At 39.4% G+C, this 72,089-nt stretch overlaps 2 protein-coding genes, 2 non-coding genes and 2 pseudogenes across 4 annotated transcripts; 4 read left to right on the forward strand and 2 right to left on the reverse strand.

Annotated features, from left to right (window-relative positions):
* Nucleotides 1-5,474: 5,474 nt before the first annotated feature.
* On the reverse strand, nt 5,475-5,578 carry LOC122427928. Its single transcript, XR_006265618.1, has one exon. It is a non-coding gene; the product is annotated as a U6 spliceosomal RNA (small nuclear RNA).
* An 889-nt stretch (nt 5,579-6,467) lies between these two features.
* LOC122427371 lies at nt 6,468-7,364 on the forward strand (annotated as a pseudogene).
* Nucleotides 7,365-18,547: 11,183 nt separating this feature from the next.
* Nucleotides 18,548-18,653, reverse strand: LOC122427893 (annotated as a pseudogene).
* A 3,262-nt stretch (nt 18,654-21,915) lies between these two features.
* Nucleotides 21,916-28,185, forward strand: LOC122427373 (lysozyme C, milk isozyme). The gene is made up of 4 exons (XM_043446797.1): nt 21,916-22,124; nt 23,580-23,744; nt 25,769-25,847; nt 27,319-28,185. The coding sequence occupies exons 1-4, from the start codon at nt 21,929-21,931 to the stop codon at nt 27,383-27,385; spliced, it is 507 nt and encodes a 168-aa protein (XP_043302732.1). The 5' UTR covers nt 21,916-21,928; the 3' UTR covers nt 27,386-28,185.
* On the forward strand, nt 26,058-26,247 carry LOC122427883. The gene has a single exon (XR_006265581.1). It is a non-coding gene; the product is annotated as a U2 spliceosomal RNA (small nuclear RNA).
* Nucleotides 28,186-37,268: 9,083 nt separating the features above from the next.
* On the forward strand, nt 37,269-57,521 carry YEATS4 (YEATS domain containing 4). The gene is made up of 7 exons (XM_043446796.1): nt 37,269-37,587; nt 40,445-40,564; nt 42,918-42,984; nt 43,087-43,181; nt 47,327-47,419; nt 47,511-47,598; nt 56,868-57,521. Exons 1-7 carry the CDS (start codon nt 37,537-37,539, stop codon nt 57,035-57,037), a joined length of 684 nt encoding a protein of 227 aa, XP_043302731.1. The 5' UTR covers nt 37,269-37,536; the 3' UTR covers nt 57,038-57,521.
* The last annotated feature ends 14,568 nt before the right edge of the window (nt 57,522-72,089 follow it).

The raw sequence follows: 72,089 nt of genomic DNA on the forward strand, positions 1-72,089 counted from the left end.
CCAGTCTATGTCTTTGGTTGGAGCATTTAATCCAGTTACATTTAAGGTAATTATTAATATGTATGTGCTTACTGCCATTTTGTTAACTGTTTTGGACTTATTTTTGTAGGTCTTTGTTTCTCCCCTTCCTCTTTTTTTCTCTCCTCTCGCGATTTGATGACTAACTTTTTAGTGTTCTGTTTGGATTCCTTTGTGTGTGTGTGTTGTAGATTTTTGGTTTGCATTTACCATGAGGTTTGAGACAGTAGTCTGTATATAAACAAGATGGTTTTAAGTTGCTAGTCTTTTAATTTCTAATGTTTTTCCAATTTCTGCTTATAGTCTCCTCACTGCCTCTGGTTTTGATATTATATTTGTATATGGATGATTTCCTACCTTTACTCTATGTTTGCTGTCATCAGTGAGCTGTCTCATTTGTAATTTTCTTGTTTCTAGTTGGGGCTCTTTTTCCCACCTAGAGAAATTCCTGTAGCATTTATCGCAAGATAGTCTGGTGGTACTAAATTCTCTTAGCTTTTGCTTATGTGTAAAGCTTTTGATTTCTCTGTCAAATCTGAATAAGATCTTTGCTGGGTAGAGTATTCTTGATTATAGGTCTTCCCTTCCATCACTTTAATATATTGTGCCACTTCCTTCTGGTCTGAAGAGTTTCTGCTGAAAAATCAGCTGATAACCTTATGGGAATTCCACTGTATGTTATTTGTTGCTTTTCCTTTGCTGCTCTTAGTATTTTCTCTTTGTCTTTAATTTTTATCAGTTTGATTAATATGCGTCTCAGTGTATTCCTCCCTGGGTTTGTCCTGTGTGGGACTCCCTATGCTTCCTGGATATGGGTGACTTTTCTTTCCTATGTTAGGGAAATTTTCAGCTATCTCGTCAAATATTTTCTCCGCCTCTTTCTCTCTCACTTCTGTTCCACAGGCTTCAGGGTTGCAGTTTTTCTTGCTTCTGCTGTCTGCCCTCTGGTGGATGAGGTCTAAGAGGCTTGTGCAAGCTTCCTGGTCAGGGAGGCTGGTGCCTGCCCACTGGTGGTGGAGCTGGGTCTTGTCCCTCTGGTGGGGGTGCTGTGTGCTTAGCGGGCAGCTATAGGCTCAGGAAGACTTGAGGCAGTCTGTATACTGATGGGAGGGGCTGTGTTCCTGCCACGTTGGTTGTCTGGTCTGAAGAGTCCCAGCACTGGAGCCTATAGGCTGTTGGGTGGGGCCAGGCCTTGGTGAAAAAATGGCGGCCTCTGAGAGGGCTCATGCCCATGAATACTCCCCAGAACGACTGTCACCAGTGTCTTCATGCCTGCAGTGAGCCGAAGCTGCCCCCGCCTCTGCCAGTACCAGCAGGAGACCCTCCAATACCACCCGGTAGGTCTTGCCCAGACTCCTATGAGGTCACTGCTTCTTCCCCTGGGTCCTCAGATTGACCTTCAGCCAGTCTGTGTTCCTTATGTCTGCCATGTCTCAATTCAAGTTACTTGAGACCTTGTGTGCACCCTCCAAAAGTGGAGTTTCTGTTTCCCCAGTGCTTTGGAATTCCTGTGATCAAACCCTGGCCTTGAAAGACAAATGCTCTGGTGGCCCCTCCTCCTGATGCCAGAACCTCAGGCTGGAGAGTCTGACACAAAGTTCAGAATTTTCACTTCTGTGGGAGAACCCCTGTGATACAATTATCTTCCAGTTTGTAGATCACCCACATGGTAAGTGTGCAATTTAGTTTTATCACAGTTGCACCCCTCCTACTGTCTTGCTATGGTTTCTTCATTGTCTTTGGGTGTATAGGATATCTTTTTAGTAGGTTCCAGTGTTTTCTGGTTGTTTAGCAATTAGTTGTGATTTGGGTGTTTTCATGAGAAAGGATGAGCTCACATCCTTCTATTCTGCCATCTTGTCTCCATTCTCAAAACAACTGTTGATCTTCAGCACATTATCTTACCTCAACAAGCCTCAGCTTCCTTCTTTGAGAGGCTTGTCTTAGGCGGCCCCAAGATCAGTAGATCTCTGCACCCACTCAATAGGATCCTAAGGCCTATATAGAGGCTTTAATGGAGCTCCATCCCATACATAGTCCCGGTGGTCTCAACAACACCTTATCTCTCAAGCCCTTTTCCATGAATCTTGTTTGTTTGATTTTTAGTGTCTATTTATTTATTTGGCTGCATCGGATCTTGGTTGTCGCCTGGGTGCTCAGTAGAAGGGGCATGCTGGCTTAGTTTCCTCGTGATTGATGTCCCAACCGGGCATCAAACCTGCTACCCCTGAATTTAAGACTGATTCTTTAACTACAACCACTGGACCACCAGAGAAATCACTGTTTTTTTAAATCATAACTAACTGTCTTGCTCACATTCTGGCAGCTTATAGCTAAGATTCTAGATTCTGGCCTTGCTGATGTTAGCCTGAGTTATTTAAACTCCACCTGGTTTTCTTTTAAACTCCTTAACTGTAGCTTATTCTTACCTACCAAGCATTTAGGCTTATAGAAAGTTCTAGAGTTGGAGTCGGCAGACTAGATATCACAGGCCCGCTGCAGCCACTACCTGTTGGAACACAACGCACACATTCATTTATATATTGCCTGAAACTGCTTTTACACTTCAGCAACAAAGTTGATTAGTTGGAACAGAGTCTGTGTGACCCACAAACCCTAAAATACTTATTATCTGGTCCTTTTCGAACAAAGTTGGCCAACCACTGCCCTAAAATAATGCTAAGAGAGTTAGTTTGTCCCACAAGGTAGCAGATAAAAATAAAATACATGTTATTTCCAGACCACACAACCTCCAGCTAGTCTGTGTTCTATATGTCCACCAGGTCTCTACTCAGGTTACCATCAGCGTTGACTCTGATATCCCCTCAGGTGAGAAATAAGTGCTTTTATATGCCAGACATTTTACATGAATTGCCTTCCTGCTTTATCGATGGCCAGGAGAGGTCAATGACTTACCTAAGTTCATAACGAGCCAGATTCAACCTCCTGTCTGAGGTTCACGCCTGTACTCATACCTACCACAGTCTGCGTGTCTAAACTATAAAAGATGACAGGGCTTTGAAAATACCAGAAGGGCTTTAAGCAAGGACTAGACTCTTCCACCAGGCTGTTTTATACTTTAGGGATTGCCTCCCCCCACACACATACACACAAAAACTCAGACCTTTCCTCCTAATACTTTTCAAGATTAGCTTTCTGCTTTTCCACTCCTCTTGACTTTCATTATATTTGCTGACTTATGATGGAATCGCTCTTAATTACTAACTCCTGCTTTTACTAGACTTCCCCACTAGATCCTCTTCGGGTAATTTAGTTGCTCCTTTTGTATCCCTTCCTGCCAGTCTTTCCAGTTAATATTCTGAATGAAGTACTCAGTGGCTCATGACAATTAATGTCACATTGTTTTTTTCTTTTTCTGTCCCCAGGTATAGGTTTGACCCTTGTTTCATGTACAGCGATCATGGCAGTGTCAGGACTCGAAGGTTTTCAAAACACCTTCTGCGGTTGGATCCCTGCTCACCTCTTTCTGATGAAGTGATTGGAGTAGCTGTCTGTAGCTAGTCCTTAAGACCACGCCTGGAAGGGGTTTCTTAACTGGCTTTAAGTCCTGTTTGAAAAAGCAACCCAATCAGCTGACTTTCTTGTGCAATGTGTTAAACCATGAACTTTGCTTGAGTGTCAGGAGCGGCTGTCCCTGGTCCTTTTATTCAGCTGATGACAATACTCCTGAGTATCGTCATACTCCTGAGGTCTTTGATCTCACCAAACCCTTTTTGTCCTGGGGCCAGTTTTTGGTTATTCCCCATGTGGTCAAAGTCTGGACTTGTAAATCCATTCAGATAAATGACAGTGCTTTTGGGGGAGCGGGGAATGTTTTTGGTCTCTAGCTTGACTTAAAATCAAGAGGACCTGCATAGCATTCCAGATTGAGCACTTCACTATCAAAAATACTAATATCACATGGCTTGAAGAACTATCAGAGCTGAACCATCTGATTAAGAACAAAGACCATTTTTTTTAGATTAATGGAAATACACTGTTTATAATATCCATAAAATGTGGTAAGGTCACAAATTCAAACTTTGTTCATTTGGGGGGAATTCTGTACTGGTGCTCTGTTAAAATAGAACAGTAGCAATCTCTTGGTACAGGCTAATTCCAGGTAGTTACTGAAGGTAATGGACATCTACTTGCCAGTGACTGCTAACCACATGGAGTGCAGTTAACACCAGGGGTATCAAAGGAATGTTGTCTTCTGACATCTGAAAAATAAAGTGGGTTAAGTATTTCAGCAGAGAAGAACTGCCAAAGGTTGGTGAAAGCTGTGTTTTAGGGCTTTTAACAGGTTGATGAAGGGCTGTAAATTAGGTGTAGCAAGTGCCTGCCCAGCAGGGAGCCATGTGTGAAGTTGTGACACTCCCTCTGCATTTTGCTGACATTCAGTTCATTTGTTAAAAGATATAAGAATTTCTTAGGGCTGATGTAAAGTACCAACTGGTCTTCCCTGGTGGTTCAGTGGTAAAGAATCCACTTGCCAATGCAGGAGACCCAGGTTCGATCCCTAGGTCGGGAAGATCCCTTGGAAAAGGAAATGGCAACCCACTCCGGTATTGGTGCCTGGGAAATCCCATAGATGGAGGAACCTGGTGGGCTCTAGTCTGTGGGTCACAAAGTCGGACACAACTTAGCGACCAAACAACAACAAAATACCAGCCGTGTAGCTTCTTCCCTTTCAGATAACTTCTTTCTGAGTTTTTGGAACCTTGTGTAATTTGGGCCTCATTCACTATTCCTCTGTCAAAACTAGATCTTGACATTTTCTCACTGTTTAGAATGCCTACATTTCTGTCTCTTGGCTTGAAGACCATTTCTTATATTGTCTTTACAAGAAGGCTAATCGGTGGTGGGGCAGCAGGGGAGAGGAGGAACTGTGGTTTATAACCTGACAAACACAAACACAGTCATTGATTTTAGCTTTATGTAAGGTCCTAGGTTGAGCATTTAGCACTTTGTAAGACATGGCCATAAGTAACTTTCTATCACAATTTCAGATCACCATGTTGGGTTAATACCCATTGGGTTTATTCCTTTACCTCACATAATCCCAGTAACCCTGGTAGTATTTAGAAGTGAAATGAATACCTCTGCCACGAACATTTTAGGAAGAGAAATTCTAACAGTTTTGTAACTAAAAGCATACTACAGTGTTGAGTATGGGTATTGGCTTTATTCTATCCTTTGATTCTTAACATTAATCAGTCAGCTTCCACATTAATGAAAGTTGGCCTAGTTATTCCAGAATAAAAAGAAACCAGCTCTTACCAGGTCTTGTACTGTGATGTCATATTATTCAATTTTATGATGCTGGTTCCTGAAAGCAGATGAAGTCATAAGAGTGACACAGATCGGCTGCTCTTGCATTCAGCAGACTTCTGTTTTTGTTGAGGGGGTGGGGCGAGGCACTGAAGCCATTTTTTTTGTATCTCTAATTTTAAAAAAGTATGGAACGTTTCACTAATTTGTATGTCATCCTTGTGCGGGGGCCATGCTAATGTCTGTATCATTCCAATTTTAGTATATGTGCTACCAAAGCAAGCACTGTACCTCTCATTTTTGAATGGCCTCTAATGTGACTTTCTTTTGGACTGGTTTCATTCTGGATCTATGCTAAAATCATCTTTCATAAAGAGGCCTCAGTTTATAGTTAAAAATTTATTTAAGAGTCTAGCAGACCACACAATGTACCGAAAATTTTCAAAATGGTATGTTCAAGGGCCCCACTGCAAGAGGCTTGCTTTATTTCTCTCTTAATTGTACTGATTTGAATTTTGGTTATTTTTCCTTTTAGGAAGACCAGGTCCATATGTATTGGTGATAGGAAACTGTGACCATTAGGAATAAACAGAGGTCCTGGGAATGAATAGAGATTTTGCCTTATAAGATTTCCTACTACAAAGCTCTTCCTCCCTCAGATACAATAACATTCCCTACAATTGAAAAGTAGAAAATGCCTTTTGAGCATCTTTGAATTTGACCAACAAATATATATTGCAAAATATATTTTAATTGACAGCATTAGGGATTTTGTAGAAAGCAGTAATGGTATTCATGGAAAGTTATTCCTTAATCTGTGAGAAATGTTCTTAAATATGTTTTTAAGTGTCTAAGGACTAGTGTTGTTAACATAAGAAGATATACTGTCCAGGATCCTTATTAAGAGAAAGCAAAGAGTATTTAAACTGATCCACCAGTGGAACTTGGTGGGAATATTGGCTCTTTCGTTTTACCCCCACTTAAGTCCCACTGACTTTGCGGAATTCCTGTGTTTGCATCATCTGTTCCTGGAAGTTCTTCTGCCCTGGCTCTGTATCATCTCAGTCATTTGACTTAGAAAGTGCTTTTCATAGGACCCTGTTCACTGCTGCACTTTTCAATGAATTAAAGTTTATTTCTGACTCCTTTCCCGGCCGTGAACCCTCGGAGGAGGCCTTTCGGCCGCAGCCATGGTGCCCAGCCGGAATGGCATGATCCTGAAGCCCCACTTCCACAAGGGCTGGCAGCGGCGCGTGGCCAAGTAGTTCAACCAGCCGGCTCGCAAGATCCGTAGCCGCAAGGCCCGGCAGGCCAAGGCGTGCTGCATCGCCCCGCGCCCCGCGTCCGGTCCTCTCCGGCCGGTGGTGAGATGCCCGACGGTCAGGTACCACACGAAGGTTCGCGCCGGCAGGGGCTTCAGCCTGGAGGAGCTTAGGGTGGCCGGCATCCACAAGAAGGTGGCCCGGACCACTGGGATCTCGGTGGACCCGAGGCGGCGGAACAAGTGCACAGAGTCCCTGCAGGCCAACGTGCAGCGGCTCAAGGAGTACCGCTCCAAGCTTATCCTGCTCCCCAGGAAGCCCTCGGTCCCCAAGAAGGGAGACAGCTCTGCTGAAAAGCTCAAACTGGTCACTCAGCTGACTGGACCTGTTATGCCCGTACGGAACGTCTGTAAGAAGGAGAAAGCCAGAGTCATCACAGAGGGGGGAGAAGAACTTTAAGGCATTTGCTGGTCTCCACATGGCTCGCGCCAACGCCCGGCTCTTTGGCATCCAGGCAAAAAGGGCCAAGGAAGCCGCAGAATAGGATGTTGAAAAGAAAAAATAAAGTGCTGTTGGCAACGTATGATAAACCTGCAGTGTCCATGTGACCTTCGTTGTGTAAGGAGCCAGGGCCTGGGGGGACCTCCTCGAGGGGGACCTGAGGTGTGTCTGACCTTTGTCACAACAGAGCTGTGAGGAAAGTGCTTTGGTACCTGGGAAGCTTGTCCTTAGTGAGTGTTCTTGTCTGGACCCTCCAGCCCAGGAGGTGCTGTGTATTCCCATTACTATTAAAATACTATTTTCACATCTTAAAAAAAAAAAGTTTATTTCTGTTCTAGAGGGAATGTGTCCTTTGTTTGAGTCCACAAGTAGTAACTTTGACAAGATGTGGGGTTTTTTTCTGCTGTAAACTGTTTAATGCTTAAATCACTCACCTAGTACTGGAGACAGGCTGTTTCCATGGGGTACTATAGTCCCTACCTGGAAAGTTCACGTATGTGTCCCTGCTGACGAGTCTCCTTGATGAGTATCATGCAGAAAATCCTTCCTGATAAATCTTATTCATTTACAGTTTGCAGGAAAAAAAAAAAGAAAAAACTTACCTTCAGTTCAGTTCAGTCGCTCAGTTGTATCCGACTCTTTGCGACCCCATGAGGCCTCCCTGGCCTCCCTGTCCATCACTAAGTCCCGGAGCCCACTCAAACCCATGTCCATTGAGTCGGTGATGCCATCCAACCATCTCATCCTCTGCCGTCCCCTTCTCCTGCCCTCAATCCTTCCCACCATCAGGGTCTTTTCAAATGAGTCAGCTCTTCACATCAGGTGGCCAAAGTATTAGAGTTTCAGCTTCAACATCAGTCCTTACCTTGACCAGCTTTAATTAAACTAAGTTCACCTTCATATAATATCAAAGATGGTGGAGTAGAAGGAGTTGCACTCATCTCCTGCGAGAACTCCAGAATTACAATATGCTGCTTAACAACTGTCAACAGGAAAATGTTGGATCCCACCAGAAAAAAGATACCCCACATGCAAGGGCAGAGGAGAAGCTCCAACAAGACGGCAGGAGGGGCGAAATCGTGTTTAGAATCAAACCCCATACTGCCAGAGATGCTCGGAGGGCTCAAACAAAACCTTGTGCACACCAGGGGAACCCACAGAGACTGAGCCAGACCTGCCTTTGAGAGTCTGAGTGTCTCCTGTGGAGGTCTGGGTCAACAGTGGCCTTACATGGGCAAGGACTCTGGGTGCAGCAGACCTGGGTATGGCACAAGCGCTCTTGGAGGAGGTCACCATTAACCCCACCATAGAGCTGCCAGAACTTACACAGGACTAGGGAAACAGACTCTTGGGCACAAACGAAACCTTGTGTGCACCAGGACCCAGGAGAATAGAGCAGTGACCCTGCAAGAGACTGACCCAGACTTGCCCATGAGTGTCCAGGAGTCTCTGGCAGAGGCACAGGTCCGAGGTGGCCTGCTGCAGAGTTGGGGGCACCGAGTGTAGCAGTGTGTGCATGGGCCCTCTTGAAGGAGGTTGTCATGATCTTCATTACCTCCACCATAGTTTAACCTCAAGTCAAACAACAGGGAGGGAACACAGTGTCCCACCTCCATCAACAGAAAATTGGATTAAAGATTTACTGAGCAAGGCCCTGCCCATGAGAAAAAGACCCAGTTTCCCCCTCCATGAGTCTCTCCCATCAGGAAGCTTCCATAAATCTCTTATCCTTATCCATCAGAGGCAGACAGAATGAAAACCACAATCACAGAAAACTAATCAAACTGATCACATGGACCACAGCCTTGTTTAGATTAGATCTGATAGAGTACCTGAAGAACTACGGACAGAAGTTTGTGACATTGTACAGGAGGCAATGACCATCCCAAAGAAAAAGAAATGCAAAAAGGCAAAATGGTTGTCTGAGGAGGCCTTACAAATAGCTGAATAAAGAAGAGAAGCGAAAGGCAAGGGAGAAAAGGAAAGATCTACCCATTTGAACGCAGAGTTCCAAAGAACAGCAAGGAGAGATAAGAAAGCCTTCCTCAGGGATCAATGCAAAGAAATAGAGGAAAACAAGAGAATGGAGATGACTAGAGATCTTTTCAAGAAAATTAAAGATACCAAGGGAATATTTCATGCAAAGATGGGCACAAAAGAGGACATAAATGGTATGGACCTAACAGAAGCAAAAGATATTAAGAAGAGGTGGTAACAACACAGAAGACCTATACAAAAAAGATCTTCATGACCCAGATAACCACAATGGTGTGATCACCCACCTAGAGCCAGACATCCTGGAATGTGAAGTCAAGAAGGCCTTAGGAAGCATCACTACGAGCAAAGCTAGTGGAGGCGATGGATTCCAGTTGAACTATTTCAAATCCTGAAAGATGATGCTATGAAAGTGCTTCACTCAATATGCCAGCACATTTGGAAAACTCAACAGTGGCCACAGGACTAGAAATGGTCAGTTTTCATTCCAATCCCAAAGAAAGGCAATGCCAAAGAATGCTCAAGCTACTGCACAATTGCACTCATCTCACATGCTAGCAAAGTAATGCTCAAAATTCTCCAAGCCCCAGGCTTCAGCAGTATGTGAACCGTGAATTTCTAGATGTTCAAGCTAGTTTTAATAAAGGCAGAGGAACCAGAGATCAAATTGACAACATCCATTGGATCATGGAGACTTCCAGAAAAATATCTACTTTTGCTTTATTGACTATGCCAAAGCCTTTGTGTGGATCACAACAAACTATGGAAAATTCTTGAAAAGACAGGAATACCAGACAACCTGACCTGCCTCCTGAGAAATCTGTATGCATGTCAAGAAGCAACAGTTAGAACTGGACATGGAACAACAGACTGGTACGAAATCTGGAAAGGAGTATGCCAAGGCTGTATATTGTCACCCTGCTTCTTTAACTTATATGCAGAGTACATCATGAGAAACGATGGGCTGGAAGAAGTACAAGCTGGAATCAAGATTGCCGGAAGAAATATCAATAACCTCACACATGCAGATGACACCACTCTTATGGCAGAAAGTGAAGAAGAACTAAAGAGCCTCTTGATGAAAGTGAAAGTGAAAAAGTTGGCGTAAAACTCAGCATTCAGAAAACTAAGATCATGGCATCCAGTCCCATCACTTCATGGATGTGAGAGTTGGACTATATATATATATATATATATATATATATAAAGAAAGCTGAGTGCTGAAGAATTGATGCTTTTGAACTGTGGTGCTGGAGAAGACTGTTGAGAGTCCCTTGGACTGCAAGGGGATCCAACCAGTCAATCCTAAAGGAAATGAGTCCTGAATATTCATTGGAAGAATGATGCTGAAGTTGAAACTCCAATATTTTGACCACCTGATGTGAAGAACTGACTCCTTGGAAAAGACCCTGATGCTGAGAAAGATTGAAGGTGGGAGGAGAAGGGGACAACAGAGGATGAGATGGTTGGATGGCATCCCCGACTCAATGGACATGAGTTTGAGTAAGCTCTGGGAGTTGTTGGTAGACAGGGAGCCTGGCGTATTGCAGTCCATGGGGTCGCAAAGAGTCAGACACGACTGAGCAACTGAACTGAACTGAAGCTCACCTTCAGAGGTGCCTTGCCTTTATGTCCAGTCACATAATCCATTGCCCTACATGAGAAGTGAAGTCCTACTGGGGTTGACACACTTTTTCTTAAAAGAACAATTAGTATTTTTGGTTTGCAGGTCATGTCTCTATCGCAGATACTTAATTCGGCTCTTTCAGTACAAAAGTAGCCACAGAAAACACACAAATGAATATGCACGACTACGGGCCAACAAAACTTCACCAAAAAAGAGAAAAAAGCCATAACTTGCCAACCCCAGACCTAGTAGGTTGGCTCTTAGAAATTCTGAACATCAAGCAGAAAAACAGGAGGTAAAAAGACACCCATTAAGTTTCCAGACTACCATCAGAAAATCAAGTACTTGGGTTCATCACAATATCAAGTCACCAAGGGAGAGGAGAATGTTTATTTGCATAGACTCAAAGTGAGAATAAGTACAGACTATTCCATCCATTTTTTCTAACTTGCACCCTCTCTGTTCCCACAGAGACTGTACCCTACCCTGTGGAACCAAACACCATACAGATTTAGTATTTGTTTCATCTTTCTCTACCCACCATGGGTTTAATGGGATAATCATATGTATACCTTGAAGTCTGTTGTGGCACGGGCAACCTAAGGCCCCAAGCTGAAAGCTTGATGCAGAGACCTTTATTGATGGCCTAGGGATTCCTACCTAAGACAAGATTTACATCTGGAACATAGGAGCTGGCTTCAGGAGGACCACAGAGCAGATGACAGTTTTAAGTCTCAGTCTTTGAGAGGAAGCTTTCATGATACCTTCAGGTGGTGAGACCTGAGATCTAGATCTTCATGACATGCTGACAGGTCTTCAACGGGCAATGAAATACAAAGAATGGTTGTGATTAGCATTTATTGTGATAAAAAGGGCCCTGTAGACTAGGTTTTTTCCTCAGCTTCCTTTATTCAAGCTCACAAACCTAATTAGTCAAAAAACCAAGATTTCAAAGATCTGGTTTTGAAGACATCTTTCTACTAAACTGCTGTCTTTGTGATCTAAGGACTTTACCCTCCCTCATATATCTGAGTGCCTACTTTACCTGGAAGTGAGCTGGGTTATGAAGGAATTATTTTCTTTCTCACCTCCAGAACATTATCATGTAGACTGAAAAGAAAACTTGTCCCTGATATCTATATTTACAGGGAAAACACAGTTTCAGACTAAGAAGGGAAGTTGACACTACCATTCAAATGATTTCTTGTCCTGCTCCACAGTCTGACTTTTGAAAACAAAGTGAAATAAGATCTCTGACAAACCTTTAACTAGACTCACCAAGAATAAAAGGGGCTCAAATAAAATCAGAGATGAATGGGGTGACATTACAACTAATACCACAGATGTGCAATGGATCATGAGAGTACCACAAACCATTAGACGTCAACAAATTGGATAACTAAGAAAAAAATGGATAAATTCTTAGAAACATACAACTTCCCAGGACTGAATCATGAACAAATAGAAAATATGAACAGTCTGATCACTAATAAGGAGATTGCATTCATGCTAATTTGCTTCAGTCGTGCCCAGTTCTTTGCGACCCTATGAACCATAGCCTGCCAGGCTCCTCTGTCCATGGGATTCTCCAGACAAGAATACAGGAGTGGGTTGCCACGCCCTCCTCCAGGGGATCTTTCCAACCCAGGGATTGAACCTACATCTCTTAAGTCTCCTACATTGGCAGGCGGGTTCTTAACCATTAGCAGTACCTGGGAAGTAAGGAGATTGAAATCAAAAAGCTTCCCAATGAACAAAAGCCTAAACAGGAAGCCTCACTGGTGAATTCTACCAAGCATTCAAAGTGGAACTAATACCAGTCTTTCTCAAACTCTTCCAAATGTAGAAGAGGAAGAAACACTTCCAAACTCATTTTATGAGGCCAGCATTACCCTCATACCAAAACCAAACAAGTATACCACAAGAAAAGGAAATTACAGGCCAAAATCCCTGATAAATATAGAGCAAAAGTCCTCAACAAAATATTAGCAAACTGAATTCAGCAACACATTAAAAGGTACATAATCCATGATTCTTAGTATAAGGATGTAAGAATGGTTCAATATACACAAATCAATTGTGATATACCACATTAACAAAATGAAGGGTAAAAAACATGATCATTTCAATTGATGCATAAAAAGAATTTGATAAAATTAAACATCCTTTATGATAAAAATTCTCATTGTGGGTATAGAGGAAACAGTGTACCTCAACATAAAAAGTCATAGATGACAAGTCCAAAGCCACCTTCCTCTTAAATGATGAAACACTGAAAGCTTTCCTCACTATGATGAGGAACAAGACAAAGATGACAACTCTTGCTGGTTAAGACTCGGTGCATTTACAGTCATGGCCCAGATTCAATTCAAAGTTGGGGAACTAAGATCCTGCCAGATGTACATTGCGGCAGGAAAAAAAAAAAAAGAGAGAGAGAGAGAAAGACCAGAATATGAAGAAAAGGAAACACTTGTGCACTATTGGTGGGAATGTAAATTGGTATAGTCATTATGGAAAACAGTATGGAGTTCCTCAAAAAATTAAAAATACAACTACCATATGATCCAGCAATCCTACTGCTGGATATTTATCTGAAAAAAAAAATGCTTATTTGAAATCCCATTTTCATTGCAACATCATTTATAATAGCCAAGGTGTGGAAACAATCTATGTATCCATCAATGGATGAATGGATAGAGAAGATGTAGTATATATGTATATATATACACAATGGAATACTATTCTGCCTTTTAAAAAAAAAGAAATCTCGCACTTGTGACAATATGGATAGACCTTGAGGGCATGTATCGATGTGAGAGTTGGACTATAAAGAAAGCTGAGAACCAAAGAATTGATGCTTTTGAACTGTGGGGTTGGAGAAGACTCTTGAGAGTCCCTTGGACTGCAAGGAGATTCAACCAGTCCATCCTAAAGGAGATCAGTCCTGGGTGTTCATTGGAAAGACTGATGTTGAAGCTGAAACTCCAATACTTTGGCCACCTGATGTGAAGACCTGACTCATTGGAAAAGACCCTGATGCTGGGAAAGATTGAGGGCAGGAGGAGAAGGGGACGACAGAGTATGAGGTGGTTGGATGGCATCACCCACTCAATGGACATGAGTTTGGGTAAAGTCTGGGAGGTGGTGATGGACAGGGAGGCCTGGCATGCTGCAGTTCATGGGGTCACAAAGAATCAGACACGACTGAGCAACTGAACTGAACTGAACTGAGGGCATTATGTAAAGTGAAACTAGTCAGAGAAAGACAAATACTTTATGAACCAACAGGGACTTCCCTGGTGGTCAAGTGGTTAAGAGTCCATGATCCCACTGCAAGGGTCCAGGTTCGATCCTTGGTCTGGAAATTAGATCCCACATGATGCAATTAAAAAAAAAAAAAAGATCCCAAATGTTGCAACTAAAGATTCCACATGCCCTAGTGAAGATCGAAGATCCCAAGGGCCACAACAAAGACCAGCATGGCCTAATAAACAAACAACAACAACAGGAAAGAAAACCAAGCTTATAGGTTTGAAGAACAGATGGATGGTTGCCAGAAGTGGGGGAAGGAGATGGGGAGTGGGAGAAATAGGTGAAGGGGGTCCAAAGGTACCAACTTCCAGTTACAAAACAAGTCATGGGGATGTGACATACAGCACAGTGACTATAGTTAACAATACTCTATTGCATGTTTAAATTTGCTAAGAGTACATTTTTAATGTCCTAAACACAGGGAAAAAAATTTTGTAACTAGGTATGGCAATGTATGACTAATATAATGACCAAACCTGGTTTACCAGTGGTAGAGGCTCAACTTGTCTTTGCGGTCTCTCTCTTTGCCCCTGATACAGGCCCATTGGTGTATTCAGTCCCCTGGTATATGAGTACCTATCATGGACTAACTGCAATTGCTTTGTTTTTTAACTTGAAATTTTAAGAAAGTCGATCATATAAATTGATCAACAGCCTTGTATCCAAGTCTAACTAAAATCCAGTTAGCCATGGTCAAGGCACAGGGTCCTTTCCAGGGATACATGAAACAGGCAGGGAGTCTCTCTGCAGCCTGGCCATTACTCTCAATGTGGAAGTAATTTGTTTAAAGAGAGAGAACTGTCCACATGGATATATCCTTTCAATCTATCAAATACTCTGCAGAGCTCTAAGATTTACAGTTAATGTCTGAAAAATCATGGGGTGTTTGTTAGGCAGCAGATTCTCAGGGCTTAGTAGTAGCTTTGGAGTGGAGTATAGAAAAATCTTCCTTTTAAAAATCACCGCTGGTAATTCTACAGGTGGTCCATAAAGAAACAGAGTAATAGCTTCATTTTAGTGTTGAAATATCATCCAACAAATCTTAGACACTGCCATTTGACAACTACTAGCTTCATAGCAACTTTTCTCCCGAGACCTACTATGCCTCTGCTTGGATCACCTTACTTGCAAAAAACAAAACTTTTTAAAGCAAGAGTGGGTGGAGGGTGACACAGACATGACACAGGGCCTCATCATTCCCGGCCTCATCCACACCCTGCACACTAACTCTTTGTCTTCCTTGAAGCACATACCCTTCCCCAGCACACAAAATCCCACAGAAAGTTTATCATTGCCTCAAAGGCAATGAGGTTTGGGCTTTCCTGAAGGCTGACAGACAAGTTCTCAGTTTCTAAGTATATCAGAAGTATTTTCTTGTGTATTATCAGATAAGCATCTTTTATCAATCAGGCAGGTAATAACATGCACAGCTTTACCTAAAAGTGGTGGACTAGGAACATTTTCCTTGAGAGATCACTTATGCAAGAAAAAGATTTGAATTTAAGTTGTTGCCTCCCACAATTCAAGGATTCTAACTTGTGGCAAGATGCCTCAGGGTGCTGCTCCAGAATGACTGAACTTTAGCAAATTTTCTCACTTGAAAATCAGAACATCCTCTCAATTAGAGTCTCCTAGAACTCCACTTCAGAGAAAAGGAACTGCGCAGGGTTTAATTAATCTCCCGTGTCCACACAGGGTGGCTAAAGCGAGAGGAGGAGGCACACACTAGGTAACAAACAGACCTGTGGCTGCTGAAGACAGGGGAGCATCCAAGGTAAGCCTCCTAGCTTAGAAAGATTAAAACCAACTCTCCTGGATAAAGGAACTCTCTTGCAGACACAAAGCCTAAACTCAGCTTCGTCTGAAATTTACAGAATCCTGATGTTTTCTCTTTGTGTGCAAACTTCTAAAAATGCCAAATACTCACCTTTCTCAGAAAGAGGAAGAGGAGCTTTCTGAGTTCAACAGCCACCAAGTGAGTAACAAATAACTTTGGAAACTTTAAGATCAGAAGGTCTGTCGTCTACCTGGTCATTCTCACCTTGTAGAATTAAAGAGAAAGATCTGCCAAAAAACAAACCAAAATGAAACCAAAACCCCAAAACTCCCCCAAATCCAAAACCAACAAAAATTTTAAAAACACAAAAAAACCTATAGATGGAATTAATACAGTTCACTTGACAGTTATTTATCCTGCCCACTTCTTTCCAGCACCATTTCCATTATCACCACCCCGGCCCCTTTTTTCCCCCAATCCTTACCTTATACAGCTGTTTTCTTAATTAAGCCCTGAATTAAGCAAGTAGTGATTCACTCCAGACAAGGGTATACTTTCAAGAATTTGCATACTCAGTTTCCTGTGTTTCTTTGGAGAGGCTCATTCTTGATGAGGAAGAAAGTATTTGGTGGATCCTGGGAACTGTGACTTCCCCCTGGAGCTATTCTTCTCCTGGATCCAAGTAATTCCCCTACTAACAATGAGCACAATGAACACAGCATATGATTATCTGCCCTGTCAGCTTCTTGCACGCAACAGAACCTATAAACAAAAATACAGGTAGGCGTCTCCTTCTATGGAACTCAGTATAGCCACTTAAATGGAATGCTAAATGTTCAGCAACAATAAAAGGAAGGATGATAGAGCACTCTGACATCAAGCCTGTACTTCCACTTCCCACAGATCCCAACTGCTTCAGATGAACTGCCCATTAGAGGTATTCAGATGGGCACTTATTAGGCAGTTTTACTGAAAAATTGGGTAGAGCTTACAAAAATAGTGGTGCATGAGCAGGGTGGCCTTTTACTCACTCCCAGAGGGGCCATGGGCAAGTTGCTGAATTTCAGTGGGTTTCTGTTTCCTCATCTGTAAAACGGGGATGTTGACAATACCTTTTTCAAGGGGAGAAAGTGAGTTAAATACATATTAAGCTTTTTAGCATAATCCCCAGAACATGGCACGCCCTGTGTTTGAATTTGATATTACAATACAGAAAGTCCCCAACTTCACAATGGCTTAAGGTTTTTCAACTTTACAATGGTGTGGAAGTGGTATGCATTCAGTACAGAATATACTTGGAGTTTGAAATGTGATCTTGTCCCAGACTAGTGACATTTTTTATGAGGGTAAACAACCAATATACTTACAACCATTTTGTACCCAGACTGCCTTTCTGTTTTCCATTTTTGGGAGCATATTCAATATATTACATGAGATACTCAACACTTTATTATAAAATAGGTTTTGTGTCAGATGATTTTGCCTGACTGTAGGCTAATGTATGTGTCCCAGGAAAGTTTAATGTATGGCGATCAGAACTATGATGTTTGGTAGGTCAGGTGTATAGAATGCTTTTTTGACTTTATTTCTAATTTATGATGGCCTTATGTCTGACTCTTTGTGAACCCATGGACTGTAGCCCACCAGGCTCCTCTGTCCAAGGAATTCTCCAGGCAAGAATACTGGAGTGGATTGCCATTTCCTTCTCCAGGGGATCTTCCCCACTCAGGGATTGAACCTGGGTCTCCCTTGTTGCAGGCAGATTCTTTAATTTACCTTCAGGGAAGTCCAATATTAGAATGTTATCCACAGTAAATCAAGGAAGATCTGTATATAGACTCCCCTCTTCTTTCAAAAACACAAAAGTGAAAGTGAAGTTGCTCAGTCGTGTCCAAATCTTTGTGATTCCGTGAACTGTAGCCTACCAGGCTCCTCTGTCCATGGGATTCTCCAGGCAATCACTCCACTGGAGTGGATTGCCATTTCCTTCTCTGGGGGATCTTCCCAACCCAGGGATTGAATGCAGGTCTCCTGCATTGCAGGCAGATGCTTTACCCTCTGAGCCACCAGGGAAGCTCAAAACTCCTGATAAAAATCACCTGGTAGAGGCCCAGAATACTGTAAACTCATGAGAACTAATTTTGAAACATAAGAATATTCATTTAGACAATTATCAACTGGTAGCAAATTCCTAGGGCAGGAAGCAAACTCCCTTTAAGGGATTAAAAATCCTAAGGGAGGTGGGAGGGGGGATCGGGATGGGGAATACATGTAACTCCATGGCTGATTCATGTCAATGTATGACAAAACCCACTGAAATGTTGTGAAGTAATTAGCCTCCAGCTAATAAAAAAAAAAAAAACATTCCCACTGCACCTTAGGCCAAACTTAGAATAGTTTTTAAAGATATTGAAGAGAAAAGTTATATTCTTATAACTATTAAGCAAGAATTTGTTGTTGTTTTTCAGTAGCTAAGCTGTGTCTGGCTCTGCAATGCCATTGACTGTAGCTCCTCTGTCCTTAGAGTTCTCCCAGCAAGAATATAGAGTGAGTTCCCATTTCCTTCTCTAGGTAACTAAGAATAGTTGGATATAAATGCTGTTTCTGGCAGATGGAACAAGCTAAGTTTGTCCACTCAGATGGCTGAAGCCTTTTACCAATATTTATGGGAAGACTTTTTAAGAATTTTACTTGTCTTTTTTAAAATTTGTTTTTAAATGGGGGAAAATTGCTTTACAATGTTGTGTTGGTTTCTCTTGTACAGCAATGCAAATCAGCCATAATTATACATATATCATCTCCCTCTTGATCTCAGAATTATTCTTCTCCACAGAAATCTTTAGTAAAAAGCGAAAGATTTATATGATAGGAAGAGAAACCAGAGTATTACTTGTCTTTAATAGATATCTTATCGGGGACCTAGCAAGGGAGTTTATGGCACCGGAGTTACGGAAATATTAAATAGCATTTTGCTTTTTAAAATCTCTCTATATTTTTTTTCCCAGTCCCAAGGTTGCTTTAGCCAACAATTATCTTTTTAAATGCCTACATTTCAAAGATATAAGATCAATATTTCAAGGGATTAGGAACTGTAGATTTTATCTAAGAAGGAAGTCAGGGACATATTTGCCTATTAGCAGAAATCCAAGATAATTGCTATAATCTTTTTCTTTTCTTTAACGGTAGGTAGATTAGTTCAGTAATTTTTTGTGTGTGAAATGCCATCCCCAAATACACAAAGGTCTGGACCTGGTAGGTTCTGCTTACAGAGTAAGGGACAATAAATCAAGCTTTTTTGTAAATTTCCTGGACTTCTGTTAAAGCAGTTTCCTGGCTATCAGTATTTACATAAGTTTTACACTGGCTGAGTGCCATCTGTAATTCTTGACATTTGTTCTCTGATCTTCCCCTCCCAATCTTGTAGAAGTGATAAAAGCCCGCTATGACTTTATTAAGACAAACTCCCTTGACAGCTGGCCTGGTTGGACAAAGAGAAGCTTGCCTGTAACTTCAGGTCTTAGGCTTCTAGCTGGCTGGCTAGCTGCTAATACAAGCCTGACAGACAACCTGCATCACCCAAGTGGCAGAAACCAGAGGGAATATTCTCACTCGTTACAAAAGTTCTCAGTATATAAAACAAGACAAATAGAGATTCTCTTCTTATGGTTTTTCATTCTTATGACAAATGAGAGAGACAAAGGAAAGCATGACTCTTTCTGGGAGGCTAAGAATCAATAACCATAGGTGTTGATGACCAGAAACAAATTCACAAGAGTCACAATTCAAGATCTGTTTTCACAAATGTTTTTCTCCTGCCACTGTGAATTTGTAAAGGAAGGGACAAGGAGAAATTTTATCCTCCTCTCTTGACTGTGCACTACAGGCAGAGAGCTGGGAGACTATTACCGTTGTTCAATAGCTCAGTCATGTCTGACTCTTTGTGACTATTAATGGTCTGCAGTAGCCAGGCTTCCCTGTCCATCACCAACTCCCAGAGTTTGCTCAAACTCATGTCCAGTGAGTTGGTGATACCATCCAACAATCTCATCCTCTGTCATCCCCTTCTCCAGTCTTTCTCAGCATCAGGGTCTTTACCAAGGAATCGGCTCTATGAAGCAGGTGACCAAAGTATTGGAGCTTCAGCTTCAGCATCAGTACTTCCAATGAATATTCAGGGTTGATTTCTTTTAAGATTGAGTGGTTTGATCTCTTTGCTGTCTAAGGGACTCTCAAGTGTCTTCTCCAGTTTAGTTCAAAGGCATCAGTTCTTTGGCATTCAGCCTTTTTTATTGTCCATCTCTCACATCCATACATGACTACTGGAAAAACCATAGCTTTGACTATAAGGACCTTTGTAGGAAAAGTAATGTCTCTGCTTTGTAATACGTTGTCTAGGTTTGTCTTGCTTTTCTTCCAAGGAGCAAGCATCTTTTAATTTCATGGCTTCAGTCACACACTGCATCAAGAGTGATTTTGGATCCCAAGAAAATAAAGTCAGTCACTGTTTCCATTGTTTCCCCATCTATTTGCCATGAAGTGATGGGGCCAGATGCCATGATCTTAGTTTTTAGAATATTGTTTTAAGCCAGCTTTTTCATTGTCCTCTTTAACCTTCATCAAGAGGCTGTTTAGTTCCTCTTCACTTTCTGCCATAAGGGTGGTGTCATCTGCATATCTGCAGTTATTGATATTTCTCCCTGCAATCTTGATTCCAGCTTGTGCTTCATCCAGCCCGGCATTTCACATGATGTATTGTGCATATAAGTTAAACAAGCAGGGTGATAGTATACAGCCTTGACGTACTCCTTTACCAGTTTTGAACCAGTCCGTTGTTCAAAACATGTCCAGGAGACTGACATGGTAAGAATTCTTACTTCCTGCTGGTCTGTTGTCAGTTATCCCATATCTCAACTGCAGTCTCCAAGGAGAGTGGAGTGTTCAGTCTTTCACTGTCTCATCCTCATCACTAGAAACTGTACAAGAAGAAACACTTGCTTCCTTTTACCCTTTTAGGGTTTCTGGCTGGGGCTCTGTGACAAAAAATTAAGAGAAAAGCAAACATGTTTGTTAACATGTACATTTCTTATATACTTATGAGAAATACAGGCAGCAGTAACTCAAAAACATGGCTAGAACCAGGATTTACAGATTATCTTAATCAAAAAACAATACATTTTTAGAGTAGCAACAAGACATAGGAAAAGAGTTCTAGCTTCAAGTGTGGCAGATTGTGGGACAATAAATACATTAAAAGCTAATGGAAGATACTAGCTACTCAGTAAAGGTTGTTTTGTCAGCCCTCTAGTGCTGTCTTGGGGCTGATAAGTATCAATAGTTGTTGGTGATTAATATCTGCACAAATTTATGTTCTGCTTTTAGGAAACTAGGGGGAGGGCAGAGAATTTTTCTTGGATCTGCTTCCTCTTAATTGCCTTCATCTCAAAATAATCCTTATGCCAAAGGGGAAGATTTTGGGTGGCATATTCTGTTATCCCTCTGCAGGTTTTACTGTTAAGTTATTTTGCTTTGCAATGACCTTTTATGTTCTATTATGGAAATGTGAAGTAAGGCATTGTCAGAAAGGAATTAGGAATCTCGTTCTCGTGAGCTTATTTATCATAGTAAAACACTGATTCATAGTAAGAATTTACAATAGACACCAAAAAAGTTAGCAGAGGAATCTGGTTGAACAGCATGGTGCGGCGCTACATGCCTATCAGAACACCGGGCAGTATGCCATGTTGTTCTGTGGAAAATATATATATATAATAATTTCAAGTGAAAAAGATGAAGACAACAGAGTGAAAGTACATAAAACAACATAATGAAAAAAAAAAAACAATGAAAGATTTGAGCTCATTTTCAGTTGTGTAAAATATTCAGTTTTTTTTTTTTCTTCTTTATAGTTGCTCAAATTTATGTTTAAATAGGAGGAAGTTCCTCTTTGGGCTTCAGTGCCAATCCCAGTTCTTCCTGAGCAAGGTCATTAAGCAATCTCATTTTATTATTTTCTTGCAGGCTAATACTTAGGATATCAGCATATTCCTTTAAACATACGGAAGAAAACTTTTAAAGTCAGTGGACCAAAACACAGGCCCTGTTTTCCACATGTCACCAAGGGTGGAGCCCCCCAAACTGGTCAGAGAAGGGGGAAGTGAAAAGATGTTAAATACCAAGTCCAGCTCACCCTGGTCACTCTGGACTTCTGGCTTGCTAGTCAACATGAAGGCTCTCCTAATTCTGGGACTTCTCCTCCTTTCTGCCACTGTTCAGGGCAAGAAGTTTCAGAGGTGTGAGCTTGCCAGAACTCTGAAAAAACTTGGATTGGCTGGCTATCATGGAGTCAGCCTGGCAAACTGTAAGTTAACTATTCTTCCTCCTTGCAAATAGTGAGTTAGCCAGGTGTGGAACAGATACTAATAGAGGATGAATAACAAGGGATATTGTGTGAATGGAATTTTCTTATTTCTTAGCGAGTTTGTACATTTACAATGGTTAAAACATCAATGGTTCCTTTAGAATCAGATGTACTAGGTAAAGGATTGAAGCATGGGAGGGTTAAATTCTATACAATCAGAAGCATGCTGGTCCCACTGTACTCCTCTAGTGCCACTAAATTTGCTGGCTGGCATATGGAGGCTGACTATAAAATATATTTTAGAACGTGGGATATGTCTGTCAAGCCTTTGGTGTTTGACTCTAGCCATTTCCAGTTTGGAACTTGAGTTCTGCAAGCCTGAGTAAGGCAGTATTTTCTCATTTTTAGTCCCCCTACCATGACATTGGGCAAAGTTTTTATAGATTTCATTGAACTCTTAACTCTTAACTCATTGAGGGGAACGTATTTCCCCTCAATCAATATCTATATAAGGATCCCTGAAATGCAGCCTGAAAGACATTTTATTATTCTGATTCCAGTTGATTAATTATTTTTCATTTTCTTCCACAAAATTCAAGATGTGTCCCAAGGAAAAGTGACTGTGTATTTTAGTCCATATTTGTCAATGTCATCACTGTATTTTTCACATTGAATTCAGACATTTCCCCTCCAAAACTATTTTTGAATGAATGAGTAACTGGCTAGAAGGATGGATGGACAAAATAGTCTTTTCTATTCTATGACTCTTTTCTGGATTCTAATTTGATATCCAAATTCAACTTTAGATATCATAAGAAATTTTCTCTCAAAAACTCCTGTTTTTCCTGATAAAAGTATTTTTCCATTAGCATATGCATATACTACTAATTGGGCTTCCCAGATGGTGCAGTGGTAAAGAATCCAACTGCTGACGCAGGAGACACAAGAGACATGGATTTAAGACCTGGATTGAGAAGATCCCCTGGAGGAGGGCATGGCTACCCACTCCAGTATTCTTGTGTGGAAAATCCCATGGATAGAAGAGCCTGGCGGGCTATAGTCCATGGCGTTGCATGGAGTCGGACATGACTGAAGTGACTTAACCTCACACATATGCCGCTAATGACTGAATCCACTCAACTCTGTCGATTTTTCTATTCTAGGCTGAATCTTACATGAGGGATGGGAGCAGGGGAAGGGTAATAGCAATGGAGGAAACATCTATTTTAATATTTTAAAAAATATGTTACTTGTTTCATTAGTATTAACAAATGTTTTGCTAACAAAAGAATTCTCTTAAGGGCCCTTTAACACAAAAGTATTAAAATATTTTACAAGTAAAATACATCTTTATACTTATAAAACAAGTTGTTAGTAAAGTAGAATTAATAGAACTAATTATGCTGTGACGTATAAGTTATGTCATGTTGCTGTTTACTACTAATTTTTTTTCAGGGATGTGTTTGGCCAGATGGGAAAGCAATTACAACACAGGTGCTACAAACTACAATCGTGGAGACAAAAGCACTGACTATGGGATATTTCAAATCAATAGCCGCTGGTGGTGTAATGATGGCAAAACCCCAAAAGCAGTTAACGCCTGTCGTATACCCTGCAGCGGTAAGACAAGATAATGTGGAGTGATGGCCCAGGACTCACCTGGTTATACCTGTTGGGTTATCCAAAAAGTTCATTCAGGTTTTTTGTAAACATCTTAATGGGAAAACTGGAGTGATCCTTTAGGTCAAGAGTCAATAGAAATAAAAAGGTCTTGAAGGGCTCATCAGGAACCTTGAAAAATCCCATCTTAACTTTCTAAAACTCCTTATTTTGCTCCTCATAATTCCTCAAGTAAGAAATTAAAGAGCTTGTATCATAAAAGTTTGCTGTTTGCTAACATACAAGAGTTTCCGGAGTCACCTATCACTTCATCATAGCCGGACATGTTGATGCTTTGTAAAGGACAATGCCATTCCTCCTACCTTCCTTGTTTGTGAAGGTTTAGGGGTAATTTGATTATAGGGGTTTTTGTTTTTTTTAAATCTACACTCCTTTATTGGAAAATGAAAGGATTAGTGGTTAACCAAAGAAGAGGAATATGTGTGGTCTTTTTAAAATATAACTTTTACTTTTTATTATGAAATGTTTTAATATATGGAAAATTAGAAATATTAGCATAATAAACATCAATATCCTCATCATGTACTTTAACAGTTATTTACATTTTGTCATATTTACTTCTTTTATGTATATGGGAGTTTTTTTGCTGAGTGATTTTAAACTGATTTAGAAACATTATGACATTTCATTTCTAAATTCTTTGGTTTGCATCTCCAAACAATACAGTGCCTTTATAAGCATAATCATTCTAACAAGCTAATTTACAGATTTGTTTAATTGGGATGAAATAAATAATCTATTGAGGTCCTTTTAAAGTAGAGATAATATATGAATCTTTACTGCATAAAATATTGAAAATATATTGCAAAACTGAGTTATATTTTTAAACATTCAAAATCCTAATAAAAAGATGTCTTTAGAATATTATTTTGTACCCAGTTAATTTATTTTAAAAAATATTTTAAAATAATATTTTAAAAATAAAATATTTAACAATAAAAAATAATATTTATAAATATTTTTTACATTATAGAATAACCTGTGGTAGTTGCATAGAAATTTTTAATACTGAGAGATGCATGATCACCGGTAACTTTTAGTATCCACATCTTTCAGAATCTACATCACTCGTGTGAATGAATTAAGGCTATATTATGCACATTTTTATCCACATGCGAACATAAAAGCAATGTGTTTCAACATAAAAGAAATTGTTACTAAACTTACTGCTATACAATTTGCTCTTTATTACAACACAAAATTATTTTTGTTAACAAATACCAGTCTATTACTTTTTAAGATGAATAGAGTTACACTGTGTAGATATTCTATAATTTATCAATCCATTTCTTTTTTTTAACATTTCTTTGTTTATTTTTGGCCATGTGAAGTCTTAGTTGCCACAGGCAGGATCTTCATCGTGCCATGCAGGCTTCTCTCTAGTTGGGATGTGCAGGCTTAGTTGCCCTGCAGCATTTGACATCTTCCTTCCCCCACCAGGGATTGAACCAGCATCCCCTGCTCTGGAAAGTGCACTCTTAACCACTGGGCTGCAAGGGAGTCCTTCGGTCTATCTCTTACTGTTAAGCACTTAGGCTGTTTCCATTTTCTCCTTTTATATTAACTGCTATGAAACATTTTCTACACACGTCTTTGGGTACATACCATGATTTCTTTAGGATAAATTTCCATTAGGAGAATTGCTGAGTAAAAAACTGCTAGACTGTTTCTGCTTGTTTGTTTTGTTTTTACACTGCCTAGTAAAGAGTCCCTTGTATCACATTAGTTAATAGTTCCTGAACATCCACTGACTTTGGTAAATGAGAAACAGAATGCTTTATTTCATACCAAATGGGATGGAATGAAGAAAGACTTTTCCACCAACATTCACACAGATATAAGGACTCTTAAAAAATAATATTAGTTGTTCTTTCCTCAGTCTATGAGAATAAAGCTAACTGAACCTAAACTTAAAATGAAATATCTATGAAGATTGTTTTCACTTCTCACCACTTCTTTTTCAGCTTTGCTGAAAGATGACATCACTCAAGCTGTAGCGTGTGCAAAGAGGGTTGTCAGAGATCCACAAGGCATTAGAGCATGGTATGTTTTTTTCCCCTTCCAGTTTTATTGAGATGTAATTGACATAGAGCAGTGTAAAAGTTTAGGGTGTACAGCATAATGATTTGATTTATATTCATCATGAAATGACTATCACAATAAGTTTAGTAAGCATACTTTATCTCACATAGATACAAAATTAGAGAAGAAAAAAATTTTGTGTGGAATGAAAAGTCTTAAAATTTAATCTCAATCGCTTCTCGGCCTTTTGGCTAAGATCAAGTGTAGTATCTGTTCTTATCAGTTTAATATCTGATACGTCTCTATCCGAGGACAATATATTAAATGGATTTTTGGAGCAGGGAGTTGGAATAGGAGCTTGCTCCGTCCACTCCACGCATCGACCTGGTATTGCACTACCTCCAGGAACGGTGCACCAAAAAAAAAAAAAAAAAAATTTAATCTCAGCATCCTTTGTATATGTATAACATATAGCAATGTTAATTATAGTTATCATGTTGTATATCGTACTCTTGTTGTTTAGTTGCTAAGTTGCATCCAACTCTTTAACAATTCCATGGACTGTAGGCCGCCAGGCTCCTCTGTCCATGGGATTTCCCAGGCAAGAATACTGGAGTGGGTTGTCATTTACTCCTCCAGCGGGTCTTCCCGACCCAGGGATCGAACCCGCATCTCCTGCATTGCAGGCGGATTCTTTACCACTGAGCCACCAGCACAGGCCTGTGGCACGTTGCATCCCTACTATTATAACTACAGGTGTAGTACGTTCCACTGCCTTTGTCCAGTTCCTTACCCCTCACCCCACTCACAAGCCCCACACCAGGTAACCACAAATCTGACCACTTTCCTATGAGGTTGTTTGTATGTTTGTGTTTGAAGTATAATGGACCTACAACAAGTATAGATTAGTGTTTAGGATAAGACTAATCTTATGAATCTTTAGTTTCTGTTACAGAGCATGGTATGTGTTAAGCATTAAAGAGGAGAGCTGATTTATCCTGCTGATATGAGAGAAGTGAGAGAATACTCCAAAGACTATAGCATGCTCCTGAGAATTGAAAATTGCAGCTTTAGATTTAGGCTAAACAGTGCATTACACTGAAACAACGTATTTTACCTGATTCAGAATTTTTTACTCTTTTGCTACTCAGTTTATTTTAGGGAATTTCTAGAGGTTGTAAGATTCTCTACACAATACCTTGAAATTATTTTTGGATTTAAGGAAATGTGGAATGCACTTTGCAGTGCTGTTGTGGACGTCACAAGACTCGACACTTGTGTTCGGCATTCTGTGCTACAGTGTAGGTTTGTGGAGATGTGACGTCCCCGGTATACATATCTCCAGTTAATAAATAGCAATATTTGGATCTGTCTGTAGCTTGTATTTCATGTACTGATAAACTCTTTTGTTTTCGAAAAGGATTTGAAGTATGTATAACATAATGAAGATATGTTTCCATCTTACTATCATTTGTTTCATCTTTTTCTACAGGGTGGCATGGAAAAAACACTGTCAAAACCGAGATCTCAGGAGTTATGTTCAGGGTTGTGGAGTGTAACTGTGGAGTTTCGTCTTCAGCTCATTTTGTCTCTTTTTCATATTAAGGAAGTAATCGTTGAGTAAAAGGCTATACTCTCATTCTTTCAAACAAATAATGTTTCTACAGAAGCAGGAGCATGTGGTCTTTCTTCTAAGAGGCTTGATGTTAACCTCACTTGTTTATTGTTTGATATTAGGCCTACGACAACTTTCAGCTTGCTAACAGAACTAATGCTGGTGAATATTTGTCTAAAATCTTCATTATCAAATGTATCTCTGGTACATTTAGTTCTTCAAAGAGATAACCCAGACTTAATCTTGAATGATATAAGTACTCCCCAATATTCAACAAAATATAACAAAAGAATATCTTTAAGCAAATTGATCTTAGGCAAAGTCCCACCTGTGTAGGCATGTGAACTCTCATCTGTCCAATCAAAAAGAGCAGAACGTCAAATGGCTAAAAAGGAAAACAGCCCAGTCAAGAATTCTATTTTCATAAGTGTGACCTTTGGTTTAAATGTTTTAGTAGAAATGTTGCATTTACACAGCTTTTTAAAAATAAACTCACAATTTATACATCAGCCTATTTTAGCCTTTGCAAAGAAGTCACTTATGCATCCTGCTAATCCTGAAGGAATATAAAGAAGGATTAGATGAGCTGTTGATTTTCCTCAGTTTCATTAGCTTGAATTCATGCATTATGACTAAATTCAGAGGCAGATAAGTTTATAAGCATTGAATTAATTGCTATTAAACCGATGTGAAATGATGCATGTTGTAAAAGAAAAACATTTTCATTAAAAGCTTTGCAATTCATACCTTGTCTTCCTTTGTTTAGCGCCATTTAATGTCTCTGAAGAAATACATATGCATATATTGGGGAAATAATGATCTGACACTTAGTATTTCCTACATCCTCACCTGTACTGAAACAGGTGGATACTGCTAGAGAAATCCATAAGCATGCTGACATCTCAATGTTTTAAATTTTTAATGTTTTTTGGCTGTGCCACATAGCTTCTGGGACCTTAGTTCCCCAAGAGGGCTTGAATTCTTACTCTAAACAGTGAAAGCACGGAGTCCTAACCATGGGACCACCAAGGACTTCCCCTCACTTTAATTTCATAAACATAAATCTCAAATGGGCCCTCAAGTCAGCCTAATCATCTTAGTCACTTCTCTCCAATCCTTCTGTATTGGAGTCCCCACTCTCCAAAATGACTGTCACTATTTACTTCTCTCTTTTCAAAGTCCCAGCACACACCACTGGCCTTCTACACCTGCACTCACTAGATGATCTAACCTCATTTTACACTGATAGAACAGAAGCAACTCATACACATTTTTACCCTCCCGGCCACCATAACAGAGTTCATATTTTTCCCTGGGCCCACCTTCCCTTCCTTCCCCTTTATTACTAGGATGAAGGGCCTCTGCTCCGACCAATGGCAGTCTCCACATGCAGTCCATCACCGGACTGCCCCGGTAACCTTGCTTGTTACACAGAACTCTCCGTGGGCGCTACATAGCCCTCCAACCACAGCATCATTCTCTGCTCCCTTTTCCAGTAACACTTCTGGGATGAGATATCTGTATTTACCCACTCCACGTCCTCACCTCCCTTTGTGTTTTCACCTCTTCTTAATCTGACTGCTGTCCTCACTCAGCTGAAACCGGCTCCAACGTGACTCCTCCCAGCATGCATTGGGGCCAGTTCTAGTGATCACCTGATTTCTGTTCAATCTACTTGATCTCTCAGCAGCATTTGACAGAGTGAACCACTTGCTACTTCTGGAAACTTTTTCTTCCTCAGCTCTCCTCCTTTATATTGTCTCATTGATGGCTCCTTCTCAGTCCTTCTTGGCTGACTGTTTCTCTGAGGATTGATTTTTAAGTGCTGGAGTGTCCCAGGACTCAAACCTGTAACCATTTGATAGACATGTTTTACTTATTCTTTTATTTATTCTTTTTGATGAAGTATAACTTTCAAAAGAATAGAGTTTTTCCCACTTTTTAAAGAGACTGAAATAATCTCAATCTTTCCCCAAATATATAAGTACAGTACAGCCTTTTATGTTTTTTGAACAGTTTGAGAATATACTGTCAACACGGTGCCCGTGGCTCTGAATCCTTCTATGTGTAATTTCTATAGAACCTCAAAACATCATCCATATCAGGAGGTGAATACTGACAAAATTAGGACCATCTAATCATCAGATCTATGCGATTTCATCAATTAACCCTTAATTAAAAGGTCTAATTCAGATTATTCAGGTTATATTTGCTTGTTAACATTTTTCAGTTTCCTTCAGTCTAGATAACTTCCTCATGTTTTCCATGACTTTTATGACTTTAACCCATTTGAAGACCTCAACCAGCTGTGATGTAAAATAGCCTAAGGTTTTTCTGATATTCTCTGGAGTAGATTAGGTTATGCATCTCTGGCAGGGATGCCACAGATGTGATATTGTCCTCTTCTCATTGCATCCTTTCAGGTGACATGCAGTTTTGAAATGTTCTGTTACAGATAAAGTTCACATTGATCGTTCGATTAAGGTGATGTCTGTAAGTCACCTCCACTGTGAGGTATTTGGGAGAGGATGAGGTACTTTGAGAAATTTTCTTCCTCATCAAAATGTCAGTTTTTGCATGTACTTATTATATCAGTATGGACCCCTGGCTTCCTACTTTATTCCAATTATAATGAATCATAATCCATTGCTATCATTTATTTTTATGTTCTCATTGTCTGATTTTTCTCCTTTCAGAGAGCCTCTGCAAGCTAGCTTCTGTGTCATCTTGACATAACCTCGCCATTCTCTGGGCACTTTTTTGTTTTCTGGCACAAGCTGTCCTAATGCTCACCTTGTTCTTTTTCTGCTTCAGCCTAGAACCAGCTATTTCTCCAAAAGCTCTTAGCCCTCACAGTGGATAACAGTATTTAAAAAAACTATTCTGGGCAGTAGAGTGGCACTGTTCCCATGCCCCATCAAATGACAGAGCTAGAGGATGTATGTATTTACCTAACATTTATCTACTCAAATTGAATTCATAGAATACCTCCAATTCCAATCCCATACCACAAGGTTAACTGTAGGTTTTTTTCTTATGTTGATAACTTCCTTTTACACAGTCAGAAAGCAGGTACCCATTTTCCTTAATATTTTTAAAATGTATCCTGAGTACATGCACATATTTAATCAGTTTGCCTGTATGTAACCAACCTCCCAACATGCCACACAATGGAATAGATGGTCTCCACTTAAGCTTTGATACTCCTCATGGGGTCACCCCTTCTTCCACATCAGGACACCTTTATTGCGTTTCATCTCTGACATACCATGCTGGGACACTGTTTTTACAGCAAGGAGGGCAGAAAGTTTTTCCTCTTGTTTATGCCCACATTCCCAATACCTAGAACAGTGCCTGTAACATGATATATGCTCAATAAAAACCAGCTGCTTGAATGAATCTCCCTGATGATTTAGTATATTCCCTCAGGCTGGGCATTCTGAGAGTTTTTTACTCTCCAATCTCACATAATTCTAATAACAGCAGCTTCTGCGGCTCCAAGAGTCAGGTCTCAAATCTATGTGACCAGTCCCCTCGAGGACAGCAGAGGGGCCCAACTCAGGTGCATCCTCAGGTTTCAAGATTCTGGGACCATTTTGATATAAATCAACAGGAAAGAATATGGGAACGGGATATCCAGAGGTGTACAAAGAATGAGTCAAGGTAGGGGAGAGTGGCTTGAAGAGTAAGAACTCAGATGCAGAGACAGGATATATCTAAGAAGCACCAGGACTGACCCATAACAATGACTGACTGAAGAAACAACCAGAGATTAGCAAAAGTTGGACTAAGAGAGAAAGCAATTCTTGTTGGAGATCTTGCTTAGTGTTTTTGATAAATGTCATGTCTTACTTATACCTGTTATTTTAATACAATCAAGTTCCCAAACCAAATTTTCACCTTTATTTAGAGAATAAAGTAAAAACCAATATGAAAGTTTCATCATTTTTAAAAGAAACTCAATTCCAATGTTGCTTACATTCACATCAGGATATTATTTGAAACGCAGAGTGATATTCCAGATTAACACTGGACTTTTGGGTGGCACTAATCATAACTGAGCCCTGAGCACATTTATTCCTTTTGTATTTAGCAGACTTACTTTAAAAGTATTTTTTTTTAAGTTGCTAAGGGGCATCCCAGATGGCGCTAGTGCTTAAGAACCTGTCTGCCAGCGCAGGAGATGTAAGAGATGTGGGTTCAATCCCTGGATTGGGAAGATCCCCCGGAGGAGAGCATGGCAACCCACTCCAGTATTCTTGCCCAGAGAACCTCATGGATAGAGAAGCCTGGCAGGCTACAGTCCATAGTGTTGCAGAGAGGCGGACTTGACTGAAGCGACTTAGCAGGCACAAAGGGAATTACAGAAAGTTACAGTCATGAGTGACTAATATCATTCATAGATAAAATATTTTTCATTTAAATACATGTTAATTATAAAAATTAATTTTAAATCATTTACAATTTTTACGAGGTTATAAATTCTCAATGTTTACACTCAGATACTGCTACAAGATTTTTATGTAACTCCCCATTTTTCCCTCTTCACATGCAGCAGTTTTCTACTTTTTTAGGTTAATGTTAAGAATCCTAGGCAGCAGGCACCACAACTACTGAAAGCCGCAGCTATAGCCACTGAAGCCCACGTGCCGTAGAGCCCATGCTCTCCAATGTAGAAGCCACCAAAATGAGAAGCCTGAGCACAACTAGACTGTAGTCCCCGCTTGCTGCAACTAGAGAGAGCCCCTGCGCAGCACAAAGACCCAGCGCAGCCAATAAATAATTTAATTAAATTTAAAAACCAATCCTAGGAAGTTCCCTGGTGGCCTACCTGTTAGGTCGGTACTTTCAGTGCCATTGCCTGGATTCAATCCCTAGTCTGGGAACTGAGATCTCAGAAGCTGTGAGATATGACCAAAAAAAAGAATTTCTATTTTCTCCCATGGTTTAAAGTGTCAGGCTTGTATTGTTCCTGATGGTGGTTCCCACAGCGGAAATTTAGGGTTAAGTTCTACTTCCTCCTCCTGTATCTCATCACACATGGCACCTTTCCCTAAAACCCATCCTTCCAATGTAATTACATATACTTTTTAAGTTCAATACTCAGTATTTGCATAGCCATAAATACAATTACTTTCTTCTCTTATGCAAGATTTTATTTTCCCTAGAGCCAGTAACTGCATAATTGTTATATTGGCTTACTTTTATTTGTATCTATCATTAGTTCAACTCCCAAACTCTAGGTCTCTTTTTTCTTTATTGAGGTATGGTTCATGTACAATATTACTAAGTTTGAGGTGTACAGCATAGTGATTCACATTTTCACAGGTTATATTTTATTTAGTTATTATAAAATATTGGGTATATTCCCTGTATGGTACAATATATCCTTGTAACTTATTTGTTTTGGACTGTGCTGCATGGCTTGTAAGATTTTAGTTCCCAAAGCAGGGATCAAACACCTGCACCCTGCAGTAGAAGTGATGAGTCCTAACCACTGGCCAAGGAAGTCTCAGTTTATTTTATACATGCTAGTTTGTACCTAGCAATCCCTACTGCTATCTGTGTCTTCCATTTAAATCTCCTCTCAGGTCTTCAGAGGCAGCTAGAATGTCATTAGTCTAACCTTGCTCTGAGTTTTTTTTCATTTCTGTATCATAGTTTTAATTTTCAACAACTCCTTTTCATTTTTGAATACTCTTTTCTCCTTGTTTTGTGTCATGCTTGCTATTTCTTATTCTGTATATAGTATTAATAAGGACTATATTTACTATATTTTGGATATAGTAATAATAAGGCCTTCCCTGGGAGCTCAGCTGGTAAAGAATCCACCTGCAATGCAGGAGACCCCGGTTTGATTCCTGAGTCAGGACGATCCCCTGGAGAAGGGGTAGGCTACCCACTCCAGTATTCTTGGGCTTCCCTGGTGGCCTGGATGGTAAAGAATCTGCCTGCAATGTGGAAGACCTGGGTTCTATCCCTGGGTTGGGAAGATCCCCTGGAGGAGGCATGGCAACCCACTCCAATATTCTTGCCTGGAGAATCCCCATGGACAGAGGACCCTAGTGAGCCACAGTCCATGTGGTCACAGAGTTGGACATGACTCAGCAACTAAGCATAGCCCACAGCATATTAACAATTTGACTGATTTTGGTTTTAGTTGACTTCTTTGTTTCCTCTAATCTGCCATTTTGTTTGTTTACTTTGGATTATATCTTTCACACTAGAGGTGTTTCTCTGTTATTTGGCAATCCTTGGTTATCTACTTAAATTTAGGATTGGGAAACTTTAAAAGTCATTTGAAGGTGCAAGGGCCTATGTACTTTGACCCTGTGTACTTCATTGAAGGATGACTTGGTTGGTTGAGTCAATTTCACTGAGGCTTCTTCGATCTCTCCTCTTAGACTTGTCACATTCCCCACAGCAGCCTATTCCTATTCTCTACTAGAAAAACAGGGCCTGGTTCCAAGTATTTGAGTTAAGTGACAGATGAAGTCTTGGTACCAGGCATGTGTTTAGTTAAACTGCCTATTTTCTGTAGGGTATTTCTCAGGTCAAGAAACAACAGATAGAACTAGACATGGAACAGTGGACTAGTTCAAAATTGGGAAGAGTACATCAAGGATGTATATTTTCACCCTGCTTATTTAACTTATAGGCAGAATACATGGTATGAAATGCCGGATTGGGTGAAGTTCAAGCTGAAATCAAGATTGCAGGGAGAAATATCAATAACCTCAGATATGCAGATGATACCACCCTGAAGGCAGAAAGTGAAGAGGAACTAAAGACTTTCTTGATGAAGACAGTGAAAGAGAAGGCTTAAAACTCAACATTTAAAAAACTATGAGCATGGCATCCGGTCTGTCACTTCATGGCAAATAGATGGGGGAAAAATGGAAACACTAACAGACTTTATTTTCTTGGACTCCAAAATCACTGTGGATGGTGACAGCAGGCATGAATTAAAGATGCTTGCTCCTTGGAAGAAAAGCTAGGACAAAGCTAGACAGCATATTAAAAAGCAGAGACATAACTTTGCTGACAAAGGTTCAGTTCAGTTCAGTTCAGTTGCTCAGTCATGTCCAACTCTCTGCGACCCCATGAATCGCAGCACGCCAGGCCTCCCTGTCCATCACAAACTCCCGGAGTTTATTCAAACTCATGCCCATTGAGTCGGTGACACCATTCAGCCATCTTATCCTGTCGTCCCCTTCTCCTCCTGCCCCCAATCCCTCCCAACATCAGGGTCTTTTCCAACGAGTCAACTCTTCGCATCAGGTGGCCAAACTATTGGAGTTTCAGCTTCAGCATCAGTCCTTCCAATGAACACCCAGGACTTATCTCCTTCAGGATGGACTGGTTGGATCTCCTTGCAGCTCAAGGGACTCTCAAGAGTCTTCTCCAACACCACAGTTTAAAAGCATCAATTTTTCAGCGTTCAGCTTTCTTCACAGTCCAACTCTCACATTCATACACGACCACTGGAAAAACCATAGCCTTGACTAGACGGACCTTTGTTGGCAAAGTAATGTCTCTGTTTTTTAATATGCTATTTAGGTTGGTCATAACTTTCCTTCCAAGGAGTAAGCATTTTTTAAATTTCATGGCTACAATCACCATCTGCAGTGATTTTGGAGCCCCAAAAAATAAAGTCTGACACTGTTTCCACTGTCTCCCCATCTACTTCCCATGAGGTGATGGGACCAGATGCCATGATCTTAGTTTTCTGAATGTTAAGCTTTAAACCAACTTTTTCACTCCCCTCTTTCACTTTCATCAAGAGGCTTTTTAGTTCCTCTTCACTTTTTGCCATAACGGTGGTGTCATCTGCATATCTGAGGTTATTGATATTTCTCTCGGCAATCTTGATTCCAGCTTGTGCTTCTTCCAGCCCAGCGTTTCTCATGATGTACTCTGCATAGAAGTTAAATAAGCAGGGTGACAATATACAGCCTTAACACACTCCTTTTCCTATTTGGAACCAGTCTGTTGTTCCACGTCCAGTTCTAACTGTTGTTTCCTGACCTGCATACAGGTTTCTAAAGAGGCAGGTCAGGTGGTCTGGTATTCCCATCTCCTTCAGAATTATCCACAGTTTATGGTGATGTACACAGTCGAATGCTTTGGCGTAGTCAATAAAGCAAAAATAGATGTTTCTCTGGAACTGTCTCGCTTTTTTGATGATCCAGCGGATATTGGCAATTTGATCTCTGGTTCCTCTGCCTTTTCTAAAACCAGCTTGAACATCTGGAAGTTCTCGGTTCACGTATTGCTGAAGTCTGGCTTGGAGAATTTCGAGCATTACCTTACTAGCGTGTGAGATGAATGCAATTGTGCGGCAGTTTGAGCATTCTTTGGGATTGCCTTTCTTAGGGATTGGAATGAAAACTGACCTTTTCCAGTCCTGTGGCCACTGCTGAGTTTTCCAAATTTGCTGGCATATTGAGTGCAGCACTTTCACAGCATCATCTTTCAGGATTTGAAATAGCTCAACTGGAATTCCATCACAACCACTAGCTTTGTTTTGCAGTGATGCTTCCTAAGGCCCACTTGACTTCACAATCCAGGATGTCTGGCTCTAGGTGAGTGATCACACCATTGTGATTATCTGGGTCATGAAGATCTTTTTTGTACAGTTCTTCTGTGTATTCTTGCCACCTCTTCTTAATATCTTCTGCTTCTGTTATGTCCATACCATTTCTGTCCTTTATTGAGCCCATTTTTGCATGAAATGGGCTGACAAAGGTACGCCTAGTCAAAGGTATGGTTTTTCCAGTAGTCATGTACAGACGTGAGAATTGGACCATAAAGAAATCTAAGCACCAAAGAACAGATGCTTTTGAACTATGGTGCTGGAGAAGACTCTTGAGAGTCCCTTCTGCAGCACGGAAATCAAACCAGTCAATCCTAAAGGAAATCAACCCTGAATATTCATTGGAAGGACTGATGTGGAAGCTGAAGCCCAATACTTTGGCCACATGATGCAAAGAACTGACTCACTGGAAAAGACCCTAATGCTGGGAAAGACTGAGGGCAGGAGGAAAGGAGGGGCAACAGAGGATGAGATGGTTGGATTGCATCATCAACTCAATGGACAGAAGTTTGAGCAAACTCCAGGAGATAGTGAAGGACAGGGAAACCTGGTATATTCCAGCCTATGCGGTGGCATAGTCAGACACGACTGAGCAATTTAACAACAAACAAGAAAATTTGCAAAGTAGTTAGTACCACAGAAGGGGCAAAGGAGGGGAGGTTTGTTGTCACGTTAGGGATCTTAGAATCGAAACTGAGCAGAAAAAGGAAGGAAAGAGATGAAGAAGTCAGTAAATAAATTATAATAAACAAAATAAATTTTAAAAGAAATAAATAATAAATAAAAATATATAATAATAAATTATCGTTGCAACCATGTAAGTCTGAGACTGTTCAGTTCAGTCTCTCAGTCGTGTCCGACTCCTTGAGACCCACGGACTGCAATACGCCAGGCCTCCCTGTCCATCACCAACTCCCGGAGTTTACTCAAATATCCATTGAGTCAGTGATGCTATCCAACCATCTCATCCTCTGTCATCCCCTGAGACGGCTAGGTGAACGCAAAGAAAAGCGGGGAGTAGACGAGATTTCATGAACATAATTTCAGAACTGTAACGCTTTGGCAATGGCAACGCATCACCTCCAACAGCCAGTTTCTCTGTCATTGCGAAGCCAGGTGGTCTGGGCCGGCGACAAGCTGACTGGAAATTCTTCGCTTCCTCGGACCCTGCCAACAGAGATTGGTCCAGCGACACCCCACCTCCACTGCCCTGCGCGTGCGCACTGTAAGAGAGCTCGTTGCGCCTGCGCACAACGTCGCCGCTGCCGCCCACTCCAGATCCGACCTCACCGACAGCGGAGCTGAATGGGCTTCCGGGACGCCGTCCGCGGCGAGCAGTTGGCGCTTCCTAGGCGACCGGAGTCCCGCTGACTCGTCCTCCTTCGGCCAGAAACCCTCCTCCTGGGCCCGCGCGGGAGGAGTGGGGTCTCTGAGGGAGCGGCGAGCCCGCCGGCCCCGGTCACTTTCCCTGGCTGCGGCGGCTTCTACCGTAAGACAATATGTTCAAGAGAATGGCCGAATTTGGGCCTGACTCCGGCGGGAGAGTGAAGGTCAGTGCGCGGCCGGTGCCTGCTCTCACAGAGTATCTTTCTCGTCCCGGCTCTTTCTAGCCCGGCCTGGGGAGGGTCAGCTTGTTCCCTCTCGCTCCTTCTTGCCTCAGGCTGAAACCGGGTTTTCTAGGAGGACGGCGACTCAGAGCCCCAAAGGGAAAATTGTGGTTTCTTTGGGCCCCAACTTCAGGTGTCACCCCCTTCCTTCCATCCCAGCCAAAATAAACTGACATAATCCTTGGTGTCTGGGGGCGAGATGGACGTCGTCGCCAAGGAAGAAGCCACTTGGAGGGCTGGCAGATCCTGGCTTGGTGTTCCTCCGCTGCCAACCCAGGTCACCTGTAAATCGGGGTCGCGAGGCACCCACCTATTGTGGGATAACAACAGCCGATTCCGCGCTAAGGAAGCACGTGGGTGAAAGCTTGACCGGATTCTCTCAGCCCCTATTGCAGCCTTACAAAGGCTACTCCCAGTATTTACAAGTGTGGTAACGATAGAGCTGGCGGATAGAAAAGTTCCGAAGACTTCCCCAAGTTCGTAGTGTTCATAAAGCCTCAAGGCTACAGCCAGGATACTAACTAATCAAGGCAAAGAAGATGCCTGGCACATAGGCAACATTCAGTACACGTTAGTTTCTTAGTTTGTAATTAAAGTTATAATCGAGCCTAACGTGATGTTTGACACCGTGACAAATTTCCCTCCCACTTTAATACGTTACCTGGCACATTAATTTTTTATGTCACGACCAGCTGCTTCGTGATATAACATTGGTTTTTACCCCCTTCAGATTTTTATGTACCACAGAAAGAAAAATTTTTTCAAAAAGAAATCACCCAATTTTTGCACCAATCTAGTTGCTCTAGGTTTTAAGAATCCTTCTCCATGTCATACTGTTCACATAAATTTATGCCGTATATGCAGTTGTCATACACAGTGCTTTAATGCTTCTTATAACGTGAGAGCACTTTGAAAGTTTCAAAAGTTACTGAAATTAAATGGAAGGGGAAAGAGATGGCCAGGTAAAATTAATAGCAGGAGTTTCATAAACATATTTTCCCTCTGCTTTGGGGCCAGATTTTGGAATGATAAAGTACTACAGAAAAGAGCATTATAAAAACATTGAAAAATAATAAAAAAAAAATAAGGGAAAAGAGAGAAAACAGAAAAGAGGATTATAAGATTAGCTTTCAGAGAAGAACTTACAGAGCTTTCTCAATTTGTAATCACGTTAGGTTCTAAAAGTCTTGTAAGTCCAGAATGAAGTGAGGAGATTAGGCTTGTAGTCCTCAAATGCTTTTCCACCAAAAATGGGTGTGTTAGTCATTTAAAACTTAAAATTAGGGACCTATTTCTTCTCCTTGCGGATTGTTGCCTGATCTCGTAAGCACCTTTTCCCAATTTGGATAAATTTCATCCTAGTAGAAAGCCCGCTGACAAATGAATGCCCTTTAAATATTTGGAGAACTCTACAAGGTCCTGTCAACACTGGAGCAGTGGAACCTATTATCTACTCACCTTGTCAGTGCTCCTTTGTGTTTGTTTATTCATTCAGTCCTTAAAGGTGAGGCCCTATCTTTGTGTGCCCCAAAAGTGCACTTGCTGTGAAATTTTTTTTTTTTTATTCCCATACAAACTGCTTGCCTTCTTCTAAGTTAACTTTAGGCTAATAGGTATTGAATTTATTTGAGGATTACCTAGTCACAATGAAGTTTTTCCCTTTATGACCAACCTACTATATAGCAGGTGCAAGTCTCCCAGCCTCAATGGGAGGGGAGTTTGGGGGAGAATGGACACATGTGTAAGTATGGTTGAGTCCCCTTGCTGTTCACCTAAAACTATCACAACATTGTTAATCAGCTATACCCCAATACAGAATAACAAGTACAAAAAAAAAGGAAAGAAAAAGCTTTTCTATTTGTTTGCCGCTTTTCCTCTTCTTATTACTTGATTACATTGGCCCAGCACTTTTTACATATGATATATCTTGGTCTTGACCTTCAGGTACGTTCTTACTATTGAGCAGTTAGTCTCAAGTTCATGTGCAATATTCAGCATTTTCTCCTGAATTTTTTTTCTCTCTCCTTTTCATCATAATCTGCCTTTACAGTTCTGAAATGTGCACAGAAACATGTACGTGCATCACAGAACTGAGCACAAAGGCAGCAAAATGCCATTAGTCAAGTGTTTATCAAGCTTGAGTCCTCCAAGTGCCTCTGCCATTATCTGAATTCAAATGTAATATTTAACTTGTTTGTTTAAATCTAATTTTTAAAGTCCCTTCCTAAGCATTACCATTCTTGAAATTGTGATTTGAATTGCTAGTTGTAGTTGTGGTTTTTCTAATACAGATTAAAGTAAGCACAAGTAATAAAATGAAAATGCTTCCCTTATTCTACCAAAAAATTATCTTCCAGACTGCCTTTAATTTTTGTACTGTGCTTTGGAAAACCCTGCTGTAAGCTGATTAATAAGGACATTACCATCAGGTGATGACAATCAAAGTTAGTGACTATTAATTCCTGGTTGGTCTTTAAAGTTTGTAAATAAAGAACCTTTTCTATTTCTTTATTTAAAAAAAAAAACAGAGCAAAAATAGAAATTCTCAAAGTACTTTATATGATTTAAATAGACGTTTTCAAAGTGGGAACATTATAATTACTGTGATGTTTAGTTATTTGTGGTAATATAAAATGAGGCTAATTGTCTGGAATTGATTTGTTAAGGGAAATCCATGGTCTGTGCAAACCTAGGTTGTTAGGCTGCCTGCCACTTCTTTAATCAGGCTTTCAAAGCTTTCCTTCTGTTTATTTGGGTAATGATACAATATTAATTTATGTTGAAATTGTTTTTCTTTTAGGGTGTTACTATCGTTAAACCAATAGTTTATGGTAATGTTGCTCGATATTTTGGAAAGAAAAGAGAAGAAGATGGGCACACCCATCAGTGGACAGTATATGTAAAACCATATAGAAATGAGGTGAATATTTCTTTTTCCTAAAACCTTTTTGAAGCTATGGTTTGTTTTGCTTGAAGATAAATTGTAATATCATTTTCTAGTAACTGATAATAAAATTGTCCCAATGTAGGATAATCAACAAGGTCCTACTGTGTAGCACTTGGAACTCTGCTGAACGTTATTGGGAGGGGAGTTTGGGGGAGAATGGGTCCGTGTATATGTAAGGCTGAGTCCTTTCCCTGTTCACCTGAAACTCTCATAGCATTGTAATCAGCTTTACTGCAATACAGAATAAAACATTTTGTTAAAAAAGAAATTGCCCATTGTAGAAATGTTACCCCAAAAGTTGAAAGAATAAAGTAAGAGCTGTCATCTTTGTATGCTTGTTAGTAGAAATCAATTTTCCAAAACTGTTTTCTAATTAAAATTAAGTTATGAGCTTCCCTAGAGGCTCAGTGGTTAAGAATTCACCTGCTAATGCAGAGGAGGTGGGTTCGGTCCCTGGGTCGGGAAGATTCCCTGGGAAAGAATTGACAACCCACTCCAATATTCTTGCCTAGGAAAGCCCATGGACAGAGGAACCTGGCAGCCTATGGTCCGTGGGGTCGCAAAAGAGCTAGACACAACTTAGCGACTAAACAACAACAATGGTAACAAGAACTATCCTGTATACATAGTATGTCTTCTAATCACCACCCCTTAAGGTAGCCTAGTATGTAATCACGTGTTTCAGGAATGATAAATTTAAGTTATAATTTTATAATCAGAGAAGATGAAAGACAAAACTGCTGCATAATCTGGCTGCTGGTAGTTTGGTTTTGTGGCTGAATCTCTACTGCCTGGAATGTAGTCAGTACATAGTAGGTATTCAGTGGGTACTGAATGAGTAAATATTCTTCTGTTTAAAACCCTTCATTCTGTATGTCAGCTGTTACTGATCCAATATAGTGGAAGCAATAAGGCAAGTGAGAATTTATGTTATCATTGTAATCATTTGTCACCTTCTGGAAACATCTGAAAAAGCATTTAGAGGCGTCATGAAGAGATGTTAACTTCTGAAAAGTTGAAAATGGTGCCAAGTACCATAGGATAGATTCATAGCTTGAAAGTGATAAAGGTTTCCTGCTTCAAATACTTTTACCATGTGTAAGAGAGAATAATTTTGGACTTATACTTTATCAAGGAGGGGACACATTTTGTGAAGGAATTTAGTAACTATTCAAAATAACTTTATAGTGTCAATTTTAAGGATCGTCTTCCCAGTAACCCCACACTGTGTTGAGTCATGTTTAATAAATTAAGAGATGATCAATTTAGAGGTAAATAAAACACAATATGCCACACATTAAACTGCCATATAGGACAGTTTATAGTGACTCAGCTCAGTACGTGCGTGCTAACTTGCTTCTGTCGTGTCCAACTCTTTGCAGCCCTATGGACTGTAGCCCTCCAGGCTCCTCTGTCCGTGGGATTCTTCCGGCAAGAATACCGGAGTGGGTTGCCGTGTCCTTCTGCAGGGGGTCTTCCACACAGGGATCGAACCCACATCTCCTATCTCCTGCACTGGCAGGCAGGTTCTTTACCACTAGCGCCACCAGGGACGCCCACATAGAACTCAGTGCAGCCACAATTTAAAGGTGACTGGTTGAATGTAGGCCTCCTAAGTTGAAATTGAGCAAAATACAGCACAGCAAGTAGTGATGCAATCCAAAGTTATCTTAATTTCAAGGGCAAAAAAGATTCTAGTTGACCTTTGATTTTTGTTTATCTTTTCTTGGTATATTTCACCAAAAGACTAAATTAAAATAGTGAAACCAACTAAGCTTGATGTTTCTTCTTTAGCATTTATACTGTCCTGTATTAAACAAAATTAAAAGACAAAAAACTTTCAAAGTCCACACAAAAGCTTATATGTAAATATTCATTGTGACATTATTCATAATTGCCCAAATGTCTCCAAACTGATAAGTGGATAAATAAAATATGGTGTGTTCATACAATGAAATATTATTAAGCAATAAAATGAAGTAATGATACATTCTACTACCACATGGAAGAAATGTACTCGTTTTTATGGGAAAATCAAAATCAATTTTGAGTATTGTCAACAGAGATATATCAAATAATACTCAAAGGTACATAAACATAGGATTTGCAACACAATGAATAGAGGCATATGTATTTATAGATATGATGAATTATGAAAGAATCTGGCACAAGCTTCCTTTGTTTAAAATAAAAAAACAAACCTCCAGGTTGTAATTCATATTTCTTAGGCATTTCTTGTCTATAAAATTAGTACATATGCTCAATGTATTTCCCTCCTAATTTTTATATGTAGATGGCAGAACTAATTAATTCCTCTGTATTTTAGGATATGTCAGCATATGTAAAGAAAATCCAATTTAAATTACATGAAAGCTATGGCAATCCTTTAAGAGGTACAGTAGTTCTGTGATTCATAATATACAAAATTTAAAAGAACTAGGAAACTGTATCAGCAGTTTAAAATTCTGAATTGTTTTCTTTTTTCTTTCTTTTAGTTGTTACTAAGCCTCCATATGAGATTACTGAAACAGGATGGGGTGAATTCGAAATAATCATCAAAATATTTTTCATTGATCCTAATGAAAGACCTGTGAGTAATGTACTCTTTGTAGATATAAAATGGATTTTTTAGTAATTGTGAAAACGTAATAGTATATTACACAACATATACAAGCTGTGTGTTGACATTTATTTATTCAGGTATACTTTATATAAGTTTATGTCTTGCTGTATCTTGCCATGCATTAAAGTTTTTCTTTTTTAAATGAAGTGCCTTTCAAAAATCTTTTATTTTCCAAGTATAAAAAGAAGGAATATGGTACAAACAGTTATTTGAAAGAAATCATAGGAATTATATGATTATTACAGCAAAAAAAAGTCTTAAATTCATTAGTATTTTTTTGGCTATTAGTAATAAACAAGTTGAGTCCATACACTCTCTGAAATGGGAGTGTCCAGTTTTTTAGTTAAAAACCCTAGAATGCCTTTTTACTTTTTCAAACTGTCATCAGTACTAGCAGCTTTATCTTATTCATGATTCCTTTCATCATTTGCTCTGTTCTTCAGATTGTTGCTAGATAATGTAAAAAGTCCCAAAAGTTTTCACTTTGAGCCCTCAGCAACTTGGTGAGGTTGGTGAGATCCTTGTTTTAGAGATGAGGATACTAAGGCTCAGAGATAAAGTCTTGTGCTCAAAAATACAGTTAATTGTGGTAGAGCTAGTTTTTGAACCTGTGTATTTGCATTCAGATGTCACACTCTTTCCTTTATTCTTTTGACTAAAACCACTAAGCCTGTTTTATTGTTAAACACAAAGAGTTACAAGTCAGGCTATTTCATTGCACATTTGTATGGCCGATGTTTTAACTCCACTTTCAGGGTTTTAACATTCATCATCATCAATTTTCATCTTGATAGATTGAATTCATTCCTTCAGCATCATTTACACTTTAATTATCCGATTATATTTGTAAAACTGTGTGCTTTTAAAGGAGTTGAATACCACCTGGGCCAGTGATACAGAGAATTAGTTCGTAACTAACTACGCCAGAAATGCCTGAGGTGTTTTTTAGAAGTTCAGATATCTAGTCCCCATTCTCTGGATGGCGATTCATCGGTTTGGAGAGGGGCCAGCACCCCCAGGTAATTCTGATGCATAGTAAGCTTTAGGGCCAGTTGACGTAGACCACTACATAGAAGTTTCCTTTAGCCCCTCCAGTGTAGTAGGAAAAGAAGACTGACTTCCATCATGAAGGGAAACATCCTGTTCAGATTTGGAGAAGTTGTAGTTTTCAGAAAGTTCTACTTTATATTGCGCTTCCTTGAACTTTTTCCTGAAAACTATTCATAGATTAGTTTGTTTTTATTTTCCTCCTGAAGATCCATCTAAATGGTTATTTAAATATCTTCCATGTGGTAACGTTTCGGTATCTCCTACCATTCTTGTCTTTCTGAGATACTCTCACAGATACTCTATTTGGCAAAAAATTATTAAATATATTTGCAAGATACTTCTCGGGGGGCAGGATACAAAGATCAGACACTACACCTATCCTTGATCAAAATAGTCTATTTGGGAATGTAGAGCACAGAATATGGCAGATATTGAGAGACGGAGAGGGAGAAGTTGTTACTGTTGTTAGAGCTGAGGTTCTTGTTAACATAAGGTTGCTTTGAATTCATTTTATTTTGAGAATGTGCTGCTTTACCTGTCTGCCTCCTCATCTGTTTCCCCCATCTCACCTCCCTGCCCCTCCTTGGAAAATACATCTCTGAAAGAAATCATTATATCATGTAACCTCATTATGAGACAGCTCTCAAAGTCTACTCTTGGGAAGGGAAGGTAATACATTCTCTGGCACTTCTGCAGTGATTAATTTATTGATAGGTTTTCATGTAGATCTACATGGACCTGAATTTTATCCATTCCAAACTGTTCTCGTGTTCTTTTAGTATAATGAAACTATTATAGTTTTTCAGTTGACTCTTATAGAAAATAAGTCATATGAAGATTTATTTAAACTATAAAAGAAAGACATGGGTAACTTGTGATTTGCTTCCGTTATCCAGTAACCTATTACAGATCAAGCCACTATGTAAAAGGAATGGTTGTTTCTAAAAGCAAGATACTAATATTAGGGTTTTATTCCTAGAAATATTTCCAGCAGGTATAGGCATTTTCATTGCTCTTAAGAGTCTTCAAGCATCAGTGTAAATTAGAGACATCTGTCTTGAAATTTTTCATTGTTTGCATCTGCATGAATGCCTTGCAAAATCTGAATGAATTTGGGAAAGGGCAGTTTTATAATGTAGTTTTCAATACTGCTCAAATTATAAAACACATAATATATAGTTTTTAAAAGATTAAAAAATAAAATGTGCAAGCTTCCTGAATTAGGTTCCTATGGCTGCCATAACAGTATCACAAACTGAATGGGTAAAAACAGCAGTTTGTTCTCTTGGTTCTGGAGACTAGAAGTCCAGTTTCAAGGTGTTGCCATGCTCTCTCCAGAGCCTCTAGGGGAGGGCCTTTTCCTGCCTCCTCTAGTTTGTGGTAGCCACAGGGGTTCCTTGGCTGTGGCAGCGTAACTCCCGTCTCTGCCTCCATTGTCACATGGCCGTCTCTCCCTCCCCATCTCTGTGTCTCTCCCGCTTTTATGGGGACATCAGTCATATTAGACTAGGGCCCCCGCAAGGCTTCATCTTGATTACATCTGCAAAGACTCTGTTTGCAAATATGGTCACATTCACAGGCATTGAGGATAAGTATAGATACTTCACTATCTTTGGGGGGATATAATTTAACCCCATAACATAGAAGTTGGTTACAGTAGTGTTTTGTTTGTGTTTTCGTGAAACCCATGACTGGGAGTTAAATGATCTGAATACTGATTAAAATTGCCATTTCTGACCCCTTCTTCAGAAGAACGACAGTACTGTTTTCAGTTCCTCTAGGAATTAACTCCCATGTATCTGATGTATTTAAATCCCTAAGTTTGGATTTTTCAATTTTAGATAGTATCTCAACTTCTGAGGATGACACATGATCCTTTATCTTCATATTTCTTTTTTCATTTTGCTGGAGGAATTTCTTCAGAAAGGATGCCTAAGAAATTTTCAGAGCAAAATTTTTATTTTGCTCTCTAAAAATATCTTTATTTTTACTTCATACATGATTGATTGGGTGAGGAATTCTAGGATCCACAGGAGGATATGCTCTCTTGTCTGTGAGTAAAAGGAAAAGGAAGATTAACCAGTCCAGCCACCCAAAGCATTCTTGATTTCTACACCTGCCAATTTTGGGCTTCCAGTCTCTCTCGGGCTCCACTGGGGCCACTGTCTCTCACCTCTGATGCAGTTTTCTTCCCTAAGTTTTTAGGTTGTGGATTTCCCCATTATGGGTTATCTATTGGTGTAGTCTCATCTGCTTTCTGTCATCCCAGAAATTTGTGAAATTATCTGCTTTAAATATGATGCCTGCTTTTTATGATGATTTTAGCTGACGTTTTGGAAAATTCTTCAAGGCATCTCAGTTGGTTCTCCAACTTCAGCATGAACTCTTGATGTTTTACCTGCTAGATTTTGTTTTGTTTAAATAATCATACATTGTGCTACACAGCTTTTCCATTGATGTCTTATTATATCTGTTTCCAAGTATTTTGAAGAGACGTTGCTCTTGCTGAAGTGAATTATCAGTGGCTAACTTTTCGTTTATTATGCTACTTATGTTATAATCTTAATATTACACTAGAGAAATTAACTTGTCCTTTAAAACTTGAGTATTTTAGTATTGATCATTCCTTTTGAAATCAGATCTTTTTTCCTCACAGTGAATTTGTAAACTTTACCTGTCACAGTTAAGCAAATTTCATTGGTATAAGTAAAAGACTTTTTGTCTTAGTGATTTCCCAGTTTAATTTGCATAGCCGTATCTTGTGTTATTTTTATATATAGTCACTCTCTGGAATGCTTTGTAGCCAGTCTACTTATCCTCTTTGTAGCATACATATTGAATAGATATGGATACATGTTAATACCTAATAGGAAAATAAAAGTACAGACAGTTTGGATGATCTGCACTGTAAGTTGTAGTTGAGACAAGATCCTGAATTTGATAGATTTACTGCTTTACTTTAGTAGTTACTTCTGTAACTGTAAATCAGTTAGAGAAATGATAATCTCACATGATGATGATAAAAACCATCTACGGATGTCATATCTGTTTTTATTTCACAGGTAACACTGTATCATTTATTAAAGCTGTTTCAGTCAGACACCAATGCAATGCTGGGGAAAAAAACAGTGGTTTCAGAGTTTTATGATGAAATGGTAAGAAGATTTTATAATGAGAGTTTTTAAAGCATTTTCAATTTGTAGATTTTGAAGTTACAGGGCTTTTTTTTCCATTCTATCCCATTAGATATTTCAAGACCCAACAGCAATGATGCAACAATTACTGACAACATCTCGTCAACTTACCTTAGGAGCCTATAAGCATGAAACAGAATGTAAGCGCCGCGAGTTTATAATTGGTCCCGAGTAATAATGTACTCAGCGATGGTGAGGGGACTGTATGATAAGTGACTATTAATTTATAATTGGTCCCGAGTAATAATGTACTCAGCGATGGTGAGGGGACTGTATGATAAGTGACTATTAATTTATAATTGACCCTGAGTAATAATGTACTCAGCGATGGTGAGGGGACTGTATGATAAGTGACTATTAATTTATAATTGATCCCGAGTAATAATGTACTCAGCGATGGTGAGGGGACTGTATGATAAGTGACTATTAATTTATAATTGGTCCCGAGTAATAATGTACTCAGCGATGGTGAGAGGACTGTATGATAAGTGACTATTAATTTATAATTGGTCCCGAGTAATAATGTACTCAGCGATGGTGAGGGGACTGTATGATAAGTGACTATTAATTTATAATTGATCCCGAGTAATAATGTACTCAGCGATGGTGAGGGGACTGTATGATAAGTGACTATTAATTTTTTTTATTATGTATAGGTAAAATTTTTAGGAGTTAGAAAACAAAATATGTATTACTAAAGAACAGATAAGAAGGATGCTTTAAATAGTTCTCAGAATAGGCCAACTTTCAAAAAGGTAAAAGATAGCTGCTCACACACTCTGAAATACTGTTTATCTTTTATTCACTAATTCCATTTAAGTGTAGCTTGTCATTAATCTTGCTTAACCTATCACTCAATTATTTTCTGTGTGTACTAGTCTTTGCTAATGGTTAGTCTGAAGAACCTTGCCGAACATTATAGTTTAGTGTACTGTGATTAGCATCTCTCTCTCTTTCTACACAACATTTCATGCAGCTGTATCAATCATTTGCATTTGCCATTCAAGATGAAATCTATTTACCAACCCCATGTTGACATTTATGTCACCATTTATTCAGTTGTTCCTTTGATCTTTCATTTATTTGCTTACAATATATATTGAGCACCAGTACCTACCCCAAGCATTGTTCTAGGTTCAGAAGATAAAGCAGTGTCTAAACCAGACAAAAGCCCTGTCTTTATGGAGCTTACATTCTAGTGGAAGGAAGAGAAATATTCAATAAATAGAACAAACGTTAGGTGGTGACTGGATGGCATGGAGAAACCTAAAGCAGGTGAGGGAGTGCTGCTGGTGCAAGGAGGTTGTTAGAGTTTTACATATCAGGTCAGAGAAGGCTTCCTGAAATTGTGGTGTTTGAGCAAACACCAAAAGGAGTGGGGAAATGAGGCCTGCAGCTGCATGAGGGAGGAATGCTATGTGTAGAGGGGCAGCAAGGGCAGGAGCCCTGAGGTAAGAGCAGGCTTGGTGTACCCGAGGAACAACAGAAAGGCCGGTGTGACTGGCGTAGAGGGAACACGGAGTGGGAGGCGAGGCCAAAGAAGTCAGGAGTTAATAGAGAAAAAAAAAAACCAAGAAGTTAATAGAGGACCAGGTCAGACAGGGTCTTATGGGTAACCGTAGGACATTAGATTTTTAAACTGAAGGAGATGTGAAGTTTTTTTGTGGGTTTTGAGCAGCAGAGTGACATTATAAGAGTAACATTTTCAAAAGACCAGTCCCCTGGTTGCTGTGCTGAGAGTAGATTGTAAACCAAAAGAGCAGAAGGGGAGTAGTTAGGAGGCGCTGCAGTCGCCCAGGTGTGACAGAGCTGTGAGTAGTACCAGGGGCTGGTGGTTTAATAAGATGAGAGAGGAGGAGGTGTATTAATACAAAGCATGACCCTTAAGGTTTGGAGCGCAAAGAAGGAAACAAAGAAATTTTTTCATAGAGATGGGAAGTCTGGGAGGGGCAGCTCTGAGGGGAAAGGTTAGGAGTAAAGTTTGTACATAATGGGTGTGAAATGCCTCTAAGACATGTAAGTGGAGATGTTGAGAAGGGAATTGTACTCAAAGTCTGGTATTCAAGGAGGGGTCTGGGCATATAGATGGACTTATAAATTGTGAGGCCATATGGTATCAATAGAGTAAGTGAAGATAAACAGAGGTTCAAGGATTGAACCCTGGGCTTTCTGAAATTTAGAGATTAAGGAGATGACCAGCTAAGGAAATTAGTAAAAAAAAAAAAAAGATAAACGTGAGTGTGGAAGGGAGTAAAGCTAGGTGCACATAACACCCTAGAGCCAAGTGAAGAAGGTTCATCAGGAAATAGTCGTTAGCTGTGTACCTCTTATAGGGCAAGTAAGATAAGAGCCAGGAAATAGGCGATGCCAACATGGAATTCCTTGGTGACCTTAATGGGGCAGTTGAAGGATAATAGTAAGGACAGAACATCAGTTGAAGTGGATCCAGAGAGCGAGAGATGAGACACTGGAGCCAGGTGCTGTGGATAAGCCTGTCCTAGAGTTTGACCTGTAAAGGGAAGGTAGCTCCTGAAGCTGTAGGGAGAGCGGGGTTTGGGGTCCAGGGCCAGCGTTCTCCCAGTAAGTATAGGTGTAGGCTGAAAGAAGTGACCCAGTAAAAGAAAGGGGTGAGGGGATGAGAATGCAGGGGGAAAGAGATCGCTGTTTAACCATTAATGGTTACAGTAGTGTTTTGTTTGTGTTTTCGTGAAACCCATGACTGGGAGTTAAATGATCTGAATACTGATTAAAATTGCCACTTGGTAGTCATTTAAAATTTCAAATCACCCTCATTAAAAGGATTTATGCTTCATTGTCTACATATGAAAATATGGCCTACTTTGTTGTGAACATAAAACAGAAATGTATTTGATCACTTCAAAAAGGTAAAAAGCACTGGTAACATGCTATTTTAATTTGTTACTGGTCATTTTCTCTTCGTTATAAATCTTTCTCCCATTTCATATTCATAGAGGAAAATTCTCTTTTAAAATTCAAGTGCCTGCATTTCTGTGTTTTCAACAAGACTAATATCATTAATTCATATATGTGTAATAGTAAAAACAAATGTGTTTTATAAAAAGACTTTTCCACAAACTACTTTTGCTATATTAAAGCTTATATGTGGAGCTTTATGACCTTGGAAAGTTTTTTTTTTAATTTTTATTTATTTAGTTTATTTTTTCAAGGCAGGTGGGTGGCCGACATTATCACTGCTCACCCTATGCGCTCGCTTTGCCGACTGGCGTGACCTAAATGCCCCGCCCCCCCCAGGCCCCAGGCATGATCTGCTCCAACCCCCACCTCCCCCCACACCTGGCTTTTGTACAGAGCCCCTGACTTGCTCACGTATTAGACGCCTTGGTCCATGTTTCAAATTTATTTTTGGCTGCGCTGGGTCTTTGTTGCTGTAGGAAGTCCTTCCCTAATTCCAGCAAGTGGAGGTTACTTTTCATTGCAGGGCATGGACTTAACTGCAGTGGCGCCTTTTGTTGTGGAGAGAGGCTCTAGAGCACAGCCTCAGTGGTTGTGGAGCATGCGCCTAGTTGCCCCACTGCATGTGGAATCTTCCCATACTAGGGGTCTGCATGTGTCCCCTGCATTGACAGCTGGATTCTCAACCACTGGGCCACCAGGGAAGCCCAAACCTTGGGAAGTTTTTATTAGTAAACTGCATTTTTGATATTATCTTGAGGTTATTTTCTTAACAGCATCAAATCTATAAGGAAGAAAAGGATAATTCTGTAAATGGTATTGGCACAGTTGATAACTTTTGGAAAGAAAACTTAATTTAGATCATTGCTTCATAGCACTTAATCAATTTCAGTTTAATTAATGAGTTAATTGTTTTTGAGTTTTTTGCCATACCGTGTGGCATATGGCCCAGCGAGGATCACACCCGTGCCCCCTGCACTGGAGGTGCAGACTTAACAATTGGACCACCAAGGAAGCCCCTACATTTTTTTTATATCAATTAGCCTGTTTAAAAAGTTAGAGAAATGACTATCTGTCCTGGCTAGGGAAGACTTTCTAAATTTGAGGTGTTAGAAGAAATTACATTGAAAGACAAATAATGTTTTTTGCAAAAGATATGTAACTTATGCATTTCAAAAGGGCAAAAAAAGAAAAAAATAGATTTTTGGAAAATATGACAAGGGATTAATATGTGCAAAACTCTTAAAATAAAAAAATAGAATATAGTTTTAAACTTCAGTTGATAAATGGACAAAGGAGTGGACAGACAGAAGGAAGATGATTAGTAAATAAAAAGAAAAATATTTGACCCTCCTAGTAATTTTTAAAATGCAAACCAATAATAATGGATGGCTATAATTGTATCAAATATGCAAAAGAAATCTTTCATAGTTGTACCTAGTAAAGATGTGGTGAACACTGTGTTCTCATGAATTGTTTATGTGAATAGGCCTTTTAGAAAAGCAATTTGGGAATATTAATCAAAGGTGTAAAAAAAGATAGATGCACTTTTACCAGTTTGAGAACATTATACTCAATATTTGGTAATATCAGATTTGTTGAGTACTTACCATTTGTACTTTTCTAATCTGTACATGTATAAACTCATTTATATCTATAATAACTTTTTTAGGTAATCCATTTAGAAAAGGAAACTGAGGCACACATTGGTAAGAAACTTGCCCACATTAATACGAGTTAGGGGTACAGCCCAGTCTCCTAGGCAGTCCTCAGAACTTAGGGTATAAAAGCATTGTAATATTTGTAGATAGAGTAATAGGATAGAGGTTGCTCATTATAAAGCACACTCGAAGTTTATAAAGATATTTATACTGGTAAACCTGCAGAAATTGACTTAAGCACTAATGGTCTAGCTTTAAATAGAAGTTGCTTCTACAAGGAATAACTAAACTGATATTGAACGCTTAATAGAGCTTATATGTACTAGATAAGTGCTTTATATTTCTTAAGTGAAGTGAAAGTTGCTCAGTCGTGTCTGACTCTTTGCAACCCCGTGGACTATATAATCCATGGAATTCTCCAGGCCAGAATAATGGAGTGGGTAGCCTTTCCCTTCTCCAGGGGATCTTCCCAACCCAGGGATTGAACCCAGGTCTCCTGCATTGCAGGCAGATTCTTTCCCAGCTGAGCCACAAGGGAAGCCCTTAGGAATTCCCTTAATAGCCCTCAGAGGGAGGTACCACCCTTAACCCCATTTTGCATAGAGAGTTTTGATCTTGCCCCAAATCACTCCGCAGAGCCAGGATTTAAACACACACAGTCTGCGCTCTTAACCAATAAGCTGTTGTTTCTCTTTGTAAAAAGTCTTACAATCTGTGCTTCTAACCAGTGTGTTACATTCGCTTTGCAAAACTAACAATTCTTCTTTGGATTGATTTACTATAAATTGAGGCTTCATTTGGAATTTAAAATAGAAATTTTATATATATTTATATATGTTACAGCCCATGGAATTTCAAAGAATCAGACAACGACTGAACACACACACGTACATACATACATACACGTGTGTGCATACATACATACACAGACACACACATATATACATCTTAAGTGTATGTGTAAACATTTTAGTATATAGGAAGCAGAAAACTAGAACAAGTTTTTAAATGTTCTAGGATCTCATCATTAATTAACCCATTTCTCCAGTATATGGTACTCTTGGCAGTTTTATGATTTGTCAAAAATAGAGTATGATGACTAAATCAAAGAACAAAGATCTATATCTACAATGAATGCTGTCCTCTGACAGATGAGTTAAATTAAGTCTTCCTGACTAGATTTAAAACTACCTGTTACAGTCATAAAGTCCTGTTGTTTCCCAAATCTTTCTGTACTGTCTCTAAGGCCTGCTGTGTCCCACTTCATCTAATTCCTATCTTACTCTTTAAAACTCAGTTCAGATTTTACTTCTGCCAAGAAGCATTCCTTGATATATATATATATATATATATATATATATATATATATATATACACACACACTCTTTGCCCTTAGTATGAATCCTCTCTGCTTTATAGCTCCCTGATTACCTCATGCTGTCCTGCATTTTTCTTTCTTGTCTGTCTCCCACGTCTGTGTCCCAGCCTCCATCAATGTGCCTCTCACGCTGCTGCTGTTTAGTCGCTCAGTCGTGTCCAACTCTTCGTGGCTCCATGGACTGTAGCCCACCAGGCTTTTCTGTCCATGGGGGTTCTCTAGGCAGGAATACTGGAGTGAGTTGCCATGCCCTCCTCCAGAGGATCTTCCCAACGCAGAGATAGAACCCAGCTCTCCCTCATTGCAGGCAGATTCTTTGCCATCCGAGCCACCAGGGAAGCCCAGAAGTCTGTGGGATTTCACAGGCAGGATTGGAGTGGGTTGCCATTTCCTTCTCCAGGGGATCTTCCCAGCCCAGGGACTGAGCCTCCCTGTCTTTCATCTGCTGCGTTGCAGACAGAGCCTTACCACTGAGCCTCCGGGGAAGCCTGCTTTCTCTCTGTGTGTGTCTTTTAATTGATATGGAGAGAGTAGGGGAGCAAAGGGGTAAAAATTTCTGCCTTGTCAACCAAGTCTAAAGACAGACAAGCCACGAAAAGAAATATTGTACTTCTATCACAAATGACTTGTTTCTTTTCTATGTAAAGAGCTCCTGCACATCATTTTAAAAGGCCAATAACCAGTAATTAAAAAGCTTCAGAGCAAAAGAAAACATCAACAAAATTAAAAGGAAACCTACTGAATGGGAGAAAATATTTGCAAATCATGTATCTGATAGAGTTAATTTCCAAAATATATACAGAACTCATACAGCTCAATGGCCAAAACAAAGCATACAATTCAATTAAAACTGGACAGAAGAGCTAAATAGATATTTTTTCAAAGAAGACATGCAGATGGCCAACAGATATCAAAATATGCTCAGTATCACTTATCATCGGGGAAATGCAGATCAAAACCACAAAGGTATTACTTCATGTCTGTTAGAATGGCTGTTATCGAGAAGACTAGAAATAACAAATGTTGGCAGGGATGTGGAGAAAAGGAAACCCTTATTCAATATTGATTGGTGCAGCCACTATGGAAAACAGTGTGGAGTGTCCTCAAAAAAATAAAAGTAGAACTACCATATGATCCAACAATTCCACTTCTGGATATGGCTCTGCAGGAAAAAAAAAAAAACACTAACTTGAAAAGGTATATACACCTCATGTTCATTACAGCATTATTTACAATAACCAAGATAGGAAAACAACATAAGTGTCCATCAATAGATGACTGGATGAAGAAGTGTTTTTTATACACACACATATACATACATATATACACATGCACACACACACACACAATGGAATAATATTCAGCCATTAAAAAGAAGAAATCTTTCCATTTGCATCAACATGGATGGACCTCAAGGGCATTATGCTAAGTGAAATAAATCAGAGAAAAACAAATACAGTATAATCTTATTTATATGTAGACTCTTTTTTAAAAAAAAGCTCAAAAATAACAGAAAACAGATTAGTGGTTGCCAGAGGTTGGGGTTGGAGGGGGCGTGGCCAAAAAGATGCCAATTTCTAGTTATAAAATAAATAAGTGGTGGTGTGATTTATAGCATGGTGACTATAGTTAATATTATATTGCATGCTTGAAAGTTGCTGAGAGAGTAGATTTTAAAATTTCTCCTTACAAGAAAAAAAAATTTGTAACTATATATGGTAACAGATGTTAACTTCAGACTTACTGTGATGATCATTTTGCAATATATACAAGCATTGACTCATGTTGTACACCTGAAACTAATATGTTGTATGTCAATTATACCTCAGTTTTTAAAAAGGCAGGGGCCAGTATCCTAATAGAAAACAGAGGAACGGATAAATAGGCAGTTCATAAAAAGAAGGGGAGAAATATCCCCTAAACATATTAAAAGATTATCAATCTCAGAAATAATAGAAGTGCAAATTAAAACTATTCTGAAATATGACTTTTAACCTTCCAGATTATTTAAGACCAAAAAGTTGATGCAGTAGGGGAACAGACATACTATGCTAGTGAGATTATAAATTAATAATAGAACCTCTAAGAGTCACTTGCCATTCTTCCAAAATTACAAGCACAATTATTCTTCAGCCTAACAATTACTATTTACAGGAATTTATCACACAATTTTCAGCCTTTTAATTTTGTATCAGGTGTATGTTCTATTTTCAAAAATAATTTTAAAAATAAAAGCAATGAAAAATTACAAAGAAAAATATGGATTGTTTTGGCAGTGTAAAAGTTTAGTCTGTTACAAAATGTGTCACAAAAAGTCCCCAGCAGTGAGTAAAATAAGAACACATTGTGTGTTTTTAACATGTTGGATGCTTTTTACATGTATTACTTAATCCTAACTCCTCTGTGAAATACAAAGTTTTAACTGTATTATATAGAAAGAAGAAATTAAGTGGGAGAGATAGCAGCATTCAGCTAGTAAGGGACCGAAGGTGTATTTGAACTCAAGCCTTTCTGATTTCAAAGGGTTTTGGTTTTTTCCCTTCAATCCATGCTGCTTCCAGCTGGTGATCGTTTCATGTGAACAAAAGTACAGCTGTGCCTTGACAGTCACCAGCAGCAGTTAACTGAAAAGTCTACAGGGTGGAAAAGTTGGGTGATAGTAGACGTTATTTTCTCTATAAAACATGGTACTGCACTATCCAAGTGGAATATTTAAATAAATGTAGTCTATTTTGCAGTAATGATATTTTTCTTTAGTAATTTGTTACGTAGCCTGCTAGAATGTTTTAAATATTTAATGTTCCTCTGTCATAATAGTATTTAATATGTTTTTTTAATGTGCCAGATGATATTCATTGTAAATCTTTTAAGCAAATAATATCACGAAGTGTTTGCAGTTATAATCTGTATTTTAGAAATGAGGAGATGAGCATGGAGATTAAAAAAATAGCTTATTCAGAGCGGCACAACTAGTAGAGCTAGAATTCAAGCCTAGACAGTTACTACTCTGTTTTGAAAAAAAGATACAGGTTTACCAGTGTGATTTTGTTTATTTAAGTTTTACCTGTACGTAAATTTAAGAATACTCTTTTTAGTGAAGTCTTATTAGTTGGAAGTCTCTTGGACTATATACTCCCTAATTTCCAAATTAATATGTAAATGGAGGAAAACAAGGACATTATGTCTTAAAATCTTAAGTGTGAATTAAAATACTAGTGGCCCAAATTTTATTTTTTGTGATAGAAAACATCTTAAATCCTCTCTTGAGAGTTCAGACTTTCTCACCCACCCTCCTGTGTTTAAAGTTACTTATCTTAAGTTGTTTGCATTTCATCATGGAAGCGTTGACCTAACGGAATGTCAATTTATTACTCTGTGACATATCTCGGACATATGAGAAAAATGCAATAAATTTGTAACAGTCTGTTTTCTTTAGTTGCAGAACTTGAAGTGAAAACCAGAGAAAAATTAGAAGCTGCAAAAAAAAAAACAAGCTTTGAAATTGCAGAGCTTAAAGAGAGATTAAAAGCAAGTCGTGAAACTATAAATTGTTTAAAAAATGAAATCAGGAAACTGGAAGAAGATGATCAGACAAAAGAAATATAAACAGTTCTGAAGACAACTTGATAGTAAGCTAAGCTGAAAATAAGGTGGACTTTAAAGGAGAGATGGACTACAAATGCTGCAGTGTTTCTAAGAGGAACTTTGTATATAGTTGTCGAGCATAGATTTTTCAGCAATGGGGTCAAAGTATTTGTACTTTACCAGCAATCTTTAATGTGAAATATATGTGTATAATAAGAATGAATGGTGTATAGGTATTTTACCAACCCATTTCAGAGTAGTTCTGTGATGTTAAGCACAATTTTAAAACATTTGTATTGCATCGTATGTATAGCTTATCCTTTTGACAGGCATTGAAATTTCATTATAAAGTATAACTTGTACAAATTTTGTACTTCCCCTAGTAGTTAGAATTAGTTGTAAAATTAAAGTGTGTATTAAATTTTTACCTCCCCCATCCCAGCTCTTTTGTATCTGATGTGCCCAGTGTCCAGTAAGCACTGAATAAATGTAGTCTGCATATGCTGTTTCTGCCTCTTGATGGGTTTCTTTGTCTTGAAGCCCCTGGAACTCTCTCATTACAATTAATGTATCTCCATAGTATTGTGAACATGTATCTCTGATTTGCAGTATTGTAACATACCAGAGCTGTCAGATGGCCAAGATCACATCTGAAGTATTGTTCTGCCTAACTACCGCAGTGTCGTTAGTTTTCACATAGAACAATATTCACTCCCTTGTGCATGTTCCAAAGACACATAGAGGGTGCATGTATGCAGCAATTTTGCACACTACTCCTGATTTCTCTACCTTCTCCCTCAGGCTGTCTTGTCCAAATCCACATGGTGAGCCCTCTACTTTTTTTTTTTTCCTGGCTGTGCTGGGTCTTAGTTTTAGCATGAGGGATCTAGTTTCCTGACCGTGGATCGAACCCAAGGCCCCAACACTGGAAGCACAGAGTCTTAGCCACTGGACCACCAGGGACATCCCAGCCCTCTACTTTTGAGTCATCTAATTTGAACACTGCTGCTGCTGCTGCTAAGTTGCTTCAGTCGTGTCCGACTCTGTGCGACCCCATAGACGGCAGCCCACCAGGCTCCTCCGTCCCCAGGATTCTCCAGGCAAGAACACTGGAGTGGGTTGCCATTTGTGGTACTTAATTTTTAAGGCCTTGTTGGCTAACCCATCTTGGCAACCTAGGAACAGCAGTGAGTAGGAAAGTATTTTGGAAAACATAGTAATAATATGTCACAAGTTCCTAAAACTGGAAACCATGCCTGAGCCTGATGCAGATTCTGTACCGTCTGGAGACTGATAACTAGCCACTAGTACTGTAAGATACTTTTAATCTATCTGCCCTGGTGGATTGGCTAATTTCTACTTTGTTGCTTTATTTTTTTAGGTTGTGACATTTATAAACATGGAGGTAATGCAAAACTCTCTGTGGTCTGAAATTTCTGCCAGGGGATCTGGTTGGGGGTGTTGGAGATGGCACTTCTAGTTATGCCAGGCATCATTCAGCTTTGCCCTACCTCTAGCCCAATGCCCACAGTGTAGAGTAGGAGTAGGCTTGGGGATAGATCAGAAAAAAGAATGGGGGGGGGTGGGGAGTCCCATTCTACTTGAACCCTGACATGGGAGATCATCCCTCCATTATTCCATTAGATTAGCCCCTAAGAATGTATTCATAAAGCTAAAGTTCATAGAGGTAATTCTGACTTCATGCATGGATGAATATAAGAGTTTAAAATACATAATCATGAGTCAATCTAGCCCTTTGTCAAGTCTTATTTTTGTGTTGATTTTAAGTAAGATCTCCCAAAGAATCCTTATAATCAAAATAACAACAACCCAGTTTTTGAATGAGCAAAGGGTTGAATTGACCTTTATCCAAAGAAATACAAATGGCAAGTAAGTAATGAAGGGATGTCCAACATCATTGGTCATTATGTAAATGCAAAGCAGAACAGCAACAAGAGACCATTTTACACCCCAGGATGCCTATAATTTTAAACAAAACCAAAAGTAAGTTGGTGAGGATATGAAGAAATTGTGAACCTCATACATTGCTGACAGTAATGTAAAATGATGCAGCCACTTTGAAAAATAGTTTGGCTATACCTCAAAGAGTTAAGATTGGTTACTCTAATGATTCAGCAATTACACTCCTAGATGTATACCAAAGAGAAATGAAAACATTCACATGAAAACTTGAATGTACGTGTATGTTCATGGCAGCATTATGCATGATAGTCAAAAAGGAAACAACCCATATATTCATCAACTGATGAATGAATGAGTAAAAGTATATCTAAACAATGGAATAGTATTCATTCAGAAAAAGGAAATAAGTACTGATTGTGCTACAGAATGAACGAATCTTGAAAACATGCCAAATGAAAGAAGCCAGACACAGAAGCCACATACTGTATGATTCCATTGATATGAAATGTCCAGAATAGGCAAATCTGTTAAACAAAAAACAGTTGATTCATTGGTGCTAGGTGATGCAAAGGGGATTTCCAATTTGGGATGATGAAGTTTTCCGGAATTAGTGATGATGACTGCACAATCTTGCGCATATATATAAAACATTCAATTGTACATTTTTACAATGATTTTGGTGAGTACTATGTGAATTTTATTTCAAAATGTTTTTTAAACATTTAAGTGGCGAATTCTGTTTAGAATGATAAAAACTTTAAAAATATTCTACCATGTCTTGATTTCTACTTCCTCATTCTTCTACAAATAGAAGAGAATATTAACCAAAGATTAAAGTGAAAGTCACTCAGTCGTGTCCAACTCTTTGGGACCCCATGGGCTATACAGTCCATGGAATTCTCCAGACCAGAATACTGGAGTGGGTAGCCTTTCCCTGCTCCAGGGAATCTTCCCAACCCAAGGATCAAACCCAGGTCTCCCACATTGCAGATGGGTTCTTTACCAACTGAGTCACGGGGAAGCCCAAAAATACTGGAGTGGGTAGCCTATCCCTTCTCCAGGGGATCTTCCCAACCCAGGAATCGAACCGGTGTCTCCTGGCTTGCAGGCAGATTCTTTACCAACCGAGCTATCAAGGAAGCCCACCAAAGATTAATTCATTGAGATAAACATGAAGAATAATTAAAGGAAACTCATCTAATTAGGCAACTCACTTCTTTAAAGATCAAAGCATAAGTCTTATTTTTCTAAGCAATGTGGTCGGTGCTGCTATCCATATTTTATAGGTAGGAGATTGAGGGACTGTAGCTAGATGCTGAGTCGACGGACAATGTGACTCAGACCATCTTTCTGCCTCAATAATACTTCTCATGTTCAAAGTCTCAGCATTTTTAATTTTCTGATGCTCATGCCTAAATACTCCTCAAATCTCCTTTCTTTAACTAAATAGAGTAATTTAAGACTTTATGAACATCAGGTGGCATGAATGTGAAACTGAGATAAGAAACAGGTAAGAAAATTCTGGTGTTTAAAATTAGTAACATGTAAGAAAATCTAAGAAAATTATGGTGTTGAGTCCTGTTTGATGGAATATTGAAAAGGTATTTGAAATTTCTAGTAGAGGACATTTCAGGTAGTTACTCCTAAGCATTATCCCAAATGTCCCCAGCTGATTTTTGTCTTTGGTTTAAAACAAAATTATAGACTTCAAATTCTTTTTTTTTTTTTTTTTAGACTTCAAATTCTTAAGGTTGAAACCAGAGAAAATAAGATTATATGGGGACTAGCTAGAAAAAACGTGAGTAAATATTTTTCTGGAAAGAACTTGTAAAACACAATCAGAAACCTGAAATCCTAAAGTTCTGGATCTCAAATGAATTTAGGAATCTCCTGGGATGTGCTTTGAATCTGGGGAAATGGGAGATGGTAGAGGAAAACAGGGCACATAGATAAAGCAAGATAGACCCTATGTTGATCATTTCTGAGGTTGGGCAATGGGATGTGGGAATTACTCTCTACTTTTATAAGTGCTTAAAATTTTCTGTAATAAAGGAGACTTCTTTAATGTTAGAGGGAAAAAAGTTAAATTTTTTTTTTCTTCTCCCTAAAGTCAAGAACTGATTACAAATAGTCATTTTAATCACAGTGCACTCTCTCAGAAGATATAGCTTCCAATCACATTGTTTGCATGTTTACCTCTATATTTCAATTTTAATAATTCTAGCAAATTTTTAAAAGAAGTCTGGAAGGATGGGTAGGAAGTAAGGAAGAAGGAAAAAAGAAAAGACGGAGATAGAAGAGAAGACCAGCAATCAAACCTGAGTCCCATGCATTGAAAAGCACAGTTTTAATTGCTGGACTGCCAGGCAAGTTCCCTTGATCCCACTAAGTCTTAAGAATATGCAAATTTAAATAGCAAGTATTTCTCATCCGTTTAGGATGGAAAAAATGTCTACAATAAGTGTTGATAATCAGAGAAGATCACTGATCTTCACTGGTGATACCAAAGGAGAGACCAGACATGGAAGCCAGTTCACAGATGGAGATGGTTGATCTTTTTATCTGAATCCAAATTTATCTAGACATTCTACTTTTTACTTGCTCAATCTGAGAACTCTCCATCTACGTAAGATGAGAAAGATTTTTTTAAAAAACAGAAAGACTGCCCAGTGCTAGCTAGAGAGTTGAGGAAACATCTGCTTTCATACACTGGTGAGATTATAAACTGGTTTGACATTTTGGAGGATAATTTGGCAGTGTCTACTAAAATACTCTTTGAGCCAGCAATCTCACTTTTAAGATTTACATTTGTACACTTAACTTGTTTTGAAGCAGTTAGTTTTAAGAATGTATTATTTAGAAACATTTACCCAAATACACAAGATATATACAAGGATGTTCACTGCAGTATTGTTTACATATCAAAAAATTGGAAACAAGGTAAATGCCCATCAATAGGAACGGCATAAATTATGATATCATGATATAATGGACTCCCCTGTAGCTGTCAAAATGGATAAAGCACATGTGTATGCTGTGACATGAAAAAATACCTGGATTATAGTGGCTGATTAGCAAAAACTCATGTCGATGTATGGCGAAAACCGCCACAATATTATAAAGTAATTATCCTCCAATTAAAATAAATTAATTAATTTAAAAGAAAAAAGAAAAACAAAAAGACAATTTGCAAAACAGTGTTCATGATTCCATTTTTTGTAAATAATGTTACGTTAGTGTATAGAGAGAAAGCTTGACTTGGAGGAGACAATAGGAAAAGGAATGAGATTGTCACTATCTATATTATGTGTGTGCATGTTGGAATTTTTTACAATAACAGTGCATTTTATTTGCATTAAAGAGAATTTTAAAATAGTTCATAACTTATATGAAAAGGAAAAATTTATGTGTTTTTAAATTTTTTATTGGAGTATAGTTGATTTACAATGTTGTGTTACTTTCTGCTGTACAGAAACCGTTATCTTTTCATTACCAGAACATTGCTTCCGATGAACCAGATTATTATGAAGCGTCAGGTGACATCCAGAGAAACCTGCCTGTGAATGAAGCAAGAAGCTCTTGGGGCAGGGCTTCTTCTGGAACTTTGCTGAAGAAGCTTATGGGTAAGGTCCTTGCTCTTCAGTACATCTTCCAGTAAATGAGATAAATAACATTGTGATCCTGATGTAAAAATAGGTAGTGGGGTTTATCTGTCTTCTGTCCCAGCCTGGACTCTCTGATGTGGATTTTTAATTTCTTTAGTTATATTTAAAATGTATTTATTTATTTAATTTATTTGGCTTACCTGGTCTTAATTGCAGCATGCAAACTCTTAGTTGTGGCTTAGTGGAATCTAATTCCCTGACCAGGGATTGAACTGCATTGAGAGCATGGAGTCTTGGCCACTGGACCACCAGGGAAGTCCTTCTCTAGTTATTTTTAATTAAAACAATTTTTAATGAATTAACTACCTAGATTCCAGTAGCCTGTGTAATATGCCCCATGACATCCCCAACTCTGGGTAGCCTCCCCCACCCCAGTATGTTTACTTTCTCACTTTCACTGTCTACCCTCCCTAGCTTACCTGCTCTCTGTTTTCCACCAGGCTTCATTGCTCTTCAGTAATTCCTTATCTACCCCTAATGAATTCCTCATCCATGCTGTTTGAAAATTTTCAGTCAACTGAATCACCACTCCCCTTTTCACTAAATTAATAGAGTCATAAAGCTGGAAAGGTAGCTTAGAGAACATCTAATTCAATTCCCTCATTTAGTGAAAGAGAAAAACTGGCTTAAAACTCAACATTCATAAAAAGAAGATCATGGCATCCAGTCCTATCTCTTCATGGCAAATAGATGGGGAAACAATGGAAACAGTGACAGACTTAATTTTTTTAGCCTCCAAAACAACTGCAGATGGTGACTGCAGCCATGAAATTAAAAGACGCTCCTTGGAAGAAAAGTTATAACCAACATAGACAGCATATTAAAAAGCAGAGACACTACTTTGCCAACAAAGGTCCATCGAGTCAAAGCTACGGTTTTTCCAGTAGTCCTGTATGGATGTGAGTTGAACTATAAAGCAAGCTGAGCGCTGAAGAATTGTTGCTTCTGAACTGTGGTGTTGGAGAAGACTCTTGAGAGTCCCTTAGACAACAAGAAGATCAAATCAGTCCATTGTAAGGGAAATCAGTCCTGAATATTCATTGGAAGGACTGATGCTGAAGCTGAAACTCCCAATACTTTGGCCACCTCATGCGAAGAACTGACTCAATTGAAAAGACCCTGATGCTGGGAAAGAGTGAAGGCAGGAGGAGAAGAGGATGACAGAGGATAAGATGGTTGGATGGCATCACTACCTCGATGGACATGAGTTTGAGTAAGCTCTGGGAGTTGGTGATGGACAGGGAAACCTGGTGTGCTGCAGTCCATAGAGTCTCAAAGAGTCGGACACTACTGAGCGACTGAGCTGAACTGAAAGTCTTGCAGATATTAAATGACTTGCAAAGTCACACGATCCACTGGGGCCAGAGGTAGAATTTGAACTCAGTATCCAGAGACTAAGGAGTGATGGTACATCACTGTACACCTCCACTAAGGCTTAGAGGAGAGGGTATGAATTGATAGTTTACTTGGAGAAAAGCTTTCCAAGAAAGAAGGAATCTAAGTTGCAGTATACACTGATATTGATACAGTCAAAGCCCTATCATCAAATTTTTGGTTTATTCCTCTTCCAGTTTATCTGGTCAAACCATGATCTCAAAATTAATGAGAATTGTCACCCCTACTTTGTTTATAATATGCATGAATTGAAACCAGAAGTCTATTTACTCTTACTGTGCGCATCAGCAGATGACCTCAGTTCTTATGTCATCAAGATCATGGATGCCATTCAAACTGACCCCGTAAACTTCTAGCCATACAAAATTTCTCTTTGTTATCACCAAATCCTCCTTTCTTTCATCTCCCTAACGTTCTTCTCATCTATAGTTTTGGTTTCAATTTATACTACGTACTACTGCAAATTTATAATTAGGGGGAAATCACTTCACTTTCCCAAGCCTTAGTTTATTTTAGTGTGAATATAGTCATATTCACCTACTACTACTCACCTCATGCAATTCTGTTTAAGTGAAATAGCACATATATACATACTTTGAATGGTGGGAATAAAGATTATAGTAATGTTAGTAGCTGCTCATAGAAATCCTCAACAAAATACTAGCAAACTAAATCCAGCAACATATAGAAGAATTAAGTGATCTCATGATCAAGTGGAATTTATTCCAGGAATACAAAGTTGGCTCAGCATATAAAAATCAATCTGTGGCCGACAGGGGACCCGTCTGGGTGTCCCGCAGGCCCCACAGGGTGCCAAGTTGGGGCGGCGATTGGGGAGGAGGCAGAGAGCCAGCCTGGCGTGTACTCCTGGAGGACTGGGGCTCCCCGGAACCACCTAGTGGCGATGAGTGGGTGCCTCAGGGCCGATCCCCTGCAATAGCCGCAGATATGTGGGTGTGCTGAGCGGGAAGCAAGTGGATGTACTGTGAATGGGAGTCCTCCCCCCGCCACAAACCCCTGTTGGGGCAGCTGTTCTGCAGCCAGATAGGGTCTGGACTTTGCGGAAGGGGATGGGTGGGAATTGATGAGCAGAGCTGAGGACCAGGAGGGTCAGAAGGGCAGGCGGTGAGCAGAGGGGCCGCACCCTGGCTGAGGTGGCTTCCCCGGAAGCTGCAGATCAGAGTCAAGAAACGAGTAGACCACTGTCCCATCAAACAGCAAAAAGGGGACGTCCAGCACAGGCACTACATGGGGAAGCTGGAAGCTGGAACGGAGTTGGACAGCACCCTGCCCCAGAACCAACCGTTTGTCTTCTCTCTGGGCACAGGCCAGCTCATCAAGGGCTGGGACCAGGGGCTGCTAGGGATGTGTGAGGGGGAAAGCAGAAGCTGGTGATTCCATCAGAGCTGGGGTATGGAGCACGGGGAGCTCCCCCAAAGATTCCAAGTGGTGCAAGCTTGATGTTCCAGGTGGAGCTGCTCAAAATCCAGCGATGTTCAGAACTGTAGCCAAACTGGAGAGGGGAGATGGAGAGGCCCCCATCAGGGACCAGGCTGTTTAAAGAAAGAAAAAAACCTTAACCCCCTCCTCCCCCAAAAAAGTCAGTCTGTGTAATACACTGTTATGGGCTGAATGGTATATGAACTCAAAGTTCATATATTGAAGTCTTAACCCCTAGGACTTCAGTATGTGACTGTATTTGGAGATCAGGTCTTTGAATGGGGTAATTAAATTAAAATGTGGTCATTAGGGCAGATCCTAATCCAATATGACTGGGTTCTTGTATAAAGAGATTAGGAAGACCATGAGAAGACACAGGGAGAAGATGACCATCTGCAAGGTAGGGAGAGAGGCCTCAGAAGAAACCAATCGTGTCAACACCTGGGTCTCAGATGCCTAGCCTCCAGAAATAAGAGAAAAATTTCTGTTTTTTCAGTCACTCAGTCCATGGTAATTTGTTATGGCAGCCCTAGACAACTAATATATACACCATATTAATAGAATAAAAGACAAAAGCCACATATGATCATCTCTATAGATGCGGAAAGAACATTTGACAAAATACAATACCTTCGTAAGATAAAAACTTTCAACAAACTAAGGATATAAGGAAACTTCCTCAACCTGATAAAGGGCATGTATGAAAAACCCACAGTTAGTATCATAAATCATTGTGAAAGACTGGACGCTTTCCTTTTAAGATCAGAAACAAAATAATGATGTTTGCTTTCACCATATCCGTGTAACATTGTACTACGGAAGCTTCTAGCTGAGGCAGTCAGGTAAGAAAATGAAAGAAGAGGCATCTAGATGAGAAAGGAAGAGGTAAAGCTACCTCTATCTGCAGATAACATGTTCTCGTACCTAGAAAACCCTAAGAAATACACACACACACACGGTATTAGAGCTAATAAATGGGTTTAGCAAGGTTGCAAGACACAAGATCAATATACAGAAATCAGTTATATTTCGATATACTAGTGATGAACTGGAAATAAAATTAAGAAAATAATTCCATTTATAATAGCATCAAAAAGATTGAAACACTTTGGAATATGACACCTAAAGCTTAACTAACTAAAGAAAAAAAAGTACATCAATTGGACTGTATCATTAAAAACTTTTATACTTTAAAGGACACTATCAAGAAAATGAAAGACAACTCTTTTCTGAGAGAAAATACTTGCAAACTATATATCTGAAAAAGACACCAATTAAAAATTGGGAAAAATATTTGAATAAGCATATCTCTAAAGAAGAAATATAGATGGCCAATAAGCACATGACAAGGTGTGCTTTTGTGGATAATGTATATTAATCATTTATCGTTAGGGAAATCAGAATCAAAATGATATATCAGTTCATAGTCACTAGAATCACTGTAATAAAAAATCAGGCAATAAGAAGTGTTTGCAAGGATGTGAATAAATTGAAACACTCATATACCATTGATGAGAATGTTAAATGGTGCAGCTGCTCAGGAAAACACTTTGGGAGTTCCAGAAAATTAAACATAGTGTTACTGTATGACCTAGCAGTTCTACTCCTTGGTATATATCTAAAAGAATTGTAAATACAGGTCCACACAAAAACTTGAACCTGACTATTTATAGCAGCATGATTCATAATAGCCAAAAGTGGAAACGTCCCAAATGTCTATCAGCTGATGAATGAATGAATCAAATGTGGTATATCAATATAATGGGTTATTATTCAGAATAAAAATGAATAAAATGCTGAAACCTTCTATAGTATGGATGAACCTTGTTAACATTATGCTAAATGAAAGATGTCAGGCACAAAGGCCACATATTGTATCACTCCACTTACATGAAATGTCCAAAATAGGCAAATCCACAGAAGTAGAAAGTGATTAGGGGTTACCAGGGGAAGGGGTATGGGAAGTGGGGAGTGATAGAGAAAGGACTTCTTTTGGGGATGATGAAACTGTTCTGGTATTAGATCATGGGGATGGTTGTACAACCTTGTGGATAAAAGCTCCTGACCTGTACACTTTATGGTACGTGAATTATGTCTCAATTTAAAAAACTAATAATGCTGTGTTACCGCTTACTGAATGCTTCAGGGCCCCACACTTAGCTGAAGACAACCTAGTGAGTGCATGTCTTTGTTCCTACTTAACAAATAAGAAAACCTAAGTTCAAGGAGATTAAGTGCTTTGCCAAGGAAGCACCTGAGCTGAGAGATCTGAGCTGAGCCTCAGGTCTAATTCCGAAGACCCAGCGTTTAATCACTCCCAACACCAGGCTGCCCTAAGCAAAGATTAATAGTTCCCATTACAGAACTCTGCTCAAATGGCAGCCTGGAGGGGAAGGGAGTTTGGCGGAGAATAGATACATGTAGAAGTGTGGCTGAGTCCCTTCACTGTCCACCTGAAACTATCACAACATTGTTAATTCGCTGCACCCCAACACAAAATAAAAAGTTAAAAAAAAATAATTACAAGGAATGAATAAACTCAGTGACTCACCAAAAAAACCAATAGTTCCTGTTATATATCGGATAATACTCAAAGAGAACATTTATTATGTGTGCATATATATAAACATTACTTCATTATATATATGCCATACCAATATATAGAAAATATGCAGTAATATAGATGTAGTATATATATGCAATAACATGTATACTATTATACTACATAATATGAGGTATATATTGATACGTAGTATATAATATATGTTATATAATAAATATTTATTACCCACAAATCCATCTTAAAAAAATCAAGTCAATGCAATAGAAAAATGGGCAAAAAATATGATCAAGTAACTCACAAAAGGAAAAGTGCAAATGGTGGTTAAACATTTGAAAAGATGTGTGAACTCAGTAGTATTCAGAGAAATACAGATTAATATAAGATTGTTCTCATTTATTATAATGACAACATTTAAAGATTTTTAATATACAATGTCATGGAGAATGAAGGGAAATTGGTATTCATACATTGTTCAGTTCAGTTCAGTCGTTCAGTCATATCCGACTCTTTGCGACCCCATGGACTGCAGCACGCCAGGCTTCCCTGTCCGTCACCAACTCCCGGAGCTTGCTCAAACTCATGTCCATTGAGTCAGTGATGCCATCCAGCCATCTTATCCTCTGTCGTCCCCTTCTCCTCCTGCCTTCACTCTTTCCCAGCAGCAGGGTCTTTTCCATTGAGTCAGTTCTTCGCATGAGGTGGCCAAAGTATTGGGAGTTTCAGCTTCAGCATCAGTCCTTCCAATGAATATTCAGGACTGATTTCCTTTAGGATTTACTGGATGGATCTCCTTGCAGTCCAAGGGACTCTCAAGAGTCTTCTCCAACACCACAGTTCAAAAGCACCAATTCTTCAGTGCTCAATTTTCTTTATAGTCCAGCTTTTACATCCATACAGGACTACTGGAAAAACCATAGCTTTGACTAGACGGACTTTTGTTGGCAAAGTACATTGTATACATTGTTGATATTTTGGTATATAGTAAAATTAATTGCAATTTAATCTATTAGGAATTTTAAATTTATCATTTAATCAAATAATTTCACTGCTAAAAAACTATCATATGTACATAAAGATATCCATTGCTTTTAATAGAGAAAAATTGGTTGTAAACTAAATGCCTTCCTGAAAAAGGAAAGTGTTAGTTGCAGAGTTGTGTCTGACTCTTTGCGACCCATGGCCTGTAGCCCACCAGGCTCCTCTGTCCATGGAATTCTCCAGGCAAGAATACTGGAGTAGGTAGCCAATGTTTAACTTAACAAATAAGCCATTTTATTTGCTAAGTAGATCTCCAGGGGATCTTCCCTAGCAAGCGAAGATCTTTATGTCTTTATGTCTCCTTATGTCTCCTGCATTGACAGGCAGGTTCTTTACTATCTGAGCCACCAGGAAAGCCCAAAATGCCAACCTATATGTACATAATTTTATGTTAATTCTTAGAAAAGTTATTAACAGGAGTTACTTTTGGATTCGGTGTTGGGGAAGATGGGTTAACAAAACCTTTCCCCTTCCTGGTTAACAATTAGACCCTTGGTTAACTTTCTTTCTAGTTCTGTTTCTCGGGCAACTTGATAATGTGTCAACCATGCTGCTGGGCAGCACTGCACACAGGATAAATGACTCCTGTTTGGTAAACTGCATCTGGAGTGAAGAACTTCTCCATCCCTAGTAGGAAGTCTTATATTTGGATTTCCCTGTGTGATGTGACTCTGGTAATTAGGGAGCTGGAAGCTGTGCCTGTGAAGTTGTTAGAAGAGATGTCAGCTCCTGTACAGAGTGAAGCCTATAAACCAAGGCAGTTTCCATGCTCGCTTCCTTGAACCTAAGCCGCACTACTCAGGGGTCTGAAGTCAGGGCTCTCAGGGGTGCTGGCCCACGCCCTGGCTGTGATCTGTGGTTCCTGCACTGTACCTTTTGGAGTATCCAGGAGTGGTTTACAGTCGAGTTCTGAGTTAATGTGTGGTTGAACCTAAGGAGACTGCTCCCCTCCAGCCCTCACCAGTTGGGCATGGTTGGAAGGGCCTGTATGCAAATTGGAAATAAATTTGTAAGTTAAAAAGTTAGTTTATAAAAACCCTCCTTTTCAACCTGTAAGATCTTCGTGCTGTTCCTTAAATGTACCTTGCACTCTTCTGTCTTTCACCCTCTCCCTCTTCCTTTGTTAAAATATTTTCTTTCTTCTAGACTTAAATTTCCTTTTCCTACTCTCAAGTAAGTTCACCTTCCTCTGAACTACCATAAGCATCTTGCTTGCTTCTCTTTTGTGTTGTAATTCATATCCCTGAAAAGGGAAAACTGAAATCGATGAACACCTGGGTCCTGCTACATATATATAGAACTATATATATACATATATATATGTAGTTTCCATGTTAACCCTATACTTATATCACCATCCTTCAGACTTCACTCTTGGTTAAAAAAAAAATAGCGGGAGGGGGGCAGTTAGTTTTGTTTGTCTTGATAACAGAATGTAAAACACTTGGGATGCCTACCATACAGAAAGTGCTCGATAAATGGTTGCTGGCATTTTATTGCTGTCTCCACTTAATTTCCAGCGCCTGCATGGGATCTGTTCCCCATGAAAGCACAAGTCTAACTGCAGATCTTGGCTTTCCCTTCATCTACTCTAACCTGTCCTGGTGTTTCCCTAATAGCTCAGCTGGTAAAGAATTGCTTGCAATGCAGGAGACCCCAGTTCTATTCCTGGGTTGGGGAGACCCCCTGGAGAAGGGATAGGCTACCCACTCCAATATTCTTGGGCTTCCCTTGTGGCTCAGCTGGTGAAGAATCCGCCTGCAATGCAGAAGACCTGGGTTTGATCCCCAGATTGGGAAGATCCTCTGGAGGAGGGAATGGCTACCCACTGCAGTATCCTGGCCTGGAGAATCCCATGGACTGTCCATGGGGTCGCAGAGTCGGACACGACTGAGCGACTTTCACTTTCACTCCAGCCTGTCCCAGGCCTAGGCACAGAGTCTTGCCCAGCTCTGTTTCCGGATATCACAAATAAGTACAAATAATATCACAAATAAGTACTCTTGGATTTGGCCTAAAATGGAGACATTTACATGGGTCCACTTATGGTAGGGTTGTTCCTATATTTATAAGTTTTGAAGATTAGAGAAATTTATACAATGTTTTTATTGAGGTTTGGTGACCAAAAACTAAGCTATCTTTGTATCTCTAAAGAGCAATATGAAGTCCCAGGACCCCCCTGTCCAATCTTCTAGAACAGGGCTCCACAATGTTTTCTGAAAAAGATGAGATGTAAATATTTTAAGCTCTGCAGGCTATATACCCTCTGTCACTGCTGCTCAGCTCTGCTGTTGTAGCATGAAAGCAATTATTTTGAAACAGATGAGCACTGTCTTCCAAAGAAAATGTGTTGAAAGACATTGAAATTTGAATGTCAGATAAATTTTATGTCACATAATTCTTTCCTTTTTTTCCCCAAACATTGAAAAATGTGAAAAAACATCCTTAGTTCACAGGTCATACAAAAAGAGGCAGAGGACCAGATGCAGCCACAGGGCCACAGTTTGCTGATCCTTTTAATATTTCTGAGATGAGGAATATACAAGAGTTGCCAACCCCAAGAGGGAGCTCTAGGATTTGCTCTGCGAATTCAGAGTAAAAACCTGAGACTGGGCCTTTATAAATGTCCCCAGTTAACTAAGTTAGTCCAAGGTACTCTATACAGTACAGATTTGCTGAAGAATTGTGAAGCAAAAGCACGTGAACTTATTCCTTCCATTTATTTTCACCAATGCTTGTCACCTTGCTGTTTCATGAGTGGCTACAAAAGTGTTAAATCATGAGGAATTCATTTCCTAACCTCCTAAGTTAGTTAAAGTTAAGTCGCTCAGTCGTGTCCGACTCTTTGCGACCCCATGGACTGTAGCCCACCAGGCTCCTCCATCCCTGGGATTCTCCAGGCAAGAATACTGGAGTGGGTTGCCATTTCCTTCTCCAACTCATTGTCATTTCGAGTTTTCCTTCACTCTGATGTCCATCATCAGAGCCTTGGGTCCATAACCAACTGGGAGATTTTCAGAGTTGATCTTGTCCAGTAGAATTGACCACT

The sequence above is a fragment of the Cervus canadensis genome, chromosome 25 (genome assembly GCF_019320065.1).
Source record: "Cervus canadensis isolate Bull #8, Minnesota chromosome 25, ASM1932006v1, whole genome shotgun sequence".
NCBI classification, from domain to species: Eukaryota; Metazoa; Chordata; class Mammalia; order Artiodactyla; family Cervidae; genus Cervus; species Cervus canadensis.

Excerpts from the sequence above, each read along its gene's own strand:
- LOC122427373 (XM_043446797.1), top strand. The coding sequence starts at position 21,929 with ATGTTAAATACCAAGTCCAGCTCACCCTGGTCACTCTGGACTTCTGGC. Across the intron at positions 23,745-25,768 it reads CTGTCGTATACCCTGCAGCG|CTTTGCTGAAAGATGACATC; the intron begins GTAAGACAAGAT and ends CTTCTTTTTCAG. Across the intron at positions 25,848-27,318 it reads CCACAAGGCATTAGAGCATG|GGTGGCATGGAAAAAACACT; the intron begins GTATGTTTTTTT and ends CTTTTTCTACAG.
- YEATS4 (XM_043446796.1), top strand. The coding sequence starts at position 37,537 with ATGTTCAAGAGAATGGCCGAATTTGGGCCTGACTCCGGCGGGAGAGTG. Across the intron at positions 43,182-47,326 it reads TTGATCCTAATGAAAGACCT|GTAACACTGTATCATTTATT; the intron begins GTGAGTAATGTA and ends TTTATTTCACAG. Across the intron at positions 47,599-56,867 it reads CTATAAGCATGAAACAGAAT|TTGCAGAACTTGAAGTGAAA; the intron begins GTAAGCGCCGCG and ends TGTTTTCTTTAG.